Raw genomic sequence first — 72089 nt, 5'->3', positions numbered from 1 at the left:
ATTGTCCTCCCTCTTGCACGAGCGTAGAGGTTCCAAGCTACAGAATTGGCTTGACCTGATCAATGAAACTTATACTTCAAGAGCGGGCTTCTCTAGCTTCTATTGTGTACTGTGTGAAGTTGTGATTTGTCGACATTACTGTTTTGCTAGAGAGTAAATGATTGATGACTTATACATTGCATGTAATTCTACAGTTGAACTGCATATACTCTTACACTGTTAAAGTAGTGAAAGGCGTGAATAGAGAAACCTTTCTTAATATTGGTGCAAATTAGTGACCTCTGTTATTTTATTTTACCGTTTATAGGTCGAAATGCAATGATGTAAATCTACTTACTGGGCTATTAACTCATTCCCTTCTTTTTCATCCTTGTAGAGTGATAGTTTCTGACTCAGGTGAGAGGGCAACTGCTCAGGTGTTGGGGCGCTCAAAGATTGGGGCTTGATGAAGGGATTCAGAGAACCTTTATGTAGTAGGTTTTTGGTGACAGCACCACTGAGATGTTTTATGCTTACCTTGTATGTTGTGGGCCATTAGTGCCTTAAACTGATTGTAATGAAATTTTGGAGAATGATTGTAAATGGATATGACTCTTCATTTTGCTTTAAATATCTATCTTGATGAATGGATTTTAGTTTTATTTCGTAGTTTGCTCTTGATTCCACCAGTTATATGCGTTGAGCCACTCCCACCTAAGTGGCGTTCGTCACCTCATGTTGAGGTATCACACTCTATCGCCTTCCAACATGTACGGTATGAGGTCAAGGGGTGGGGTTGTGATAGAGAGAGAAGAAGAGAGAGAGAGAGAGAGAGAGAGAGAGAGAGAGAGAGAGAGGATGAGGAAAGAGAAAAAGAGAGAAAGGGAGAAGAGAGGGTGGGCCGGTGGCTTAACCGCCGATCCAGTTGATTGTGAGAGAGGAAGAGAGAGAGAGAAGGAAGAAAAAAGGAAGAGAGAGAGAAAGAAGAAGAGAAAGAATGAGGAGACAAAGAGAACAAAGAAGAGAAAGCACGAGGAGAGAGAGCAGGCTGGAGGCTTAGTCATCGGTCCAGCTGATGAGAGAGAGAAGAGAGAAGAAAGAAAGAAGAGAGAGAGAAAGAGAAGAAGAAAGAGAGGGAAAGAGAGAAAGGACAGAGAAGGAGAGAAAGAGAAGGGGAGAATAGAGAGAAGAGAGAATGAGCCGGCGGCTTAGCCGTCGATCCGATTGATCATGAGTGAGAGAGAGGGAGAGAGAAAGGAAGAAAGAGGTGTGAGAGAGGAAAAGAGAAGGAGAGAGGAGAAAGAAAAAGAGAGAAAGAGGGGAAAAGGGGTCGGTCGGTGGCTTAGCTGCCGGTCCAGTTGAACACGAGAAAGAGAGAGAGAAAGAGAGAAAAAAGAAAAGAGAGAAAAGAATAGAGAAGAGAGAGAGAAAGAGAAGAGAAGGCGGGCCGACGGCTTAGCCACTGGTTCAGTTGACCACTAAAGAACGAGAGAGAAAGAAAGAGAGAAGGAAGAAGAGATAAAAGAGAAGGGAGAAGAGAGATAGAAAGAGAAAGAGAAGAAGAGAGTAAAGGGCAGAGAGAGACGAAGAAGAAGAGAAAGAGAGAGGGAGAGAAGACAAGGCAGGTCGACGACTCAGTCGTCGGCCCGATTGGTTGAGAGAAGAGGGTGAGAGAGGAAGAGAGAGGAGAGAGAAGAAAAAGAGAGAAAGGGCTGAGATAGAAGGGAAGGGAGAAGAGAGAGTGAGAGAAAGGGAAGAGAGAGAAGAGAAAGGGAAGTGAGAGAGGAAGAGAGGAGAGAGAAGAAAAAAAGAGAAAGGGCTGAGAGTGAAGAAGGGAGAAGAGAGAGCGAGAGAAAGGGAAAAGAGAGAAGAGAGAGTGTGAGAGAAAGAGAAGAAGAGAGAGAAAGAGGAGGAGAGAGAGAATGAGAAGAAGATAGAGAAAGGAGGAGAGAGAGGGAGAAGAAGAGAGAGAGGGGGAGAGAGAAAAGAGAGAGAACGAAAAAGAGAAGAGAAGGCGGGTTGGAGGCTTTGCTGTCGACCCGGTTGGTTCAGAGAAGAGGGTGAGAGAGGAAGAGAGAGGGGAGAGAAGAAAGAGAGAGAAAGGGAAGATAGAGAAAAAGAACTTACCTAGTCAGACCCTTGAACCGGACCGACAGCTAGGTTGGAAGTGGAGAGTCCCAACTGAGAAATAAGGGATTCCAAGTGAGGAGTGAGAAGTTCTAAGGGTAGTGGTTTATGGGGAAAGTTTTCTCTCTTCTCTTTTGGAATGGAAAGGGGTAGGGAAAAGTATTGCAAAACAAGGGAAAACTCAAACTGAAATCCTTAGGCTTAAGGGGGAAATCTCATTAATTTCTCCAATTTTTGAACTTAGGGTTACAAAGGCTTATATAGAGCTCCCCTTGAAACAAGGGTGGATGCTTAAAACTAATTAAAATTGCTAGAAAATACAATTTTCAGGAATTAAATTTGAATCGCGTTTTTGGGGCGAAATGATGATTTTGCCCTTACCCACAATCTTTCAAAAAATAAAGATGGTCTCCAAAACGTGGCCATGAACCATGATCTTTTGAGGTTCGTTTCGAGTCCTTCCGGTGAATTTTCGGAGAAAAGAATGCTGCTAACGTGACGACCTCGATGAGGCGATTGTTTTGATATATCTTTGGATACTCGAATCGAAGCATTGAGCTCCTGGCAAGATTCGTCAAAAGATGCGTAATGTGCAAATTTAGATCTCGGATCTCGGCCATTTTTTATCAATATTTTTATTGTGGAAAGATGAGGAAGTAGTCACGATCATTTGGTGATGAGAATGACTCGATTTGGTGTCCGAATCGCCACCTACCGAATTGCGAAACTTGCTAGAATTTGGATTCCAATCATAAAAAAATTCCTCTTTTGCTACCTTAAAATACAGCCCTTTTGGCCATTCATCATGCATGATACTTAGCTTGAATCGAAGCCCTTGACCTTTTGGTCGCAATGGACCTAATTTCAAGTCGATCCGATATCGGGGCTTCATGTTGTGGCCATTTGATTGAAGGGATCTTTAGTTAGGTGCCTCGATCTCACCCTCCGGATCACTGGGGGATCGGATGGCATGTGTCTCGGGTTTCATGGAAGACTCGGGATGTTTGTGAGATTGCTTTTTTAGGAACCTCGTTCGAAAATGGGGGCAGGTATTACCAACAGGTGAGAGAGGAATTTAAAGGTGGGTTCGAGACTTACTCGAGCTGACTCGCGTGGGTGCCCTCTTAGATCACGAAGAAAGCCCCCTAGTAATAAAACTGGTTCGAAATCACCTCCCTTGGCTCGTATTCTTCTTATTTTCTACTTTTCTACAATCACAAACATATATGGCAAAGGTTACGGGACAGGTCGGTCAGACCTCACCCTTTTCCTCTTTTATGAATGTATGCAAGCATGCGTATTCGAAAAGAAGAAAGAAAGACAAGGGGAGAGAAGGATTTGACCAAGAGAGAAGGTCAGAGCAGTGACTAGGCTGGTGGATAATTGACATAACATGGTGGCGAAATGGGCTTGACAACTGACACCAGCTCACGAGATCGCTACTAGACGTTATTGCCAATATCGACTAGCTAAGCACGACAGTCAGTCTGTCATGACAGTAAAGCGGGCCAAGCAAATCGAACACAACAACATTAGGGCTAGACGACAGGACTATCATGAGATGCTAACCTCAATCCCTCTTGATTGAATGAGAGAGGAGCAGACGAATAGTTAAAGTGAAGAAGGGGATGAAGGGAAGGAGAGAGAAGAAGGAAGAGGAGATGCAGTCGGTGCTAGACATCACCGACTGTTTCAGGAGATGGGAGAGAGAGGAAGCAGTTGGCACTGGGTCTCATTGACAGATAGAAGAAGAGGGAGAAGACCAACTGGTGCTAAGCCTTACCGACTGGTAGAGAGAGAAAAGACAACTGGCGTTAGGCCTCGCTGATTAGTAGAAGAAGAGAGAGAAGACCAACCGACGCTAGGCCTCGCCTATTGATAGAGAGAGAAAAGAAAACCGAAGCTAGGCCTCATCGACTGGTAGACGAAGAAAGAGAAAACCAACCAGTGCTAGGCCTCACTGGCTGATAGACGAAGAGAAAGAAAGCCAACTGATGTTAGGTCTCACTAGTTGACGAAAGAAGATAGAGAAGGCCAACCGACTCTAAGTCTCGTTAGTTGATAAAAAAAGAGAGAGAAAGCCAACTGTCGCTAAGTCTCGCTAGTTGACAGAAGGAGAGAGAGAAAGCCAACCAATGCTAGGTCTCGCCAGTTGCTAGAAGAAGAGAGAGAAGGCCAATCGACAATAGGTCTCGCAGATGGTAAAAGAAGAGAAGGGAGAGAAAGCTAATGAAGAGAGGAGAAAGAGAGAAGAGAGAGAAGAGAGAGAAGAGAGAGAAAGAGAGAAAAGAAAGAGAGAAAAGAGAGAAGAGAAAGAGAGAAGTGAGAGAAAGAGAGAAGTGAGAGTAAGAGATAAAAGAGAGAGAGAAGGAGAGAAGAGAGAGAAAGTTACCTGCCCGAAAGTTACCGGCCCTTTTCCTCTCTCCTCTCTCTCCCTTCGAGACGTACTCACCGGATCAAGCAAGGGTTCAAAATTTTATTAAATCTTCAAAGAATCCACTCAAAAACGAGGGGTGGTAGGGGCTCCTCTTCTAATGGGGTCGTTTTGATGCCCGTTTGATCGAAAGATTATTATTTTCTTGTAGGGCTCGTCATGACTATTGTTTTGGTACCAACTTCGAGCCATGAATCATGTTTTTGAGTCATGATCACGAGACTTGAAATTTGTTTGAATCTTGGAAACTTCGAATCCGTAATGCGATCTTTTCATAATGTTTTTTTGTGATTTCTTCGTCATAGCGCACTAACCATGTCATCACGATCGCATGGGAATAATCGAAAAGCGATTTGGAGCCCGAACGAAGATTTCATAACTTTTGAGTTTTGGCTAAAATCTAGAATCCGGCGGCCGAAATTTCAGACACCGAAAATGTAGCTCCAGTTGTAGGGTTTGTTTCAGGGTGCTAGTGGCCATCTTTCCAAAAATTGTTTCTTTGTGTGCATTGCCTTAGACATGTCTGATCATGATGAAACATGGCAGGTGGTCTTCTGAAGTGATGATGATGATCTTGAGCAATTCTGGGGCCATTCTAAGACTATCGGCAATTTTCCACTATTTTGATGATTAGAGTACCACTATTGGTCTCGTCTACTGAGTCCAGTCGGGGGCAAGTTCTATTAGCATATCCCGAAGGTCTGGTCATGCCGGCTAGGCTAGCTGAAGTCTCTGGTAGGTTCTTCCCTGGCTTGTCAGTTTCTGCCTCGGAAGGATGATGACTCAGCTACTTTGTCACCTAGCCTCATGGAGAGAGGGGTCTATAGAAGAAGGAGAGGGCATACACATTTCATGAATGGGGAAAAGGTCCATAAGAGAAGAATAATGCATGCACACTTCGTGCATGGGGAGAAGGTCCATAAGATAAGAAGAAGACATGCACACTCGATGCATGGGGAGAAGGTCTATAGGAGAAGGAGAAGGTATGCACACTCCATGCATGGGGAGGAGGTCTATAAGAGAAGGAGAAGGCATGCACACTCTATGCATGGGGAGGAGGTCCATAAGCAAAGGAGAAGGCACGCACACTCCATGCATGGGTAGGAGGTCTATAACAGAAGGGTGTTGACTGTGCTACCTGTTCACCCAGAACTAAAGAAAGATGTCAACTGGGCTACCTGTTCACCTAGGACTGAAGAAGGATGTCGACTGGGCTACTGGTTCACCTGGGACTGAAGAAGGACATCGACTGGGCTACCTGTTCACCCAGGACTGAAGAAGGATGCCGACTGGGCTACCTGTTCACCTAGAACTGGAGAAGGATGTCGATTGGGCTACCTGTTCACCCAGAACTGAAGAAGGATGTCAACTGGGCAGCCTGTTCACCCGGGATTGGAGGAGGATGTCGACTGGGCTACCTGCTCACCCAAGACTGGAGAAGGACGTCAACTGGGCTCCCTGCTCACCCAGGACATGAAAGGGACGTCCACTGGGCTACCTGCTCACCCAAGACTGGAGAAGGACGTTGACTGGGCTACATGATCACCCAAGACTGAAGAAGGAATGTCCAGGGATGATTTTAAGGTCTACACCCTATTTGATGTCTTGACAATGAAGGAAGTGCTGGCTGAAGTCATATGTGAAAGCGAATGTTGTGTCAACCTGTTTATTGGTCCAAGAGGCCTTCACGGATTTTCACTTAGACTTAGGAAGCAGCGTCGTAGAGATGGTTTTCACTAACTTCTTTTATTATTATTATTATTATTTTGGGGCTCTTTTACCCATGAACTTTTGGCCATGTCCACTCTTTTTGTCCATTTTTTACTCACGATGCCTTTTCGGGTTTTCATCGTGCCTAGTTTTTATTCACGAAACTCTTTTACTCATGGTTTCATGACCATGCCTGTCCATCATTTTTACTCATAGCGTTCCCTTGTTCAGGTGTACACCATGCCCGTTCTTTCTTTTCTTTTTTCTTTTTTTTTCTGAGGGCGTGTTTAAGGTCATGCCTCTAGGACCCGTGTGATACAATTTAACGTCATGCGGCTTGGACGTGAGCTATGGTTTAAGTTAATACAGCTGGACCGTAATGGTGATGGATGGAAGTCTATGCAAGCCATGGAGTGAGTATGGTGGTGGTTTGGCTAACTTGGGGGGATGGCTCGAGGCTACCCATGAGAGATGGGTGATGTATGAAAGGTGAGTAGACGATGGTGACCCACTAACTTACAACAAGTATGGATGACAGGATGGTTCACTATTTTGTGAGCATTGGTGAGACTCACTGGGGAATGATGTAGGGTGATGAACTCATGGGGAGGAAATGAAGGTGATGCACGCACACTAATAGGTACGTTAGGAAAGGCATGCGTGAAAGTTCACGTAAAGGCGTGTGCGCGTATGAGAGGGTGAGTTTATGGTCATGCCTCCTTGACCTGAGAAAAGCAGTTTATCGTCATGCAGCCAGGATGTGCACTATGGTTTAAGGTCATATAGTTAGACTGTGGTTATGCAGTTTTAAAGTCATACAACTAGGACCATGCAGTTTAAGGTCGTGCAACTTGACCTCCACTACAGTTTAAGTCATATAGTTTGGACCATGGTGTTGTGCACTTTAACATCATGTGACCTGGACATAGACTATGGTTTAAGGTCATATACTGTACCATGCAGTTTAGGGTCGTGCAACTAGACCTCTGCTACAGTTTAAGGTCATATAGTTTGGTATGCAGTTGAGGGTCACACAACTAGGACCATAGTTATGTAGTTTAAAGTCATACAACTTAGGACCATATAGTTTAAGGTCGTGCAACTAGACCTTCATTGTAGTTTAAGGTCGTATAGTTTGGACTGCAAAGTTTAAGGTCATAGAGTTGGACCGCGAAGTTTAGGGTCGTGCTTCTAGACCAGGGCTGTGCAGTTTAGGGTCATGCAGTATGGACCGTTCTGTGGATCGCCATGTAGGTGGAGCACCATGGGGAATAGGCTTGTGGACGGTAATCTGACTCCCTAGGGATAACATGGCTAAGACCATTCATAAACTGAGGGCTAGGTGAAAGTGGTGACCTGATGAAGGATGACCAGCAGAAGTGGACCTTGCTGTGGTTTTTAAGGGGGTAAGGTACTCTCTAGGTATTGGGGAGGTGAGAATGACCCTAACTTCATTGACGATGATGGGACGCAGTATGGGTGTGACTCGTAGTGGGGGATGAGGGGTGGCTCATGACTCCATTGGGAGGTCACAGTTTAGGTGCAACGGCCTGGGTGCAAGTTCACTACGGATAGTGGTAGGGCATATACTGCTTGAAATACGGCCGGCGCCATGTGTAGCACTGATGGTTTGTTGCGAATTTTCAACCGACGCTGAGTTCTTACAACAACATCGACGCTGAGTTCTAACACAACCGACGTTGAGTTCTAACACAACCGGCACTGTTCAGCTAGCGTTGTGAATGACCCGTGATATTATCAGAAGTCAACTGGCGTTCAATTAACCGGTGCTAAGGTCATTTCAAAGGCACACCCGACGCTAAGTCAACGACGCTAAGGTTGTATTTGAAAACACACCCGGCGCTGATTTCTAACACAACCGACATTGAGTTCTAACACAACCGGCGCTGATTTCTAACACAACCGACATTGAGTTCTAACACAACCGGCGCTGTTCAGCTAGTGTTGTGAATGACCCGTGATATTATCTGAAGTCAACTGGCGCTGAGTTAACCGATGCTAGGGTCGTTTTGAAGACACACTCGACGCTAAGTCAACCGGCGCTAAGGTTGTATTTGAAAAGACACCCGATGCTAAGTCAATTAGAGCTAGGGTCGTTGGGAAATTTACCCGGTGCTGCGTCAACCAGTGCTGGGGATGGATTTAGAAACACACCCGGTGCTAAGTTAACTAGTTCTAGGGTTGTTTTGGAAATCCACCCGGTGCCGCATCAACCAACACTGGGGATGGATTGGTGAGAGTTACCTCAGGCCTCGTGTAAAGCTCGACCCGACTTGTTGTCGCTTGGCTTCTCTTGGATGCAACTGGACTTCCCAATTTGTGAGGCGCATTCGAGGGCAGTGTAGTCTATATAAGGGGGTAAAATCATGTTTTCAGTTATTTTCAACAAAGGTAAAAACAAAAACTTAATCACAAGTTTTTTTTAACCGTGAGGGGCGAACACTCTTTTGAAGTTTTCGACGAGCAGTGAGACTTCAGCAACAGTCTCTGTGGGAAGGTTCTTTGGCAAGCAGCAGGCTTCCGGTCAAGGGTCTTGCAATTGAACAAGCTTCGCCAAGAATTTGGTGAGTTTGCACAGAAAGTAGCAAGGAAAGGAGAGCTTTTCGGGAATATTTTCCGAAACCAGAGGAGTCTCCGGCTATCATTTTTCTTTCATGAAGAGGTGGGAAACACATTAGTGAGTATCTTCGCAAGTCTTGAGGACTTTTCAGGGGCTTTTTAAAGGGTTTCCCCACGGTTGTGGATGTTTTTCAGCACTTTTGTGGTGTCATAGAGGTTTTCGAGGACTCAAGGGAAGTCTGTAGAAGCCTTTCGATGTGACTCTGGTGAATTCCAGGCCGTACGACTGCAGGAGGTGAACCGTCATGGGGAAGGCATACGGTTGCCAGAGGTGAACCGTCGCGAGCAAGGTGTACAGTTCCTGGAGGTGAACCATCGTCCATGGAAATCCTGTGACCATTTAAGGAGGTGCGAAAACGAGGAGTCTCGGGAGGCGAATAGTCACGACAGGGCTGACACTAATAGAAGTCCAACTAACACTAAGGTAACCAGTGCTGATGATTTGGAGTGTTGATACAACCGGCGTCGACCCTCAAGCAAAACAACCGGCGCTAAGGGTTGGGCATGCAACCGGTACTGGCCTCTGGAGGACCCAGTCGGTGCTAGCTTCAATCGGTGCTGATCAGCACATGTGGCTTATCATGATGCAAAGACTGACGCTCGCATGTGTCGATAAGTCACGTGCGTGGTTCGCAGCATTCGACGATGAGCTACGTAGGGTGATATCCATGGGCAGACACAAAGTGGCGAAGGATGGGGCGTGGCTTGTGGCACCCGTTGGAAGCCAAATGCTCCAGAATAACAGTGAGGTCCATGTTGTTCTGTGGAAGGGCATCCACTGTGAACAGCGTATGCTTTCCATCATAGGCCAGCTCCTTGCCAGGGCAGCCCCTGTTGTATGTTTGATATACATGTCGAATGGATCCTATGTCGTATGTTTGACATACACGTTAGATGAGGTATATGGCTTGTATGTTTGACATACACGTAGGATGGATTTAGGCTAACTTCTTGGAGTGCCTCTGCTTTTTCTTCTAGCCTGTAACCATCATCTTACTCGTCAGATGAATTAAAGCTAACTCTCCAAGTGGTTTAACTTCTTCTTCATGAGGAGGGCCTTCCTTTTGTGGGTTTGCTTCTTCCTCATGGGACAGGCATTTGTTTTGGCCTGTAACCGTCCTCTTACTCTCAGATACAAGAGGTAAAGCACAACTTTTGGTTTGTAACCTTCCTCTTATCCTCAGACGCAAGAGACTTGTAACGTCCCTAGTAATGGGTTCTTGTAACTTGTAACTGATTTTTACTGCAATATAAAAGAAAAAAGTTAAGCATTTTGTTTGGACTATCTTTCTTGTTTTCACTTTGAGTCCCTTTCTTTTGAGTATGCATCATGGATAGTACTTCTTTAGGTATCGCTTGTTGATACGGGGCATCGCCTCTTCTCCACCAGGATGTGCTAGTATGTAGGCCCTGTTGGGCGAGACCTTTTTTACTATAAAGGGACCTTCCCACTTAGGCTCAAACTTCCCTTTACGTCAACCATGCATAACATTGGCCTCTTGACGGCTAAGGCTAAATCACCACAGGTGAATGAACAGATCTTGACAGACTTGTCAAAAGCCCTCTTCATTCTCCCTTGGTTGAGTTTAAATTCTCCCTTGGTTGAGTTTAAGGTTCTGCTGAGACTCTAGCCTCTTTCCATTGAGTGCATCCAATTCTTGATACCGGTTATTCCCTGGTGAATAACGACTCGCAATGAAGGGATTTGTATTTCGAGAGGTAAAACTGCTTCACCCCCATAGACCATAGAATAAGGAGTGGAATCGATAGCATTTCGTATAGTAGTGCGATAAGCCCACAGTGCTTCGGGAAGCTTCTCAAGCCAGTTCTTCCTTGTTTTTTATACTGACTTTCTTAGAACATTGCATAGAGTCTTATTGAAAGCCTCAGCTACTCCATTCGCCCGAGGGTGATACATAGTCGAGTACCTCCATTAGAAACCGAACTGATTAACTGGGTGATCAATGTGATGACTCCTAAATTAAGGGCCATTGTCAGATATGATCCGGTCGGGCACTCCAAAGCGGTATATGATATGATGTCGAACAAAGTAGACTACTGCTGTCCTATGAACATGGTTAAGGGGAACCGCTTCAGCCCACTTAGAGAAATAATTTATTGCAACTAGGATAAAAACATGGCCCATTACGGAAGGGAGGTCAATGGGCCCTACGATATCCATACCCCATTGTGAGAAGGGCCATGACGCACCGTAGGGTAAGGGCTCTGGAGGCTGGTGAACCAAGCTGGAATGTATTTGGCATATCGGGCACTTTTTAGCGTACCTTAAGGATTTGGTGATCATAGAAGGCCAATAATAATCCCAACCTACATATTCGTTCATAGAGCTTAGGACCAAACTGGTGCAACCCACAAATGCCTGAGTGGACTTCTTCTAACACCTTATTTGCCTCTTGGATGTTGACACATCTCAAAAGAACGTCGTCAAATGACCATCTAAAGAGAACATCACCTTTGTGGAGGGTATTCTTGGTGGACATTCGATGTATACTGTTGCGTTTATCACGATCTTCCAGGAGCCTTCCATGTTTTAGGAAACTAGTAATGGGGTCTCTCCAATCTTCGACCAGCTCAATTTCTACATATATTGGGTCAAAGAATTGTGGTTCTTGATTTTGACCCTTAGCACCTCGACTCTATGCTAGTTCTTGTTCTGTATTGATTACTTCTTTGGCTGATAGAAGTGCTCCAAATGGATAAGGAGGACACTCGGGGAAGATATTTCTCTCTTCATCCGCATCGACTTCAGTTCTCAGCTCGATGTGTCTCCATTCCGCCACCCAAACAAGCGTGGTTCCTGATGAGGACAACTGAATTGTAGTATCGAGTTTCGCAAGTGCATCAGCTTGCGAATTTAGCCTCCTGGGGATGTGACTCAGGGATAGGTCGTCGAATTGAGCCATATACGATTTTGCAGTATCATGATAAAGCTTGAGGGTGTCTTTTCTTACATCATAAATCCATTTGAGATCTCGGATAACCAACTCAGAGTCGCTGTAGATCATGAGCTGCTCCAAGTAAAGATCTAAAGCTATCTCGAGTCCGATATTCTACTTCATTATGAGAACCAGCTTGAGGGAGAGAGAAAGAAAGTGGCAGTATTCCTCCTGTAGGAGTTAAGAATACTATTCCAATGCCTCCTTGTTCAGATTGGAAGGCTCCATCGAAGTATAATTCCCACACAAGAGCAAGGTCGGCACATAATACTTCTTCATCAGGGAGGTCGCTTGATAGAGGAGATTCTACTGGCATGGGGTGTGCTGCTTGAAAGTCAGCCAAGGCCTGGCCCTTGATGGCCTTTTGTGGGACATATGTGACGTCAAACTCCATCAGCAATAATGCCCACTTGGCAAGGCATCAAGACAAATATGGGCGTGTCATGAGAAATTTTACAGGATCAGCTTTTGATATAAGTTTCACTTCATGACCAAGCAAGTAATGGCAGAGTTTTTATACTGCGAACATCAGAGCCAGACACATCTTCTCAATAGGGGGATAGTTTCTCTTGGCTCCTTGCATCCTACTGCTAAGGTAATATAACACAGTCTCCTTTCCCTCTTCATTGTTTTGTGCCAACATTGCTCTGAGTGACTCCTCTAAAGCATTCACCTACAGAATGAGGGGTTTCCCCAATACTGGTGTAGAGAGCACTGGAGGATTGAGCAAATAATGCTTGATGTCATCAAGGGCTACCTGACATGCTTCATTCCAGATGAATGGGTTACCTTTCTTTAGCATATGTGCAAAGGGTTTACAATGACCTGAGAGGTTTGAGATGAACCTACGAATGTATGACAGTTGCCCTTGAAGAGAGCGCAGTTCTCGAAGTGCAATGGGTGACGGTATTTCTTGGATTGCCTTGATCTTAACTGGCTCAACTTCAAGCTCTCGATGTCAGACGATGAACTCCAAGAATTTTTCGGAGTGCACGCCAAAAGCGCATTTCAGGAGGTTCATTTTAAGTTGATGAAGATATAGTTGCTCAAATACTTTTTCAAGGTCCTTCATGTGAGTATCCTTCTCTTCAAATTTTACGACCAATTCATCTACATAACACTCCATCTCTTAGTGTATCATGTCTTTGAAGATGGTCGTCATTGCTTTCTGATATGTGGCCCTAGCATTCTTTAATCCAAAAGGAATCATTGTGTAACTGAAGACCCCTTTTGGGGTTAAGAATGCGGTGGCCTCTTCATCTTCACGTGCCATCCTTATTTGATTAAACCCGGAGTATCCGTCCATGAAGGAAAAGATTTGGCAATGAGCGGTAGAGTCGATGAGCATCTCGATAAATGGTAATGGGAAGTCATCCTTAGGACAGGCGGTGTTCAAATCGTGAAAGTCAATACACACTCTGATTTGACCATTCTTTTTCTTGACCAGAACGACATTTGCTAGCCATTTCAGGTATTTGACTTCACGGATGAAATCGGCATGTCTGAGTTTGGTTATCTCGACTTCTATCTACATCTCAAGGTCAGGCCTGAACCTTCTCGACTTCTGTTTGACTGGTTTGATATTTGGATCGATGCCGAGATGGTGAACTGCTATTTGTGGGTCTAACTCAGGCATCTCATGATAGTGTCAAGCAAAGACGTCTCGGTTTTCTTTCAAGAACGTGATGAAATCTTATTTTTCTCGTGGAGACATATTCGCTAAAATGAAAGTGGGTCTGGGATCCACTTCGTCTCCAAGATTTATTTCCTCAAGTTCATTAGCTGTGGCGTGACCACCTTCTTCCCATTCTTCTGGAGCCTCCTACAGTTCTTCATCATCATTCTTAAAGATTTTTGATCAACTTCAAGTGCAGAGACCCATCATCTTGACATTTCTACCCCTGATAGAGGTCCAGAGTGGGTCATAGTTTCCGTACCTTTCTCGAATCGAGTGATAGAAAGGTCAACCTCAAATGTGGTGAACACATTAGGTTGGAGAGGAACGTTAGAGGCGAATCGAGGTTTAGCAATGATGATGTGAAAAGTGTCTTCCTACAAACATACGATATTTGTATGGATGCCTGGAGTGTTTGCTCCAAGCCAGCCAGTTCTTCACAAACTTGTATCATGTGGCAAGCTTCCTGAGAATAGAAGCTTTGACATCTTCATTCTCTCAATCTCTGCTCAAAGTCATGCTCAGGGGACCACTGGGGCTTCTTTGGCTTTGACTTCTTGCGCTTCTTTGATGACGGTGGCTCTGCCTTGGCTTTAGTTGCCAGGATGTCAGCAACTATTAAGAATCCCGCTACCTATGCCAAGGTCTTTCTCAATCGCTTTCGTTGCGTCCTGTTTATATTGATTCCTTCGAATTCCTTCGAAGGGGTTGCCTTGCCTGCTTCGGTGTGATTATGCCTTCCTGAAGCATTATAATGAAGAAGGTGTAGAGAATTCCAGGCACTTCATCCTCCTCCTAGATGGTTACAACATGGGAGGCCTCAGCTGCTCCGAAGGCCTTCTTTAGGTCTTCAAGCTTTATCTGACCCTTCTGAATTAGGGCCTCAATGATGTCCTTCGGCATGTAGCACTCATCCGTAGGATGATTAATCCTCCGATGTTAAGCACAATAATTCGCCTGATTGTCAAGGTCAGATTACTCGAGGAACTTGGTTTCTAGAAGCTGGATCATATTTTGCTCCAATAATAACTGGAACAACGTAGGGACCCATTCATTCTCGATGGGATAGACCTTATTCCTATGCCTGGAGAGATTGGATCAAAGTGGATGATGGAGGTACCCTACTGTATGACGGTTGGTACTTGCCAGCCTAGGGTGTTACTGTTGTCACGGTTACCCCTTTAGAGAGGCCCAAAGTTTGGGGGGGAAGCCTTCTTTGAATCAGTGACCATGACGGCTGCATTGATTACCCCTTTCTGTTGGCTGCCCCGTGTGTTATTCCGAGAGCTACCATTGCTAAACTTGTAGATGGTTGTCGTGTCGCACCATGATGGTGTGAAAAACTTTCCATGCGAACTAATTTATAGATCAACTTTGACATGGAGGTCAGATTGGAGACCTTGACATGTAGAGCGATTTCAGGTCGCATATTCCACACGCAAGTTTGGACTGCTTCCTTCTCAGGCATAGGATTAGGATGGCGAGAAGCTAATTTTCTCCATCTTGATATGAACTGATCTATAAGCTCATCGGGGTCTTGAGTCAGTGTGAGAAGCTCGATGGTTTGATCCTCGCTCTCGACCTCATAAAAGCATTGATAGAACAGTTTCTTCCTCCCATGTATCCACCGAGTTTGGAGGAAGTCGAGCATATCATTGAAATGTCGAGCCATCAAGGGTCTCAACGAACTGGCGGAGAAGAAGTCTCCCGTCAGCTATCGTTTCCCGACATGCTGCCTGGAAGCGGGCGATATGCCGGTTTGGGGAGGTGGTTCCACTGAATAGAGGAAACTTCCCCTTCTTATAGTTTGAGGGGAACGGGACTTGATCAATATAGGAGGGGTATGGTCTTTGATAAGGCGTCACCCCCTGTATGCCTAGAATTTGTTTGTTCTGTGGGCTATGGGTGACCATAACGTCAATATCAGACTGAGAGACCAGATGAGGGATAGAATTATCCTGCGAGGTAGATGGAGGAGGCTGTCGTTAAGGTATACCATCAGAGTGATGGGAATTGACCCATGGCTAGCCGACTGGCGTGCAGGGTCAATACGATAGATACTTTCCATCATCACACGCACCATATCCTCAAACTTGTTCATGCAATCATCTTGCGCATCACTGGGCTTGCTTACGACCATTACGTTGACCGTTTCTCTAGAAAGGTCAACGTTAGTGGCGATAGAAGGTTTACGAGCTTGACGGGTCGGACATGGTAGGTCAGTCCGTAAGGGGTCAACATGCCCCGACTGAACTCGACTTTTGTACACAGATCGCGTTTGGACCGGTTCTCAACTGTCTTGGGACAGTGGCTGCGGGGTCGATTCACGACAGTCTTGGGACCGTGGTTGTTGAGTGGCTGGGTCTTCTTCTGCGATAGTAACCACAGCACATGGCTCATAGATCTCTTCTTCAAGCTTCATCGTCTGAAGGGGGTAGAAGGGATTCAGGTGAAGAGGGTCGTCAAAATTGGCTGTTTTGACTACCTTGGTCACCTCCCTAGTCAAAATTTGCATACCGCTATCGCATTTAGCCTTGAGGTTTTGATAGACCTCTTGCCAAAACTGCAATCTAGGTCACGGTTGGTCAACTCTTCTGGCACAGGAGAGAGCTGTCTCTATCAGGTGTGGCATAGGGTGAGGCCCAGGAACTGGGGTCATCTTGGGCCAGGGAGGATCAAGGACTCGATCTTCTGTGAGGTCCATGCCCTGAGCTCTCTTATGAGCTCCAAAGACTTGATCAAAGTGTTGGGGCTGGTTCAGGATGGTACTCTTGGGGTAAACGTTCGAGTACCAAGGTTGAAGATGCTTGCTCGACGCAGAAGGAGCGAGTGGGAGCCCGATTGACTCAGGGGAGGCCTGAGTCGAGAATGAGGGAAGGTCTGATATGGCGACGTGTGTGTGCCCCTTGAAGAAGGATCTTGAGGTACCTAGGGGTCCACCCGGGCTCGTGCAGGTGAGCTTGCCTTAAGAGGCTGAGAGCTACAAGCAGGTGTCTGTAAGAGAACAGGTGCAGGCCTGCCCCTTAACAAGGTGAGCTTGTGTGTGCATAGGAGGAGGATGAGGAGGTCGTCTCTTGTGTAATCGGGTTGGCGTAATAATGGCAATGCTCTGAGTAGCGAGATGCACATGAGTGGCGTATGGAGGATCTGCCCTCGGAAGGTTCGATCCTAGACACGGACTCGAGGTAACAAAAGGGTTGCCCCGAAGTGTAACTCGAGTGGGTGACCGATGGGTCTTGTGGTGTGTGTAAGGGGTTGAGACCGTGGGGATTCCGCCTCTCTGTGTTGAGCCTTTAGGGATAGAGACCCCTGGTGAAGGAATGTGGGGGGTAGCCTTATGGCGACCTACAAAAGCAATGGCAACTCGCTTGCCTTTTGCAAAAAGGGACTGGGCAGCCTTTCGGCGTACCTCGGAAACATGACCAGTAAGTGACTTGGCAGTGGCTAGGTGCATGCTGTGTGGGGCAACATAAGCGCCGCCCATGCAAGGTCCCTTGGTGGAATTTCCACCAGAGCGAAGAGATGGGGAGTGAGGGACCTTCAAGTCCCTCCTCACATCGGTCCAGGTTAAGACCCGGGATCTAGACAAGGGGACTTTGCTCAGGAGGATGGTCGGGAATAAAGTCAAAGGACCTTGTTCCCTAGGGACACTCTCGAATAAGGGGATAAGAAAATCCCCCATCCGGATGAATGGGTTATAGAACCTAGCAGCCATAAGTGAATGTGAAAAGATGATGAAAGCAGAAAAAGAAGAAACTAGCCAAACAAGAACGATCCGACAAAGGGGTAGTAACTCCCCAGTGGAGTCGCCAAGCTGGTTAGGTGTCTCGATCTCGCCCTCCGGATCCCTAGGGGATCAGGAGGCCCACATCTCGGGTTTCAGGGAAGACCCAGGACGTTTGTGAGATTGCTCTCTCGAGAACCTCATTCAAAAATTTGGGAATTTGGGAAGTTATTACCAACTGGTGAAAGAGGAATTTAAAAAGTGAGTTTGGGACCTACTCGGGCTGACTCGTATGGGTGTCCTCTTAGATCACGAATAAAACCCCCCAGTAATAAATCTGGTTCGGAATCACCTCCCTTGGCTCGTATTCTTCTTATTTTCTACTTTTTTGCAATTACAAACGTATATAGTAAAGGTTACGGGACAAGTGGGTCAGACCAAGCGAGAAGGTCAGGGAAGTGACTAGGCTGGTGGATAATTGACATAACGTGGTGGCGAAATGGGCTCGGTAACTAAGACCGGCTCACAGGATCGCTACTAGTTGTTATTGTTGATACCGACTAGCTAGGCACGATGGTCAGTATGTCGTGGCAGTAAACATGCCAAGCGAACCTGGTGCAACAACATTAAGATTAGACGACAAGACTACCTTGAGATGGTAACCTCAATCCCTCTTGGTTGAACGAGAGAGCAGCAGAGGAATCATTAAAGAGAAGAAGGGGATAGACGGAAGGAGAGAGAAGAAGGAAGAGGAGATGCAGTCGGCACTAGACATCGCTGACTGTTTCAGAAGATGAGAGAGAGAGGAAGCAGTCAGCGCTAGGTCTCGCCGACTAATAGAAGGAGAGGGAGAAGACCAACCGACGCTAGGCCTCATCGACTGGTAGAGAGAGAAAAGACAACCGATGTTAGGCCTCATTGACTGGTAGAAGAAGAGAGAGAAGACAAACCGATGTTAGGCCTCACCAACTGGTAAAGAGATAAAAGACAACTGGTGTTAGGCCTCATCGATTAGTAGAAGAAGAGAGAGAAAATAAACTAGTGCTGGGTCTCACCGAATGATAGACGAAGAGAAAGAAAGCCAACCAATGTTAGGTCTCACTAGTTCACAGAAGAAGAGAGAGAAGGCCAACGGGTGCTAAGTCTCGCAAGTGATAAAAGAAGAGAGAGTAAGCCAACCGGTGCTAGGTCTCACCAATTGGCAAAAGGAGAGAGAGAAGGCCAATCGACGCTAGGTCTCGTCAGTTGCTAGAAGACGAAAGAGAAGGCCAACCAGCACTAGGTCTTGCTAGTTGGTAGAAGAAGAGAAGGAAGAAAAAGAGAGAGAATAAAGAGAGATAGAGAGAGAGAAAGAGATAAGAGAGAGAGAAAAGAGAGAGAAGAGAGAGAAAAAGAGATAAGAGAGAGAAGAGAAAGAGAGAAGAGAGAGAAAGTTGCCTGCTCGAAGGGTACCGCCCTTTTTCTCTCTCTCCTCTCTCTCGCTCCGAGACATACTCACAGGCTCAAGCAAGGGATCAAAATTTTATTGAATCTTCAAAGAATCCACTCAAGACCAAGAGGTGGTGGGGGGTCCTCTTCTAATGAGGTAGTGCCTGTTTATATAGAGTTGTGCCCAAACATGGGTGGATTGATCAAAATAGACCTAAATTGCTAAAAATTAAGATTTAATTGAATTAAAATATATTTTAAAAATTGGATCAGCATGTTAGAGTCCGAATTAGAAAACTGCTTTTGTCTGTGATCCACCTTAACGTCATCAGATCTCGATGAAACTTGGTGGGTGTTCTTAGGGAGTCATGTTATAACTCCACATGATTTTTGGGTCCAATCTATTGCCTTTCAAAAATGCGCTCTAGATCAAGGTTTATTTCAATAGTGCTTTCGTGGTCCACAAGCATTTTGACGCCCGCTAGCCTAGGTCGCAATTGACTTCCTCCTTATTCACCCCTGGGATATAACTATTGAAAAATACCTTAAAACATGCCAAGGTCTCCTTCAATGACCAGCCCAATGTAGCCTCTCAAGCTATGTCATTGATGTTCACTCAAGAAGACATCCAAAGAATGATCAATAAAAACATTCAAGGCTTACAAACATCAAAGACACAAGAAAGTGTTCAATAAAAGAAGCCTTACCCACCTTTTATTGATCAAATCCCTTTCCCCATTGGATATCAAAAAGGAAGGTTACCAGTCTTTGATGGCAAGGGCTTTCCCTAGCAGCATGTTGCTCATTTCATGTTGGCATGTCGAGAATCAGCTTCGAACTCCAGACTGCTTCTTCAGCAGTTTATAGAAACTTTGATTAGGCATGCCTTTAAGTGGTACGCACTCTTGCCCCTAAACTTAGTTCATTCCTGGGAAGAAATAGATCAGTTGTTCTACAAGGGCTTCTATGAAGCATCTGAATGTTCAATCAATAGAACTTCTCACAATGACTCAAGAGATGGATGAGTCAGTGAACGAGTACATCCAGAGATGGAGGGATCTCAACATGTACTAAAACAATTCCAAGACTGAAATTATGTTGTACAAACGTGCATAAGGAACATGAAGAAAAAAATTTCCTTGCATGTCGAAACTTCTAATCCCATCACTTTCTCCGACATGGTCACAAAGGCAGCCAAATCGAAAGCTTGCTAAAGCATCATGGAGGAAATCGAGCTCAGACCTTGTGGGGAGGTCAAACTCTTAATTCTGTAGGTAATAGGTCTAAGCCTTATGTTAGCCAACAAAGGAACCCAGTCGACGCGGCAGTCACGGCCACGTCTCTTCATCCTAAATCCCCAACTGATGTTGCCCCTCTCTAAACATTAGATATCTCTCGAGGGTTACCACCTGAGAGTCAAGGGGAGTCCAAGAAGCAACAACAACTCCGAACACAGAATTACAATCGAGTACGTCTGCCACAGAGCTACTATCAGACCAAATAGTTCGAGCGGAGATTGAGCCAGCCATATAGTTTCAATAAAGCATAGGTACCGACCCTCTTGAAAATGATGATTGAACAAGACATGGTGGCCCTTCCTGACATTAGGAGGCTAAATCTGGCAGGACTTGTCAATCATGCCAACTACTTTGCCTTTCACCGAATGTTAGGCCACCCCATGCAAGACTGTGTTCAACTCAAAGAGCACATTGAAGCCCTAATTCAGAAGGGCCAAATCAATTTGGATAGCCACAAGAAGGCTTTTGAAGCACTGGAAGCTTCACACATGATCACAGTCTAAGAAGAGCCAACTGACACTGACACTGCCCCTGTGACTAAACTGTCTACTCGCTTGTTCCCCGTCCTCTTTGACGTATTGGTGCAGCAAAAGATGATCACACCCCGTATACCCAAGAAACTGAAACAGGTGATAGAAATTGATCATAGCCTATAGTTCTAATATCATCAACTGGAATGGCACGACTTGTGTCGCTGTTTTGGATTTTGATCTATTTGGGAAAGGTATATACAAAGTGGTGAAATAGTTATAAGCAACACATCACCTCCATCTCTAAGAGAGGCTCATGAAGTCAAAACTCCACAATGGAACAAGCTCGAGTGAACTTAAATCCCCGCCCTTGGCGCCTCGATAGCACATGCCCTTCAAACCCGTGCAAGGACGCCCGAACCATGGGAAGTATATCATGGTTGCAAGAGGGAGGTTGTTCGCCCAGCAAATGCAATACCCATAACCCAGGACTAAGAGAACCAGCCGGCTGAGAAAAGAGATGAAAATAAAAAAGATATCATGAGCTCAATGCCGGGGGTTTGAACTTCCTCGACACCCAACCGAAACAACACTTCTTACCCCCCTTCCCCCTCTTCCTACTCTGTATGACTTTGTCCCAAGGAAAGTTCTTTTTGCTGAAGGTGGTCAATACATGACGGTGAAAGCGACCCAAGATCAATCTGATAAAGGTGAAGGCTCTAAAATTACCTTTCAACGGTCCATGCAAGGTAAAGACCTTAAATATCCCCTACAATAATCTAATAAGGGCTATGATGTTTAAAGATCCTCAATTACATCCAACAATAATGAAGACGCTAAAAGCCTCTTCGGGTCTAATTCAGGTGATGACCCTAAGAGCAACTCGATTCAGTCCAATTTGAGTGATGGCTCAAAAATCTCTATCCCTTCTTCTACCCCTGATTCATATAACCCTTCTCCCCTCTCAAAATTTCTCTTTAAAAGCCTCTTCGGGTCTAATTCAGGTGATGACCCTAAGAGCAACTCGGTTCAATCTAATTTGATTGATGGCCCAAAAATCTTTGTCCCTTCTTCTACCCCTGAACCCTTCTCCTCTATCAAAGTTTCTCTCTAAATTCACCATGTAGTGCCCAGATTTCAAGTCTCTTAATAAAGAGCTCAAACTTTACAATGTTAGTAAACGACATAGCAAGTGGATATGGAAGATGATCTCCCAAAAGGTCGGATTCTTAAGTGTTGGAGATGCCATAGCCTTTGCCACCAAAAGAAGATGTCTTGTTCTGCTCTAGAGGAGACACTCGATCAGCTGCTAAAACCTAAGCCTAAGAAGAGGCTCCCAATAGCCTTAGAACCCGACTTGGGGGAAGTATCGGAGAACTCAACCAGAAGAAGTTCCTCAAAGCCATGCCCCTAGTCCATGGGAGACATTTGAGGGCATATCGCCCTTGAACTACGGTCCTAGCTACACGACGTCTAAACTGTTAGTACACATCCTAACCGCACGACGCTAAATTTCTTCGCACAATAGTCCAGGTTATACGACTTTAAACTATACACCCACGTCCTAGTGGCACGACGCTAAATTGTATCACACATGGTCTCGAAGGCACGACCTAAAAATCTGCCTTCATTCGGTCTCGATGTAAGACCTTAAAGCACACCAATTTAGCGGTCACGATTGTATGACCTTAAAAGCACCTCCTCAAAAGACAGACGTGACAAAAACTTGCAAGGGCATCATGCGCAAAAAAACTAAAAATAAAAATAATATATATATATATATATATCATATGAGGAGCCTATGAAAAACAAAAATGGCGCATGCCCCAACGACTTGGACAAAAACCCTAACGGGCATTCAAGTCAAGCATGGAAGAGTCCAAATTCACTTCCAGCAGACCTCCAGGCTCATCCCCTACCCCCTTTCTTTTTGAGGAGATAAAAGATTGGCGCAAAGCATAAACAAGGGAAGCAAGCCATCAAGCAGAGAAAGCATGAGAAACAAAGAAGAAAAAAGAATCATTCCATACATATGTTAAAAAGCAACAAAAAATTTTAGATGAGTCTCAAGGTCCGCAAATGGAACGGATAAGGAAACGAGCAAAAGAATGACGAGATTAGGATCCCCTAAAAATAGTCGAGGGCTTCATGAATCTACACCTTCAACTCCTCCACATGCCCCAGCGTAGCCACCTTGTGCTCTTTAATGCAAGAAATGTATTGAGCAACTTCATTTGACAAATTACTTACTGCCACCATCTCAGAACTCAGCCGCTCCAATTGCTAAGACTTCCGGTGTATCTCCGCCTACCGCTGGCTCCGCTGGGTCTTCAACTAGGCCACGCGAACTTGCAGCATCACTATTTCGTCTTCCACGACCTGGATCTCTCTAGAGAGACCCACGTTTTCCTCCACGAGACGAGCTTGATGAGAAGTAAGCAGGGCTTTCGTCCTCTCGTGATTTTTCATGAGAGCCTGCTGGCTGGCCAATTTTCCCTCTAAAGCAGCCAAGCATGCCTCATAAGACGCCTGCACTTCAATCTCGCACTGAAGAGCTTTAGCTCCCCAACCCTCGAGATATCGTAGCAACCGGTTGAGCTGATTAAAGGTTTCCTCATCGTAGTACATAGCCTTCAAACTGGCTGTGCAAGCCTCGACAGCTTCTATCTCTTCCTTGAGGTTAGAAAGAACACACTCCTTTATCCCTTGGAGGTTTGATCGTAGCATGCTCCTCACAAGGAGTGCCTTAGTATTCAGCGTTGATGGAGGGGGGGTTAAAGAACCAACTGCAGCAAGAGGAAGAGCCTCAATGGTGAGATCCCTGAAGAGAAAAGCAAGGGCCCCGAGTGAAAGCACTTCAGCGCACACTTCTGAAGCTGGCACCTCCGGAGTCAATGTTACCACCAGCTCCGAAGAAAGAATTTCCAAGTGAGGTTTCACTCTCAACTCCATTTTTGAGATGGTTGGGGTAGGTGCTTCTGAATTTGTCACTCCCGCATTCGAGACTTCTTCAATAGCCTCAATATTCGCCTCTTCAATAAAGGCACACAAGAAGTCTCCCGGGCTCAATGATGGACGAGTAGGAGATCCGATGGGACTAGCGGTAGGAGGCATCGCTACCTCCACTATCGAATGAGCCCTTGTTGGCTCACCACTCAAATCAAAGGTGGTCGAACCTGACACTTCGGGCCGAGCCACTGTAGCCTCTAGCTTTACTCTCGGAGCCGAGGATGGTGTTGCAGGAGGTGGGGTTGAGGCTATAGACACCTTTTCCCTCACGCCCTTAGCAAGTGGAGGAGAGGAAGATGTACCCGGGATAGATAAACCTTTCTCTCCCGCATGACCACCTCTTCCCGGGGCTGCAAGGATGAGCTCAAGACCTTTTTATCCCCTTTCTCTTTCTTCCCCTTTTCGGAGGTTCACTTCTCAACTCTTCAGTGACTAGAGCCTTCCTGCCACGTCTAAGCCTGATAGATGGAGCAGAATTTGTCCCACTTCCTATCAAGGAGTTCAAATTCTGGATAGGTCTCCCTTCTGCACAACCCTTAACCCACTCAAAGATGGAATGAATGTCGTCAAACAATGACCTTGTCTTGTCCCTAGGAGACAAATACTCCATAACAACATTATCTTTGTTCATAAAGCTGGACTCTGCAAGCTCTCTCCAATTGACGGGATGGCTCAGCTAAAACATCGTAGAGAAGGAAGGTGGAGCAAAATGCTTCCCAACTTTGTTGTCGTGTTTTGCGCTATTAATGGCCTTCCACCGGTGATCTGAGAGCCAATACAAGTGGTTGGTGAGGTTCCGCTACCGCCAATAACGTTATGTTGCATGGCCCACGCAACCATAATGCAGGACCACAAATTTTCTTTTCCCCGTGAGACAAAGGCAATTCTCCCAAGCCATCCTCATGTTGAGGTCAGTCTAGGCCTCACGGTTATCTCCGGGGGCTTCATGATCGTGTAGTGCCCCTTTCTTCCCATACATCTTCTCAAAAAGTATGGTGAAGTAGCACCCCTGATGCAGGCCGTGTTGATGTGCAAACCGATGGGGGGAATAACCTTCTAGCTTCTTGTCTCCCACACCACTAAACGAAAAAATGCAGCCTCTCACGCTCAGGAGATGCATGACATCCTTTGTCTCAGTAGGCTTTTCATCAAAAACTGTGTCAAAGCTGTCTATGAAGACACGATTAGTGGGACTGCCTAGAGGAAAAGGGCTACCACTGGAAAAGAAAGAAATATCGGCAAGATGGACTTCATCCCTACGATTTTTAGCAGGTGAGGGCAAGTGTGCCCCGCGAGATTCCTATTAACCTCGTACACCCCACGAGTGGTCTCCCTCTTAGGAAAATACACTGAAATCCACTCAAAGACGTAGTGGACTGGGAAGCTCATCGTGAAACACCCAGGTAAACACTCACCAGACAAGACCTCGCTCTGATTTTCTTTTGAAGGGGCCCTACCATGGGCAATGGACCCCAACCCATGGTAAATGCTACACAAGACTAGTTGAGCCAGTGCATACTCAAAACCACGAGCCATCTTGCATGCCACATAGAAATAGCCTAGCCGGATGATATAACTCCTCGAGCTTGGAAAAGCAAACTTACACAAGAAAATGGCCAGATAAGCAGCCAGATAAGTAGCCAAATAAATATGGTCCTTCTCCCCTATTCTGGGAGGAGTAACTGGTCTCTTTGAGGCCTTGATTGCCACCGCTCTCTGTGCCTCATTCGCCTACAGGGCACTCGAACTAACTTCCTCGCCGTCTTGGCGGTCACCATGAAAATAGTCCCTTCATGCCTCAAAATGCACAACCCCAAACTTAAGTTTGGTCTCCGAATGTAAAAGTTGGTAAATCTCAAACAACTTGTGGAGACCACAAGGGGTGGGCTCACCATTAATAGGTAGATCACCAAAAATGACTCCATTGCTGGGCACAAACTCTTCATACATGTCCCCCAGCATGGGCAAGCCCTCGATAAAATACAGGTCAAGGAAGGTGATCCCTGCTTCACCCCCACCAAAATGCCAGGTGTTGGTCTTATGATACTATGTCTCCAACAAATCTTTAATGGTGTTGGAACACCAGTCATAATAGCCAGTCGAGCACTGGCATGCCACGGCTACCCACATTCTCTTAGAGTGCTAGCATGTGAATTGAGGACATCAAATGTCTAAGTGTTGTACCCTGGCATATATTGATGTTCTCCCTCAAAACGAAGAGCACTAGGGGCCCAGTGAATTTTCGTCTTTGCCAGCATCCTCTTCCCCAATATAGGCAAACTCTCGCTGGAATCAAAGTTCCTATGGAGGGCATGATAAAGGGGGGCATCGTCCCCTTTAACTAGAGGCTCACCATCGATATCCTCATATCTACAAAGACGAGCCTCCTCTCCTACGTAGGTGATGCTCACAGGCCACTCCAGCTCACAAGTAGGCTCGAAAACACCAAGTGTAGTTTCTCTTACAAAGGAGGCACCTGTGTAAGAGTTGGTCCCTAGCTCCCTAGTCAGGGCCTGATTTCCTTTTGGTGTCCTCACTTGGGGCGGTGAGGATAAAATCCTCTCTTAAACAACAGTGGAGGGCTTACGCGCGCGATGCTTGCAGGGGTGCGGGCATGCGTGCTCTCCTAACGTGCGGATAGGCTATCAAGAAAGAGAGAGATTTTTGCGACAGGGATGTTCTAGCGCTTACCTAGTCATGTGGGGGTTTGGGGGACACACCCGGGCAGTTCGTCGTCTTAAATCAGCTACGAAAGCCCTCCGGCTGTCTGTCAACACGGTTTGGACACAGACTCTCATCATTCTCTGAACGATTTCTTTCTTCCCTATCGTATTAAGGTTGTGACTTGCGTTCGACTCTTCTCCTTTGTGAAGACTCCCTCAAGTGGTGTTCTCTGGCTGGAGGGCTGGTGATCAAAGAGTTAAACCCTCCCTACCATTGACTCAAGAAGATTCTTTCCAAGTAGTCGAGCAAGAGGGGGGATGCACTTCTCAACTCGGTTCAACTATTTGAGGAGGAACTAGCACGGATGCGTGAGGGTTGGACCCCTTTGGTTTATTTAGGTTCGCGTGATTTAACGCGGGCATGGGATTACTCATTGAAGAAGATAAAGAAAGTATTTAAGGCGTGAAGTGGATTGGGAAAGAGAGGGTGTGGACCCACGCACTCAGGGGTATTTTTCTCTCTCTCTCAAAATTTATCTCTCTCTTCACAACAAGGTTTAGGGTTGGAAGCAAAAATATAAGCGAAAGCAAGCGTAATGCCTCTTTTTTAATGAATGGTAATCCCCTTTTTACAATTGTCCTAAGCTTGTTTATATAGAGATCTTACCAAACAGGGGTGGATACTAAAAAATGAAGCTTAAATACAATTAAAATAAAATCTCGAAATTGGGTACAATGACCATAATGCCCCTAAAACCTTTTATGCTAATGAAAAAATCGTCCCTTCCTGAGAGGCCTGCCGCCATTGCCAGATTTTGGAAGCTTTTTTGGGTGCTTACGATGGTAGTTCAGATGATCTATCATCATATTCTTGAAGTGTGTTCGTTTATGATTATTTTGATGTCTTTTGATTGTGCTGCGGTAGACTCCTTCGAGGGATGAAAGTATGGCCAGATTTGTGAACTTTTTGGATGCCAATGTTGATTGATCTGCGATTTTTTGCACTTATGTTTTAATTGCAGATCAGAGAAGAGATCTTGATAGTCATTTTGCACCACGTTTGGTCCTTTTTGGCTTGTATGTGTAATACTTCGGGTTTTCAAAAGATCGTCGGAAAAGGGATTCTAGCGATCATGGGATCTTTGCCTTTTTCTGCGATGTCGGGATCTATGCTTCTTTGTCCTTCAATCGAATGCTGATGTTCTATTAGTTTGAACCCCTTTGTGGGGTGGTTCTATTGACTTCAGCCTTGCGTTGATCTGATGTGCGGATCTCGGGTTGTTCTTTGCGAAGGCCGAAATGTTCTTTTCCAAAAAAACTCTGGTATTCATGGCCTTAGGGCCTTTCTTCCATCTTAAGGAGGGCTGGCTGCGAGCCACACCAAGGTTTGTGTCATATGTCAGGATGACAGGGTCGTCGAGACCTTGCTGGCGTTGGGACTTGGGCCACCTGCTAGCCATGGGACGAGACTGGCTAGGTCTGTGAATGGGAGACAGCAGTCTCCATGGCCAGCGACTGGTCCGATGGGGCCGCACAGTGGTAGTGTACCCTTGCTCTATTTTGCAGAAGCTCGGGCTTAGAGCCTTCTGGATAGGCCCAACCAAGCCTGAATTTGGTCCTTAGGGGTTTCTAGATGCGATGAGCGTGATGAAGACGTTTTGGCACGATTCCGGAGCTACAGTCATGAGGTCCCCTCTTAACATGGTGGTTATTCTTTTGGGGCTATCTTGTTTGAGGCTTATTTCTGAGGCATTACCTTCGTCCGACGGTGTTCTTTGCACCATTGTTACACAATCGTTATTGGCTCTTTTCTTATTTTGTTTGGGGAGTGAAGGTATGTCAAAAATGACATACAACAACTTGCCCCGATGGATGTTGCGCTTCAAAAGAAGCGAAAAGTGCAACGTTCAGAAAAAGAGAAAATTTTCGTTGGAGTTTTTGTGATTTGGCGCTGGGGCCGAAGATTCTTAGATTTGGCGTTTAGGCCAGAGACTTTGGATTTTTGGCGCTGAGGCCGGAGGCTTTGGATTTTTGCCACTGGGGTTGGAGATTTTGGACTTTTAGCACTGGGGCAGGAGGTTTTTAGGTTCGGCACTGAGGCCAAAAATTTTTGAGTTTAGCGCTGGGGCCGCAGATTTTTTAATTTGGCGCTGGGGCCAAAGATTCTTGAATTTGGCATTAGGGAGATTTTGAGTTTGGCGCTGGGGCCAGAGATTTTTGAGTTTGGTGCTGGGGCCAGAGATTCTTGAATTTGGCGCTAGGGCCGGAGATTTTGGATTTTGGGGAGGACTGGTCAGGGTTTCGCCAAGTATCCCCTGATTTTTTTTGCTACAATTGGCTGGAGTCATTGTTTGGTCAAGAGCTACTTCAACCTGTTTATTTGATCCAAGCGGCCTTTTAGGTTTTCACTTAAACCGCGTAAGAGTGGTGCCACAAGAGTGGTTTTCGCCAACTCTTTTTATTGAAGCTTTTTTACTCATGACTTCAAGGCCACACCCACCTTTTTTATTTCTACTTTTACTCATGGCGTCCTTGCGAGTTTTTACCATGCCTGGTCTTTCTATTTTTGGGGACACTTTTACTCATGGCTTCATGGTCATACCCGACTATCATTTTTTTTCATGATGCCCTTACAGGTTTTCACCATACCCATTTTTTTTTTTTTAACAAACTCGCCACAACGGTGAAGGTTGTGAAGGGCGTGTCAGGGAGCAAGGGCGCAGGCTGGTTGCCCGCTTGAAAGGTATACTATTTTTTGGGGGCGACAGGTGGTCGGAGGAGATTGCGTGTGGGGAAGTAGGACGGCATGCCGTCAATTCCGTGATGAGGTGGCATTTGGGAGGAGAAGCGACGTGAGATCTGCCTCGAGATCCATTTAATAATGATGGTTGGAAGGTGCGGCTGCGAAAGCGTCAGCCGTCACTCGTACTTCATCGAGACGAAGCTTAACTTTTTGCTCGAGCGACGCTTTATTGCGCATGTAATCAGTAGTTTCGTATCCCTGAACCTCGCGACATTCCGTACGTGTGATGCTTCGTGGCTCGCTTTTCGTGTGGCGTTTCGCTTTTCATGTCATTGGATGTTTCTTCGTGATTGGGGTGCGTGCCACCTTGCCAATCTTTGCGCGGTTTTTCCTCTTCTTTTCCAGTTAAAAAAGCATGCAGGAGCGATTTCCATTCTTAGCAGAGGTTTCCCCTAGGGTAGAGAGGCGCTAGTTCCCTGTCTTTCTTTTTTCTTGCCTTCTTGCATTTTCCTTGTATTCGTTATTGCATCCTCACGTAGGGGCTCTTGTTGCTGAAGGTCAAAAGGGTCCGGGAGTCATAAAGGGGATCCCCATTAACCTTGATGGTTCTATAGAAGAGTAATGGTTTGTAGAGAAGGGACTCGTTGGTGGCGACCCCTTCCTACAAACGTGCAAAAGCCGATATTGGCTCGTCTTCGACTCCACCTCATGCAGTATCGATGTCAACTAATGCCGAGGCCATAGACGAGGTTTGGGATATCGTCATGGTGAGCTCGGGGGCTTCTGCTTCCACTGCTTTCGGAACGGAGTTGAGGGCGGAAACTGGTTCGGGGGTTCTTCCTTCAGCACTAGTGGTGACAGTAGCAGCGGCGGTGCCCACTTCAAGGGCACAAGCTGGAGAGCCCTTGTTTGATGCCTCTGCGGAACATCTGGCCCTTACGAACGGGGGCCCTGTTCTTGACGTTCCTCCCCTCTCCGCAGTTGGCTCCTCAGTCGTGTCTTCGTCTGGTCAAGTTGTAAGGAGTTTACTGTAAGGCGTATGCTTCGTTTGGGGCTCCAAGGGACCAGAAACTGTGCTCTTTCTGACCTACAGGGGGAGATAGAGGCTGTAGAGTCCTACGCGACTAGCCTAATGACCATGCATAATGATGAAGAAACCTTCAGGCGGCTGAAGGAGTTGTTTCGGAACATCGCGGCTTGGAGAGCCGAGGCCCTTTCATGTGAAACTTCGGTGCAGACCTTGCTTGACACGTGTCAAGCTTCTTTACGAGAGAAGTTAACCCGAGAATTGGCCGTTGCGAGGGATTATGAAGAGAAGGAAGGATGGATGGTTGCTCGGCATGCTCACCTAGTGGAAGAGGAGGCAAGATTCTCTCGTCAGATCGTGGATGCGGAAGATGAGTTTTAAGGTGAGGGAGGCCCTCAATTCGTCTGAAGCAGTTTCTAGGGACATCTCCTACTGCGAGGAGAGAACCCAGGCTGCGCTGGATAATGTGTGAATGCTGAAGGTGAAGATGCTTGAAGCCCTCAACCATTTTTAAGGATTTTTTTTCCTTCGAGGTCCACCCGAGTCTTGTAACCCCTTCTTTTTTTTATCAATGAATGGAAACAATTCTCCATTTTCTTACTCATGACTTCATGGTCACGCTCATCTGTCATTCTTATTCATGGTGCCCGTGCCCTTTTTCACAATGCCCAATTTTTTTTTTTTTTTTCTTTTTAAGAGCGGCAACTTCTTATGTCAGGCCCACCTAGACCATATGTCGCTCTACGGGTGATACTTTTTCAAATACATGCCATTGATTAGGGGCATGGCCTCCTCTCCTTCAGAATTTACTAGCAAGTAAGCTCCGGTTGGGGAAGGTCTTCTTTACTACTAATGGACCTTCCCACTTCGACTTAAGGCTGCACGAAACGCAGCGACCTTTTCATGCATGAGTCGTCATGACTCACATAGCTCTTTTTGAATTTAAATGGCAAGTAGGGAGCCCGACAGTCATTCCCCCATTTCCCTCTTCCTTTTCCCAATGATGTGATTCTTGTCAGTTTTCCCTCGACTTTCTTTCATTTTTTCTTCTCTTTTTTCTTCCTATTGGACAACCTGGCCAAGGATTACATATAGTGGTGGCTTGAAGAGCGTCATCTCTCGCGTGTTAAGGGTCGAGAAAAGGTAAGTTTTTTGAGCTTTTCCCCTTCTTTTTTCATGTTATTCTATTGTAATTTTTTGCTCAAAAAGCGTGATTTTCTCCTATCTATCTGATTCATACTGGTTTCACTGTTTAGATGCTCCAGATCCATGCCTTTTATTGTTTTCATAGAATTAAAACTAACCGCCTTTTATTGTTTTCATTGAATTAAAACTAACCGCCCTACTTATTTTATGTCATGCATGCTAATTGTAACGTTCGAATGAAGATTTTTTCTTTGTTTTTTAAAATTCTTCACGTAGAATGGCATGATTAACATTCTAGTAGTCTCTTTGCATGAATTACACTGTATTCATAGCGTTTTCTGTCTCATTTCTAAGCACTCTCCCTAAGTGATCAATGCTTTGCTTGAACATCCCAAACTTGCCCATTTTTAGAACTTTTCGACTTGAATTGGTCATTTAGGGAAAAACATATCACTTGGGGCCTTCTAGCATGAATCTGGCCATCTTTGGCATGCTTGATTAACATGGATAGCACTCAGGCTTATAGGCTAAGTAATGCAATTGGGCTTTTTCATGATGCTTGTTTTCTTTCGTTTCTTGTTTTTTCTTCTACTTTGAGATTGTAACTTATTTTTTATGTCATGATTTGACTTTTCTTTGCCTTGAATAATTCTGAACTTAGCATGTATCCTGCTTGACATGTTTTCTTCTCATGCATATTTTCTGATAACTCGAACCATTGATGTTGCGCCCCTCAAAATTGACTTGGGATGCACACATATCATTGAATTTGATGATGACATAACTCAATTTCCCAGTATTCCTCATCATCGGTAGAATGACAATTTACGAAATTACCCTACTTTAAGGGTGAAGTATAGTTCTCCTTAGAAATTTATTGGGAAGGCATTTTTACATTCTACCAGCTCGTAATTTACACTGTATTTTTTTTTTTCCATGAAGTACGCATAGTCTGGGGCAGAATGAAAATTTATGGAATTGCCCACGTTCCAGGGGTAGAACACTACTCTTCCTAGGATGGTGTCCCTCACCATATAGGGAACCGTTCCTTAGTATTCCTCCTGGTGATGGTGTGGATCACATTGCATCAGTGACAAAGGGTTGATTGGTACCTCTAGCCATTCCCGAGAAGAAGGGGAAGGACACCATTTATCTCTATCGGTTGGAGAACCAATTTGGAGGGGCTCAGGTGGGTTAGGACTAGAGCCAGGGTTAGTGGTCAGGGATGTTGGCCTCTTCGAATGCCCGTCAGCAACGGATTCAAAAGAGGACGAGGGTGATGATGGTGACGATGATGGAGATGGGAAGGAAATAATGAGGAGAGAGTAGCATGAGCTCGCAGGGAATGGGAGTGCTTGACACTGGAGGCAGAGCTCGACTGATTTAGGGATCCAGCAGACTTGGAAGAGGACCTGGACCCTTTACCGGTGCATCAAATTTACTCTCTACAAACCTTTATGGCCTTTTTATTTAGTTCATTTCTCATTGCCGACTCATCAAAGAGATGGGCCACATATAAGGTCATTTAGGATTTAGAGATCTAGAGTACTCAGAGAGAGTTGTCTGGACACAAATGATTTCTCTCTGATATTATGGGCTCTAGTGATCAATTAGAGTAATGTGCTTAACGAGGAGGCGACCGCATTATTTTTATTGAGGTCACACCTCATCTGCATGGATGCAATGGAGGCATATTACGTAGAGCTAGGTTCTTCAATAGTTTTCACTTCAACCAGGTCCATTTTTCTTCACTTCTCGATGGGATGCCCCAAGCATTAGCACAGAGAGTAGAGAGGAGCATGAGGCCGATATGGAGATGGGATGCCCCAAGCATTAGCACAGAGAGTAGGGAGGAGTATGAGGCCGATATGGAGAGATGAATAGTTGAGTGGGCCCATAGGCATGAGTTGAGTTGAGCGAGAAGGATTAGCCGTTTACAATGAGAGATGCAAGGCCGCTTCTAAAGACATCACCCTCCTATCCATACCCTGTGGTGGACAGGAGGATGACGTATGCCTGAGCCGAGAGCCAAAGACCAATCCGATCACGCATTTTAAGAATCATTTTAGAAGGAACCACAAATATCAGGCATTAGGTGTGGTCATAAAAGGCGTAGATGAGGGTCCCGTTGTAGGAGACTAAGAGGGCTCGACAACAGTTAGCGGCATGAGGCTCCCGTTTTAAGGTCCTTAAGCGTACTTGAGACGAATTTTATTTTTCTTTTATTTTAAGGTCTCTAAGCATGTTTGGATCAATGTTGTTTTTGTTTCCTTTATTTTAAAAACCCTAAGCGTACTTGTGACAACTTTTATTTTTCTTTTTATTTTGAGGTCCCCAAAGGTGTTTGGGACTAATTTTATTTATTTACTATTATTTATTTTATGGTCTTTAAGGGATCTTAGGATTGTTTCTATTTTTCTTTTATTTTGACGTCCCTAAGCGTACTTAGGACCAATTTTATTTTCTTTTTATTTTAAGGTCCCTCAGTGCACTTTGTACTAATTTTATTTTTTGCTTTTCCCTTCCCTTTTCTTTCTTTTTTAAGACTAGAAATTCTTGAGATCCATAGCATTCATCAGGTTATTCAATTCCTATCCTTTTATATTTTTGAGTCCATAAGAGTTACCATGATGCGTTTAGATTGTCCTTACCAATTACGCTTAAATTTTCCTAATGGGTGAGGTGAGGGTCGACTGAAAGATATTTTGAAGATGAAATCTCCAACTTTAAATTATTAAAAATCACTTTCTTCTTGCATGCTCGTTCATTTCTATGATAGTAGGTAGTCATTTGCCGACTGCTTGTAATCGCCTCTCTTCCAAGGTTTCAAGAGCGGCAAGTCAAAGCATCAACCTTTTCTTCATGGTCAGACTCCTTACAAGAAAGAATCCTAAGAGAAAGTATTTCTTTATCAATTGGTAGCACTACCTTCATGCCATAGACCAATAAATATGAGGTCATTTCGGAAGCTATTTTTTTTTTGGTAGTTTTATGAGTCCAAAGTGCAACTGCCAGCTTTCCATGTCCTTCTTTGCCAACTTCTATAATCCTGTCAATTATCCTGAGAAGGCTTTTGTTAGTAGCTTTGGCCTGGCTATTTTTCTTAAGGATAGTACGGCGAAGAGAACTGTGGTTAATTTTGAACCTCTTACAAATTCTTGCCACTTTGTCATTTTTTATGTTAGTCGCATTATCAGTGACTATGATTTCAGGAACTCCAAATATGCAAACAATGTTAGTTGTAATGAATCGGGCATAACATCATTTTATTTTAATAAATGAGGTGGCCTCGAAAATATTCGGTAGTTGTGAGTATGAATCAGTGTCCATTTGAGGCCCTTGGTGTAATCAGTCCTATTATCTCTAAAGCCCACATTGAAAATGGCCAAACCGGAGGCATAGAATTGGGGGGCATGAATGGAGTAAGTATGATGTCCTCATAAATTTGGCATTCTGGCAATCTCTTCATATATTTCTAGCAATCTTCAACCGTGGTGGTCAAGTAATACCCCTATTGTCTGATGTTTTGAACTAGTAGAGTTGCCCTAGTATGTCCTTCGTCGTGTAATTCTTTGAGCACTGCATCGATCTCAGGTTGGTCGATGCAATGTAGGAGGATTCGTTGAAGGACTTCTTGTAGATGGCATCATCCCTTAGTAAGAAGTTTGAAAATCTTCCTAAGTCATCCGAATCTCTCTTTGAAGCCCCGTCAGGATATGTGTCATCTTTTAACAGGACCAATATGTCTTGGAACCATGGCTTGGCTTTCACTATCTAATTCAGCTCAAGAGTGAAAGCTTCTCGTTCATTATTTTCCTCAATTTCCTCATCTCCTTCTATCCTAGGACGAGAAGGGTCACTTTTATACCTTATGTAAAATAGTTGATCGCTCATCTCTGGAGATATGTCCACAATGGAAGCAAGAGTGGGTAGGGTATCGCAAACCTGTTGTTTTCCCTTGTCATTGCTAGAAACTTATCTGCATGAAGCACTAGATCAGGTTTTCCAGTTTCTCTTGGTGAGGTTGGAGCTTTTTATTTTTTTCCTTCCAAGTGCCTTGAACCTAGTTAATGATGAGGAGAGAATAACTAATGACCCGCAATCGTTGAATTCAGAGTTCACAGGCATTCTTGAGTATGGGTATTAAGGCTACATACTTTGTTATATTATTTGTGCACGGAAAATTGAGCCTTGGTTGTTGGAAACATTACTTTATATGGCAAGCATGGGATGGCACCAAGACCAGTGCCATATTCAGTCCTAGCTCAGTCGAAGTAGAGCATTTAGGTGAAGTCTTCAATGGCGGAGAGGTCTTCATTGGGTGGATCAGTGTTGGCTAGCGTACTGTCAAGTAAGGATGCTCTACTAAGTAATCGGTAATCGCTTGCCTCTTGATTGAAATCTAAGTTACATACTCAATATTGAACTCACTTAGGATCATCCTTCACTTGGCCAGTTGCCAATTGAGAACTGGTTTCTCATGGTGGTACTTGATATGTTTTTTATATGAGCTCAACGGTGTGCCCTACCAAGGTTAACCAATGTCTCTCCTCATTAAAATATTGTCTCATAATTGACCATGATCTTACTTATGTAATAATGGTCGTCTTTTCCCGTACCGCCCCAACATAGACCCCAGTGTCTTGTATGTGGCACCAAGATATAGGAACAAGGGATTGTTGGGATCAGGACTTATTGTGGATATGTGCAATGTGCTAATTAGGGTTTTTATGGCATGTGTGTATTTTTATGTGGGAGTGTTTTTTAATACTATTTTGAATTTAGAAATTCCAACCAATAGATTTAAAAATTTTAAGATAGTTTCTGTAAAAAATTTTGATATAGTTCTTCTAACACTTGAAATTTGATATAGTTTTTTCTTTAAAAATTTTGAGATACTCTTTCTATATGACTTAAACTTTTGAGATGGTTTCTCTTTAAAAATTTTGAAATAATTTCTCTTTAAAACGTAAGTTTTGAGTAAGTTTTGAGATGGTTTAATTCAAATCCGATGGAAAAAATAACCCTCATCTAATTTTCTCGCCACTTCGTGAGGGAGGGTGTTCTTTGTCATGTAAAAAAGCTTATTTCATAGTAAATAGAAGCATACGTTGAAATAGGGTGTGTGGTGCATCACCGATGATGGATTATGTGGGTACGGACATGGAAAATGAGCTAGGACTCACTTAGTAGGTTCCGAAACAGTTTTAGTAAAGACCATTAATAGAAACAAAATTCAAATAAGATAGAAAGTGTATTACTCTTTCCTTTTGTGTGTGAAAAGATTGCTCTTGAATTATTTATCACTCAATTTATTTTCTCTCATAATCAAGTAACTGATATCTTCACCAAGTCTTTGTCACGAGATATTTTTCAGATTTATGCTTCAAACTCAAGCTTCAACTGCCTCCTCAACCGAGTTTGAGGGTGAGGGAGAGTAATAGAAACAAAATTCAACCAAGATAGAAAAGTATAATACTCTTTCCTTTTGATAAGAGAATATTCATTCATTTTAAAAAGAGAACATAACAAGATAGAAAAATGTATATTGCATGTGACAAAAAAGAAAATATACCATTATATTACCATTACATATGCAATAAAATAACCACTATAAAAATTGTGTAGAGCGCAAATATCTTTTCACAAAGTTCATTTCTCTCTCTAAAAATCTTTAACCATGACTTGCATACCATTTTCTTTCTCACTGAAAAGACACCCGGAAATATTGGAAATTTGTAGGCAAATTTGAAAATCACATAATTATAAAACTCAAGACGTGAAAGTAGCTCCATTTTGGGCGCCAGGAATTGCATCAAACATCTCAGATAGCTTAAAAATGCCTCTAAACTAAAATCACTGGTGTCAAAAAACTATCAAACTACACGGATTTTTGAAACTTAACTTTCTTTTTAGGATTACTATCATCATGGTTGCGATAATCAAACCCTAATGGATTTTGGAGAGGCACACATATAAGTATATGAGAGAGCTGCCTCACCGAAAACTATATCCACATGTAAACAACAGAAACTGTAGAGCTTCAAATTTTCAGCACAACAAAAAAAAGAATGCCACGTACCAAGACTATAAGATTATTTCTTCTCTTTAATCTGTTGATAATTTTATGGAGGAATTCAAAAGAACGGGTGTGAATATGACCTCTTATAGCCAAGGTTAGCAACCTGATCAAAGCTCATTAAACCTGATCAAAGCACATTTAAACTCTCGCACGACCAACAGTTTGGTTCAAGCTCCCAAAGAAATATAAGTTCCTCTATGCACTACCAATCAATATAGAAACCCAATTTTATTTTTTTTGGGGTAGATCTGGGGATTACAGGTTACTACCATTTTGGAAAAAGCTAATATTTTGAAAGCGTCAAATTTCATATATATAATACGTACATATCATAACAAACTTATAAATTATTACAAAAACTATTGTCTGGAAAATACAGCGTTAGGCAGTTTGCCGGCCACTGGGAGCATCCGTCTCTGGAACGTTGAGCAGTTGCGCCAGCTCCAATCGATATTCAAGACCTCTCAAGTGGTGCCCCATTAGCATGCACCTGAAAACAAACCAAAATAGGTGATTCATGCAGTTGCACTACATAGGTAGACAACTTTCGCTCTTTCTTTTATATATATATATATATATATATATATATATATATATATATATATATATATATTTTGTTTTTTTTTTTTTTTTTTTTTTTGGGGTAAAATGCACACAAACGTGTGCATATTTGTGTGTAATATATATCGTTAGATCGGCTGAAATTCAATCTAGGCCGTTAAGCTCATAAGTTCATACGCGCTAGTGGACTAATCCCATCTTTTTATGTTTGTGTGTGTAATATATATCGTTAGATCGGCTGAGATTCAATTTAGGCCGTTAAGCTCATAAGTTCATACGCGCTAGTGGACTAATCCCATCTTTTTCATGAAAAAAGCTGGATTAACTCAATAGCTCATATGAACTTATGAACCTAACGGCTCAGATTCAATCTTGACCGATTTGACAATCACGGATGTTCGCTAGTGTTTGAATTTTATTTATTTTTCTACAAATCCAAATCACTTGAAATTTTAGACGTGTGTTTATCAAAAATAGGTGAATTTTCGAAAAATATCAAAAAAATTATTTTACATGAAATAAATTGACCAAAATACCTCCGAAACGTTTTGAGACGTATTTTGATCATTTTGTTTTTCACGAATAATTTTTTTTATATTTTTATTTAGTGCGCCTTGATCAAGAAAACATACACTTAAAACTTCATATGATTTGGATTTATAGAAAAAAAAAAAAATCAAATACTACCAAATATCCTTGATCGTCAGATCAACCCAGATTCAATCTGGACCGTTGGACAGATTCATATGTTCATATGAGCTAGTAAGTTAATCTAAGCTTTTTCATATATATATATATATATATATATATGAGCCTTTTATCACTCTACTCAACAAATTGACTTAAAAACCAACTCAACAAAATAGATGTAGTGAAATTGTAGTGGACATTTTCGTCCATTAAAAATACTTTTTGGGCATTAAAAAATGATTTTTGGGATACGGGGTTTTCTTCTCCATCTCTATCTCTAATGTATAAAAGTAGTTTTGTGTACATAAGATCTTGAGCAACAAGCAGATACAATGGCTGGAAACTCAAATTTACAAATCATTCCACTTGCAAAAGAGATACATAATGTTGAATCAGGGCTTCAATAGCATGTTCCCTCGAAACACCAAAGCCACAATGAAACACAAGTTGAAGACGGGGTAAATAGCACGTTCCCCAGGAACACCAGTCGCTAAGCCTTAAAAGCCGCCAAAAACCACGTTTTCGGAGACACAAAAAAAGCTCCAAATTGATTTCTTACACCCTAAAAGCAGTTCTCTATTGGAACAAAATAAATGATTAGGAGATCCAAAAATGCCATGAACCTGCTGTTGAAATTAAATATGGCGTCTCTTTTATCATTGGGTAGAGGATGGGGGCATCAGAGGTTCTTAGGGGTTTCAAATTAAATCAAATTGGCAGAAGCACGTGATTGGCAACACCGAAAAGAAAACCCCAAAACTCTCACCAAAACTGGGTTTTTCTTGAATGATCATCCATGGTAGAAGTTGCAGAGGGGGGAGACTAGTTTATGGTTATAGGGACCTTCTTGATCAAGGGAAGACGGAGAAGGTGCACAGTTTTTTGGCACTTAAAAACTGTGCGGGAGTAGAAAACCCCATGCCCCAAAAAGCACTTCTTTTAATGCCCCCAAAAAGTTATTTTTAATAGACAAAAATACCCACTACAATGTCTCTACATCTATTTTGTTGAGTAGGTTTAGTAGAATGATAAAATGCTCATGTGGTGTGGGAGCTGTGAGCACCCTACATATATATATATATATATATATATGGGTTTTGTTAAGGTGAGCCTACTAGCTCACATAATAGTATAAACCCAATGATCCATATTGAATCTGAACTGATTTGAAGGCCGAGAGTGTTTAAATTTTAATTTTTTTTTCTACAAATCCAAATCAGTTGAAATTTTAAGTGACTATTCTTCTCATCAAGCCGCACCCAATAAAAATATAAAAAACATAATCCGCAAAATTAAAAAAAACCAAAATACCCCCAAAACTTTATGAGGGTATTTTGGTCATTTTTTTCATGTAAAATATTTTTTTTTAATATTTTTTCAATATTCATCTATTTTTTATCAACACACGTCTAAAATTTCAAGTGATTTGGATTTGTAGAAAAAAAAAAAAATTGACACTATAGGACATCCGTGATCGTTAGGTAGGCCCAGATTCAATCTGGCCCATTGGGCTCATTTTTTCTTGTGAGCCCATTGTCTCACAGAAGCTTTTTCCTATATATATATGGAAGATACTACAAAACACCTATAGGCGAAAATGAACAGTGATTTCACCTACCCTCATCATCGTCCAAAGTTCATCGCACAGCCACGATTGTCCGATAGTGTTTCATTTTTCATTTTCCATTTTTTTCTACAAATCAGAATGACTTAAAATTTGACTCGTGTGTTCATTAAAAACAGGCAAATCTACGAAAAATATCAAAAAAATATTTTACATGAAAAACATTGACCAAAATACCCGCACAAAAGTTTCAAGGGTATTTTGGACAATTGTTTTTTCGCGAATTATTTGTTTTATATTTTTATTAAGTGTGCCTTACTAAGATGTACACGAGAACCAAATTTAATATCATTCCGATTTGTAGAAAAAAATTGAAAAATGAAACACTACCGGACAATCGTGACCGTATGATGAACTTTGGACGGTGATGAAAGTAGACGAAATCACTGTTCATTTTCGCCTATAGCCATTAGGAAGACTTTTCATATATATATATGGATGGAGGGAGGGATGGCCGATGCTTGTAGAATATTAAATGTCCTACATGTATAACGGCATAAAAATCAGACGTAGAAATCTTGGTGCTCCTCCAAGACCACTAAGACTTGGTGAGCCACACAGAGAGAGAGAGCACCAAGGCACTACTGACACCGTGACTGCCCCCCACCACTACTGTGTTGGTGTGTGCAGTAGTGGTAGAGGCAGTAGCGGTGGAAAGGATCTCGCTAAAATTTTGGTGGTCCCGTAGGGCAACAGAAACTTTTTCCGACATATTTGTCTGTGTAGCTTGGTAAGCATGGTTAACAAGAGATGTGTCGCGGTCCAAACCAGAATAATAGACGCGCAAGGTAATTGCGAGTAATTGAGATGAGGGGCTGGAACTGCAGGGAAGTGTTATCGACTGTATCTTCATGATTCTTCTCCCCAGATTTTACAGCTGAGGCCATGCCAGTTCCAAACAGAGGGGGAGGCTTTGAATGCATTTTGGGGGAGAGCGTAGCAAGGAGACCGTGTACGACACAATGTATTATTTCTTCCAGTTCAGCCGAGGATGGTACTGAGAGCTCTGCCACCTGTGCATGAATTGCCAACCAATTCATCACTTACATGATTGGGGTTATGCACCAAACAAGGAACTGGAAAAACCAAGCGTAAAATCGGTTCCTCTAAAAACAATATGGCATCCAAGGTACTTACATAACCAAGTGCCATACTCATAGAATTCAAGTTCATGCATTTGTATACAGGTCCAACTAAGATCAATACAGAATTCATCAGTGATATAAATCAATACAGAATTCATCAGAGATATTTTTCTATGTACACTAGGAATTCTTGGCCACTGCCATGTCAAATATTATAAATTGTATTGCCTAATACCTCTTATATATGAGAAGGTGCTTTGGCAGTACCCAGAGTATCTAGAGTTAATGGATCAGGAAACATTAGCGACTTTCCTAGGGCTATCCATTTAATGTAGGACAATGTGAGTCAGTATCCTTTATGTTCTATTTTGGTTATAAAAAACATCAATGAGCAGAGTATGTAAAAGAGGAGATGGCATTGGGAGGCGCCATGAAGAATGACACTACCATGAAGTAACACGTTAGATGGGATTGCAAGACCAACTGTACATGTAAGCCCTTACAGATGGGATTGCAAGACCAACTGTACATGTGAGCCCTCACAGAGCATATTCATCCATAGCCCACATGAGATCCCATGAATGGCTTGAATTTCCTAATCCAGCAAAGTTCTTTGGAATTTCCCTTTTATTTGAATTTTACGATGTAGATGTTGAGGAGAAGAGTATTATTAAGACTAGATTCCTAATATAAAAGTGGAATGCCTAAGGTTTTCTTTCTCTGAAAAAAACAAAGTATGCGCACATGCAGAAGTTTGTTGCTCGATAATTTATAAGCAACTCATCCTAAACAAGAAATAATTGGTGTAGCAACAACCATGGTGCGGATACGATAAACTGACCGAAAAAGAAAAAAAATTTAATGAATAAATTAAAATAAATAGAAACAAATGATTGTCACAAAGGACCAAATGGAAAGTCGTAGTACACAGAAAATTAGTAAATGGAAATATGAAGAGAACTTCTATTGAACAAATTGGAAGCTAACAAATGTTAAAACACTATTAAAGGCAAATAAGATTCATGCAAAACATTTGCATGGCCTGCAATGCACACATGTAAGATTAATTGAATAGATAATAGAAATGTAACTACAAACTTATCAAAAAAAAAAAATAAATAAATAAAAATGAAGGCATCTTGGTCTGCAAATTCCGAATGATCAAAACAAGCATAATAATGCAGACGGGCAATTTCACGATGCAGATCAGTGCAAAGCAATGCACATGTGTGCAATGGTTGGCACACGTTTAGTAGGAAAGCATAGGATAGAAATGTAAACTTTCGATTATTTTATGTTCATCATTATCAGAACCAGATACTTCAATCAGAGAATCAGCACACGGAAAAAAGACACAGAACCTTAGGAAGATGACTTCAAGGGCCAGCAAAATGCGTTAAGAGAGCTATTTTAACAAAGATGACACAAAGTCAAATGCTGAGATGTATGGATGTAAAGAATTAAATTGGTTTCCATTACGAGTTTTCTTTCAATTAAGAAACCCATAAGAGTGGTTTTCTCATTCTTTAATCAATAGTTTTCTTTTTTTGTAACTATTCACTGTATTAAGTATCAAGTAAAAGAGTTAACAGCATATTTGGAGCTCACAAAAAATAGCCTACCCTAAAAAAAGGGTGCCCTGTACAAAAACCCTCTAGGGGTGCAAAAATCAATCAATCTATACAATGAATCACAGTTACTATCTCAGTATCACCAAAAGGTGTAAAGCAGCCCTGTTGAGGGACTGTTTGAGGCACCTAGCATAGCACGGAGGTCAGCTTCAGCATTTGCTTTCCCTCCAAATGTGTTTCCAAGTAACAGTGAGGGAGCTTCACTGTGGCATCCATGTACCATAAGATCACCTCTCCCCCTTATAGACCCTTTGGTCGTGCTTCCGGTCTTTGGAAGTCCATAAACCATAGCCGGAAATCAGTCCTTGCCAGCTTATCTTCGCTAGAGGGCGGAAGGAAAACTTTGTCAAGCACGGCTGACATGGCAATAAACTCCTGCAGATCATGATCCATAAGGGCTCTCCTGAAGACTAGGCTCCATGATCTAATGGGGTTATCCATGGGGAAGCACAGTAGCCAAATGATCCCTTGCTACTCGATAAAGAGGGAAATAAATTTTTGACATCCGGAAGTGGTGCTTGGATTTTCCAGATGTCAAGACCCCCTTGGGCAACAGGTGAACACACCTTGTCACATGCAATAAGGTGGTATTTCCGACCCTCAGTACCAGACCAAAGGAAATTTCTCATTAACTTCTCATCAATTTTGCATACTGCCACCACTTCCCTAGCAATGGAAGGTTGTTTGCTTGGATTTTCCGGATGCCAAGACCCCCTTGGGCAATGGGTGAACACACCATGGCCCATGCAATAAGGTGGTATTTCCAACCCTCAGTATCAGACCAAAGGAAATTTCTCATTAACTTCTCCAATCTGGCCACAACTGCTGCAGGCATATGGAACATTGACATCTCAAAAATGGGGATGCTTGAGAGGGTAGCCTTATTGAGGCTTTTTACGACCCACAAAGAGAGGTATGTACGCTTCCAGCCTGCAAGCCTTCTGCCGAACTTGTCAATGATGTGACTCCATTGTTCGAATCTTGGTTCCCCTAGGCAAAGGGGCAGGCCAAGGTATGAGAAGGGAGGTCTTCTGCTACACAACCCCATCTAGCACCAAGGAAATGAACAACTACGGTCTCCATACAGACCCCCATCATCTTTGTCTTGGTCAAATTGACCTTGAAGCCCATTGCGAACTCTAAGAACTTCAAAAATAAAAAGGAGGGAGTCAACTTGCTCCACCGAGGCATCACATAATAGTAAAGTATCATCTGCGTACTGCAGATGGGAGATGGAGAGACCATGAGGTGAGGATTTGAAGCCATGGAGGTATCCGGCCCCATAGGATCTCGATATAGACCTACTGAAGACCTCTGCTGTGATGGCAAAGAGAAAGGGGGATAATGGGTTGCCCTGGAGGCGGCCCCTAGAGGAAAGAAAGAAACCAACTAGAGAGCAGTTTAGGAGGACCGAGAAATGGGGATTTGAGATGCAACCCCTCATCCAGAATCTCCAACGCTCTTCAACCCCATTCATCCAAAATGTCCCAACTAACATGATCGTAGGCCTTCTCCCAATTGAGCATAATAATAAGCCCAGGAGTCTTTGAAAGCATGAGGGAGTGGATGCATTTGTGTGCAATGAGTGCCCCGTCAAGGATTTGCCTATCTTTAACAAAAGCCCACTAAGAAGGGGAGATAACCCAGCCTAACACTTCCTTGAGTCTCGAGGCTAAGACTTTGGATAAAAAGGAAATATTGATAAGGCCGATGGGCCTGAAGTCTTTTAGTTCTTCGGCTCCTTCGATTTTGGGGATGAGGACTAGGAAAGTGGCATTCATGGCCTTGTTGATGATGCTCCGAGAATGGAATTCAGCAAAGAAAGATAAGATATCGGGTATAAGGAAATCCCACAAAGCCTTGAAAAAGGCCATTGGGAAGCTGCAGCCCTGTCTTGGCTGATACTGGTGCTGGCTTTCCAAATTTCTTCCTCTTCAAAGGGGCATTCCAGCCATGAGACCTGGTTTGGAGGGAGGGACAGGAAAGAAAGGTCTGCCATAATGGAACGAGGGGTAGATGGTGAGATGAAGGAGGAGGAGAAAAGCCAATTACTGCTTGTTCGATGAGATGAGACTGGTCTAGGACCGAGATGCCCACTTTGAGTTGGGAAATGGAGTTGTCCCTCCTACATTTTGCAATGCGGTGTAATAAGGCCATGTTGAGGTCCCTGTGGTTGAGCCATTTGATTCTAAATCTTTGGGCCCAATAGATCTCCTTAAGCAAGAGAAAGTGGTGTTCCAATTTAGATTGGGCACGAGATTGCCTCTCGTCCAGGGATAGAATTCTACTTTCTTCAATCATGTCCCAAGACTGGATAGAGCGAAGGAGCTCCGTTTTAGCCGCTCAAAAGTTGCCAAGGAGTTGGGACTTCCACAAATTTAGCTGATCAAAAGTTATTTGGTCATTTGGATATCCCTAGCTGAATATTTTTCCCAATGAGTCCCAAGTAGATTACATTTTGGAACTATTAAAGAATAACTTATGTATTGGGGCATTTCTATCATACAATACTTATTTTCATCAAGGGTATTTTTGTCCTTTGTAAACCTAAACAAACATTATAAATAAAGATATTAATAGGACATGGGGTGACTGAATCTCATGTCTCTCTCTCCTCCCTCTCTTTCATCTTTTATCTCTTCTCTTTCTTTTCCTCTTCTTTCCCCTTTCTCTCCAGTTGACACTTTTTACTGCTCAGCACTATTCATGGCAATGTTCACAGTACTATTCACAGAGAAGGAAATTAAAAGAAGGATGATCACCAGCACCTCAAACAGCCGAACGATCTTCATCTTTTTCTGCAGATCCTCATCATGTTCCTGAACCTACTCCCGAAGTTGAAAGTATTGATCTTCAAAATGGCACTTTCTTCCATTTGTGTACCTAAATCTTATCAGTAAGCTCTTTGAAATGCTGAATGGAAGAAAGCTATGGATGAGGAAATGGCTGCACTTGAGTCAAATGGTACTTGGGAGCTCACTGATTTGCCAGCAGGACAGAGACACGTTGGGTGTCATTGGTTACATACCATTAAGTACCAGCTAGATGGATCTATAGAGAAATTAAAGGCTAGACTGGTGGCAAAAGGATACACAAAAATTTGGTTTTTTATTATTTTGAGACATTTGCTCATGTGGCCAAACTTAATTCCGTTAGGGTACTTATATCTATGGTAGCAAATAAGGGGTGGTTATTATGGCAACTTGATGGTAAGAATGCCTCCCTCCATGGCGATTTACAAGAAGAATTCTATATGGAGCAAGAGCAACCATCAGGGTTTATTTCTCAAGGGGAGTCAAACAAGGTATGCAGATTAAAGAAAGCAACCTATGTCCTCAAGCAGTCACCACGTACATGGTTTAAGAAATTCAGCGTACTTGTCATAACATATTGGTTTCAGCGGAGCCGTGTGGATGATTAAGTATGTATTAGAAAACAAGCTGCTAGACCTATTATCTTGGTTGTTTACGTTATTATTATAGGCATTGATCAAGACGGAATTCAGAAGATGAAAAATTATCTGCAATAGTATATTCAGACCAAGGACTTGGGGCAACTGAGGTATTTTCTTAGGATTGAAGTAGCTTAGTCACAATATGGTATTAGTCTATCCTAAAGGAAATATGTAGCTGATTTATTAACAGAAACATGGATGTAAGGAGCTAAACCGGTTGATACCCCCATAGATCCAAGTTCCAAACTTTCAATGGATCAAGGAGACTTACTAGAAGCATTGATTCAAAACAGCAATCTGCCCAGCGCCTAGGCGGGCTAGGGGACCTGGGCAGACCAACAAGGCAGTTTGTCCTTGGGGCCCCACCTAGGGACACTAGACGCCTGCCTAGTACCCCGCCTAGGCGAGGGGTATCTAGGGTGCCTAAGTGGGCGCCCAGGGGACTGAACCCACCTAGGTGCAAATTACCCATTGGATGAGGTAATTTTGGTATTTTTTTTGTTTGGATTATACATGCATTTTTTATACAAAATTTGGACCTAAAACATGATTATTCGAAAACCCTTGCCCCCTTTTGAACCTAGTCCACCCAAAACCTGGGCGCTAAGCGACCTAGAACCCCTCCTCAGGGAGCGCCTACGGGCCCCCCGACATTTTTGGAGAACACTGAATAGAAGATCCTGACATATATAGAAGACTTGTAGGTAGACTTATCTACCGAACAATCACTAGACCAGATATGGTCGTCTTTGTTGTGAGTGTGGTAAGTCAGTTTATGCATTCTCCTAGAACACCACATTGGGAAGCAGAACAATTGTGAGATACCTGAAGGGAGCCCCAGGCTGAGGACTCATCTACAAGAAGAATGGCCACTTCGGTATTGAGAGTTATTTTGATGTCGATTGACACGATCACCTTCAAATAGAAGATCTACTATGGCCTACTGCACCTTTATTTAAGGAAACTTAGTTACTTTGGAAAAGCAAGAAACAAAATGTGGTGGCCAGATTTAGTGCAGAGGCTTAGTATAGAGATGGCTCATACTACATGTGAGTTTAAGTGGCTGAAAATCTTGATGCACGACATGGGTTTTCCATTTACTGAACCAATGAAGATGTTATGTGACAATCAAGCAGCCATTCATATTGCGAGCAATCCAGCTTTTCATGAAAGAACAAAACATATTGAAGTGGATTATCACTTAATTCGTGAGAAAGTGACCACAAAGCAAATAACAACCCCATACCTGAAGTCATCAAGGGGCCGTCACTTGGTGTGACGGTAAAAGGCTCGGGTAGCCAGTGTAAAAGCGCAGGTTCGAGTCCTCAGAGCGGCCACTTTGTGCATAAAAAGCCAAAATTATGACCGTTTCCAGCTCACCCCTCTTGGGACCCTGCGTAGGCAGGACCAGCACCAAGTTACGACCTTTTATACGTGAAGTCATCAGATCAATTGGCTGACATATTCTCCAATGCGCTTAGTAGTAACCAAACTCAACATATTTGTTCCAAGCGGGGCATGCTTGACATCTATTCCCCAGCTTGAGGGGGAGTGCTAAAGAATAACTTGTTTTGTGTATTGGGGCATTTCTGTCATTTTTATACACTTTAGGATACTTATTTTCACTAAAGGTAGTTTTGTCCTTTGTAAAACCTAAACAAACATTATAGATAAAGATATTAATGGGCCAGGGTGACTAAATCTCATGTCACTCTCCTCTCTTCTCTTTCATCTTTTCTACCTTCTCTCTTTCTTTTCCTCTTCTTTTCCCTTTCTCTCTCTAGTTTTTGACACTTTTTACTATTCATAGTACTGTTCACAGGCACCAAGTTTGGTGGGACAAGATAATCCCAACACGCATATAAAAAGAGATATAATCCTGTTCTGAACATAAGTAAATTTTAGGGTTGGTTTTTTTCCCCAATCTTATCCTTCTCGATTTGAGTGAGGTCCATTACCATATCCAAGGGATTTTCTTATAAGTAATCGCATCACTGACAATTTCATTAGTTTGTTCAATTATTAGAGTTGTGTTTGCTTTGTGGAAACAGCAGTTCGCTTTCATTGCATGATTACAAGCATTATCAGCACATGACATTGGATTCAACAAGGGCTATAAGAGCATGAGACTTGCTCCCGTGAACTGCCTTACCTTTCCAAGTTGTAATTTTGTTGGAGACAATGAGAAGTACTCATCGATGAAAATGAGTGAATAGATAGTTTATACATAGTACAAGCATGACAATGATAGAAGAACCTTGAGGGTATTTGTAGAATAAGTGACCAAACTATGTCTACGGGACGACCACATAGAAACGAACTACAGAAATGAAATATCTACAATGTCCCAATGGACATGATAAAATGCAGTAAGAGTAATCCATCTCTTAGAAGGAAGTTAGGGGTTCTCTATCTTTATATGAGGGACACGTTCCCTTGTGACCTTTATTCCTTGTTTTTTTAATTAATTCCTTTCATCCTTCTTGTCCTTGAGTTTGTCATTTGGTTTATGTCTCTCATGCAACTTAAATTTAACTAATTGATGTATTCTTCTATAGCTAGTTACTAATAAAATACTTCATTCATGTCATACAAGTCACCACTCCAGGTCCCACGGTGGATTGAAGAGCATAAGGACAGAATAAAAATTCCTTCCACGTGTACATGAATATGACTACACAAATTGAGGGGGAAAAAGGTCTGCATTGTTATCTCATTTCCACTCCAAACTTGCAACAGACTACAGAAACCAAATAAATGAACGAACCTTTTCAGGCTCCAAGGACCTCAAGTAATGTAACAAGTCATTCTTTTCTTCCTCAACAACGTGTTGCATCTGCAGAGCAGCATTTTTTCGACGCAAATCACGCAATTCCTGCCAATTCAAATCAACCTTTCAGGAGGATGTACCATGGAAACTACAAAAAAGAAGGAATTATAAAGGTGAAGCAGAAAATATCAAATGCCCAGAAAAGGGCAACAAAAAAAAAAACAACCAGATTTCTGAATTCAGAAAACAATGATAAAATCGAAATAGTTGAAATAAAATGAAATAATTTAGAGATGAAAATCAATATACGGAATCAAGTAAATAGTACAACATTTACTATGAACGCGTCAAACTAAGTTGATAAAAAATGAAGAATGATATATACAACAGCTTCCATCATATAACAGAAAAACCCAAAATCATTTCAGCAATATCAGTAAACCAGAGCACATATCATTCACGGAACATTAAATTGAGGGCTAGCATTTATAAACCTTTGCACATTGTATTAGGGAAAAAAGGAAACAGATGAGCATCGCATTGTTATGTTTTGGGCATCCAATGATGTGAGTTGTTGTAGCTGCTAAATCCGGTGGAGCATCAATGGCATCGGACAAGGGGAACAAATTCCACCATTGAGCCCAAGATTGTTCCCTCTTAGTTGAACAAAAAGCATTCAATTAACCTTGCCTCCCAGTTACTAATGAGTATTAGAAGTCTTTGCACATCATATTAACAAAAAATCCCATAATCATTTCAGCAATATCAGTAAACCAGAGCACATATCATTCATGGAACATTTAACTGAGAAATAGCATTTATAAAACTTTGCACATCATATTAGGGGTAAAAGAGAAACGGATGAGCATCACATTGTTGTGTTTTGGCGATCCGATGATACCGGTTTTTGCAGCTGTTGAATCAGGTGGAGCATCAATGACATAGGACAAGCGGAACAAATTCCACCATCAAGCCCAAGATTGATTCCTCTTAGTTGGACACACAGCATTCAATTAACCTTGCCTCCCAGTTACTAATGAGTATTACACGTCTTGTTTAGTTTCTTAGGATTAATTTGCCGGTCTGGTATGCAACGTCAATCACTATTTCCCTGATTTTTGGTGGATCTCAAGAATCTCGTTAGGAGATTTCCTGTGAACTTCATAATTATCATAGAACCTATGGCAATTAGAATGGGGTTGTGTGAGATGATCAACTGGTAGAATAGTTGGGATATTGAATTTCCAAGGGGCAGATATCAACGTAGTTTTGATCCTTCAACTGACATGTCAGATTCTTAACCCCTGGCTCAATAGTTCATGCCCTATGTAAATACACAAAGAAAAGGTCCACCACAAGTATGCCGTGAGTTGCCTGTCAAGTTGACCTTCTTTGTAGTCCGGAACTTTAATGTAATATCTCCTCTCTCTTGATATTGTAAACTCCTCAGACAGAAAAAGCTCCCTGTGAACAGAACACGAGACACCGGACCCAGCCCCCCCCCCCCCCCCCCCTACATACACACACACAACCTCCGCCTCTCTTGGGCGCGAGGGGCGGGCAGTTGGCAAGGACAACTTTTGTGCAGGGAATGCTGAAAAGACAGAAGTTCTTTCATTGATCAAAGTGGCAATATCACATCCAATTCAGGCATTCCGATTCCACCGTGGAACATTAAGATAACTTATTTTATACACCTGCTTGCACAAAAATAACATCGATTCAGCAGAAATGGATAGCACTTATGTTGGATATGGTGAAAGAAAATAGAGGTCAGAAAGAATGAACACATATTTCAGTAAGAAAGGAGGTTCACTTGGTCTCATAGTTAGCTACCCAACAAAGACAAGGAAAGATCAATCGAACCTTTTGCATACCATTACCATGGCACATATGAAAATTGCTGATGAATTTGTCAGCACTGTGGATGTATATTGCCCGACGTAGTGAATGACATCTTACTTATCAAATGACTAGTGGAAAGCAATGATCAATGCACCATAACACTTACTAAAGAAAAGAACTAATCACTTATCAGTCATAAAAAATGGATTGTATACGGTGAGATAAAGAATGGATTGGATATACATGAGGTCACAAACGCCCCAAGTTTACGGAAATATTTCTCGGACTTCAAGCGCAGTCAATATTACATCCCAGCTACCCGATTTCACCTCTAATGGCCAGGGGTGATTGTGAACTTTTTGCAGCAAAGACCAATGGTCTTCTTTATACTTTCGCATAAATTAAGAAAACTATACTATAAGGAAAACAAGAATCCCAATGAAGCTGTTTCACTTGGTATATAAGAAAATTTGTGCTTACACTTTTCGCTAAAGATAAACATGATCTCAAGTGAGTAATGTAATCTCGAGCCTCAGGTGTCATCTCCGCAAGTCCGAACAGATTGATTTTCTCCTCAGATAGGTCATCAGGCTTTTCAGAAGTAAATGACAACTCCTTTCTACTGGATAAATGAAACATTCTAGAGTTCCTATCAAGCAACACATCATGGCAATCAAGTCTTGAATGCTCTAGTTTATGTTTTCCTAAGTAACCCTCAGATATATCAAGGTTTTTTTGGAGGAAAAGCTGATATTCCGCATTTCGCAAAGTATACCTGCCACAAAAATCATGCCAATAAATAACAATCAAGAAAAATAAGTAGACTTCAAGAAAATAGACATTCTCATTTTTCTACTCATGCAATAGGATGTGTATAAAGCTACAAGCCTCAAAATTTTGACAAACTTAGTGGGTAGGGGATTAGAGGGAGTCGGGATCCAGCAAGCACAAGAAGCTTTAGATCAACCAGAAGATGAGAACAAAAGAACAATGACACTAGAAAGCAGTGAAAGCTAGATGCAATCCAGATGCCACATGTCACAAGAACAATAAATTTACATCCCCTAAGTAATTAACAGCCATAATTACAAAGATAAAGGTCAAATTTAAAACCATACCTGAAACTAACAAATAGCTGTGATGCCAGATACCATTCTTGATATCCCATATAAATGGTTATGCCAAACAAATCAAGATACTTTTTTGCTACTCAATGAAATACTATTCGGTTTTCAAATGCAACAGATTCTATAAACTCTAGTCATGAGATCCCTGCATATTGCCTAACAAGAGATGCGATGGTATGGATGATCATGTCTGATTTTTTCTCACTTAAATGAAAAACAAAATCATCCACATGCACTATAGAATTTCCACGAACAAAGAACCAAAAACCAAATGTACGTACTGTTACAGATCCATCTGCGACAAGCAGAACACACATAGGTTACAAAATGTTGGAGCTGACCAATAAAGGCTAAGGGTCAAAACCCACAAAAGGGTCTTTGGGAATGAAACTTATATCTACCCAAATCTGATATAACTGAACCATCCATAGGTCCAACAGAACCAAAACAAAATAGCAGCAAGATAAATACTTATTATAGCAATGATGATTTCCCCACAATAGCAGTGGAGGGCAGTAGAGCAAATAGAAAAAAGCTACATTCCATCTAAGGAAAGGGTCAGACATTATGGGATGGCAAAGGATGAGAGTTTCCTTTTTATTTCTTCAGATAAATTAATTGATAAGAAATATGGAACTTCAAGGACCATCTGAACAAAAAGATATGAAAAAATAATAAAAATAACTTCAAAATATTAAAAGTAAATTCACCATTCAACATAACAGATGAGCTGATCAAGTTATTCATGGTTCTTTATATGTAATCCAAGAAATAATCTGTCAAACATCACCAAATCCAACATAAATTTTGCAGTATGTGTTTGTGTGCGTCATTAATTTGCACGCGTGTGTCCAACTAAATGATTACATACACCCCTGATCTAATTTCTACAGCATTAGTTCAAGAGACCAAAAATCTGCTTAAAAAAACTATCTAGGAGGGATTTGTTTGACCCAAATGTTAGGAACGACTCATTCATCATAATGAACAAGCTCAAAAAAAAAAAAAAAGGTTTCAAAACAGAAAATGATTTCTTTTTTAGGAGAGAGAAAATGTAGTGAATACAAGCCATTTGTTCTATGAAAGAAAGAATGGTGTTCTCATCAACGTAACATGACCAATTTCCCAAAAAATAAAAAACAAAGAGGACTTCGAGTAATGAAAGGCTCAGAAAAATAAAAATTGGATGACCTATATTCACCAAATTTTCTCTTCCTAGAGAAATCCATTTTCCAAATTTTTTTCCAATTTTTCTCCTTTGCAATGTTTGCTGCGTTCAAGAGGGTGCACGTGCAAAATTGGGGGTTGAACAAAATACACACATATAGGCATTTTTAACTGAGTCTAACAACCTCGATGGAATAATCTCATTGCTATCAGAGATTTTTTCTGAAAAAAGTAGGAGTCCGATGGATCCCCAAGTATTGCACCCATGTGTGTCTCATTTAGGAGCTCCAAATAAAAGTTAAAAAAAAAAAAGAAGAAAAATCCCGAAAATGTCAGGCAAAATTTGTTAGTCATTGACAACCGTCCAGATTGCCCCATTTCCAATCTAGGCTATTGAATCTCTCTCCCAACTATTCCAGATGGGCCAGTGTGTAGATGAAGGACATAATCAACTATCCCTAAAAAACCTCTCCTTAAGGGCTTGTTTGATAATTGGAAGGTAAATGTCCCCTGGAAATTGGAAGTTCTTTGCTAGGAAGAAAGAAGTTATTTAAGGAAGTTCTGAGTGTTATTTAAGGAAGTTCTTTGATAAACTTGCTGGAAAGTTAAAGAAGTTATAGATAGTGTGTTTGACAAACTGTTGAAATATAAAGTCATGTTTATTTAAATATTATTAAAAGATTAATATATTAAATACTATTTAAATTTTATTTTTATATTAGACATAAAACAATATATAATATATATTGTATTGTTAATATCTATTACATACATAAAATATATTATACCACAAAATATATTATATTTTATATTATGCAATATATTATATTACATTAAATAAATATAGATAATATATAACAGCAGAAAACAAATATATGGTAATAATTTAAATATAAATATATGACATTTATAACATACTATAATATATAATATAGTGTCTTTTATATTTATTTTTCATAATATATAATAAAATATCTTATATTACATATATATATATATATATATATATATATATATGGTAATAATTTAAATATAAATATAAGATATTTATAACATTCTATATTATATAATATAGTGTATTTTATATTTATTTTTCATATATATAATAAAATATCTTATATTACATATATATATATGGTAATAATTTAAATATAAATATGACTATAACATATAATATAGTGTATTTTATATTTATTTTTAATATATATAATAAAATATCTTATATTACATAAATTTATAATATATAAATATCTATTACATATAATATATATAACATAATATAATAAATAGGAATAGGAAAACGTTTATATAAGGTTGCAACCTTAAAATGTAGAATTAAAGATGCACCTCAAAAATCCATCGAAAAGGTTGTTTTAATGTTGACAAATCCTTTAATTGATCATCTCGACATCGAGATGTATGAATATGAAATAAATAAATAAATAAAGATTTTGAGTCTCAGTAAAAGTGCATCATGCAACATATTATCTAGACCGCCCATTTTCAAGATTTTCATATATTTATAGATTTGCTTGACTTTGTCCATTTTTCGAATTTAAGATTTTATAATTAACTATGAAAATAGATTTTGAGATAATCCTAGGAATTTTTTATACCAAAATCACATGTTATGATAAAATTTGGAGGTGCTCCTTAATTGGATTGTTTAAGGTTGCAACCTTATAGAAACCACACCCTAACAAATAATATAGTGTATTCTATATTTATTTTATTATATAATATATAATATATAATAAAATATATTATATATTATACAATAAAATATAAAACATATATTATATATTAACGAAACATAATATGTAATATAGTATATTTTATATTTATTTTATTAATATATATTTGTATTATATAGAATATATAATATAATAAATTATAAAGTAATATAATACAATGGGTTTGAGAAACCAAGTTCCAATTTTAAGTTCCATCATTTTAGATGGAGCTTTTCTACTTAAGCACAAGGGAACAAGGAAGTTCTAGGTAGAACTTCTGTACTGTATAAGCTCCATGCATCAAACACAGAACTTGTACAGTAATGGGGAAGTTCCTTCTTCCTCCCCTAACTTCCTGTTATCAAACATGCGCCCTCAAGGTAATAAAAATCCAATCTAGGTGAATTATTGTAATCACAATATTCCAGTATTGTCTTTTTTATCGGATTTATTAGATAATGATGGGGACTCTAATAAATTAAGTAAATGTATGTACTTCATTAAGACTACTAAATATAGTTTCATATTTTAGTGAAAATTAAGAAGATCAACACGTTGAAATATTAACAAATAAAATTGTCTAGTAACTTCAAATTTATATCCAACTCAAAATAGCAAAAAGGGTAAGGTTGTGGTGCCTCAGCTAATCCACCTATTCAAATGCTTCTACATTTCAAAATCCTTCTTGGAGATGGATTTTGGATCCAAAGTTTCACAAATCCATAACCTTGACTCCCATGATCATGAATTTGAGAAAAAATAAATTAAAAAAAATTCAAACCTTATAAATAGTCTATTTTAGAACTTTTCTTTCACCTTGGTTCTTCATGGACCATTAGATCTATATTATAGCTTTGGAGCTGCGAATTCATGGGTCAAATGCAGAAAGCATTTTCAATCATTTCAGATGGGTTTTGGATCTGAAATCCATGGAAAAGCGAAGTAGACTCATGCTCGCCAACGCATAATAAATTTCTCCAATCAAAAATCATCATCCATCATAATAACTTTAACTTACACATCCATTATCAATTCCACTGATATTGCTTCCTAATTGCATTACTGATATTTTAGAAATATTTTTAGGTGACTTATTTACTTTCAGATTCAAGTTGCTAATTTTGCCTTCAGATTACATGTATGTTATTATTGGGAAAGCTTTTTATGACAATAATAATAGGATATTATCAGAATTAGTATTAATGTTTCATAATATCATGATAAAATAAAGAAAAATGAATTGAAAGACAATCGACACTAACAATCCAATATTAAAAAAAATGGTTTCCATCTCCCTCTAAAATATCATTCATATTTTATCCTAATCTTGATTTAAGAAACAATTTATTATGAGAAGAAATTGGAGTGACTTTGGAATTCATATCAGGTTGTCGAAGAAAAGAAAATTTTATAAACTTTGAGAAAATGATTTTATATGTCAATTGTTTCTATAAATTAACAATTTTTACAGTGGTATTTAGCCTATCTTATAAAAAAAAAAGAAAAAGAAAAATTTAGAATAAGTCAGACATAATTAACCAGCTATAGAACTAATACTAATGAATAAAATAAAATTATTTTCCAATTCAATTAGTCATTCTAAAAATTTGTGTTCATCTAAATTTAGCCAGTGTTGTTTAGACTGGAATCGTTCAACCGTTGGACCTTCATGCCCATTCAAACCCTCCACACATGAGTATCCACCAAATCGGTGTATTGGATAGTTTCAATACCAATTCAGAACCAATCCAGTCAATCAGAGAGCTCGTCTATGACAACTCCAAACCCTAGAGCGGATGGGGATCAAACCGATCTAGTCAATCCCAATCCAAAATGAGAAATGGCAAAAACGTCCTTGGTTGTTTTGTTTATTTCATCATTTTAGCCCATTTTATTGGGGATCTTTTCACCATTTTGAAAATAATAACGAGCGTTTTGGTAAATAAAAGAACTAAGGTGCGTATCACGGTCTAAAAATACTTTTTTAAAGAGAAACAATTTAGTAAACCCAAGAATTTGGGCAACATATACATACTTTCTAAAGCATTTTATGGCCACTCAACAGACAATTTTCAACCTTTAAGTCCATTTGATTTGTTCTTTGTTTTGTTTGTTTTAGATTTTAAAAAAGTAAAGAAAATTGAATAAATTTTGGATCTTTTAGGGCTTTTATGAATAATGAAGTTCTTTCTCCCAAATAATTACAATAGTTGTTTCTTGCGTTAGTTTCAAGTTTCTTTTGGCTTTAACAATTTAATAAATGTTGTAGGTATTTGCCTTCAATGCTCAACAGTTCATTTTTATTGTTACTGCTGAATGGTTTATAGACTTTGGAGTGCACCATGAAATATGAACATATGATGTTATATAATTTTATTTTGTTTCTAATATTTTCTGAAATTATTTTTCCTATAGTTTTTTCTTTTTTTGCCATTGTTTTAATTTTTTTGTATTTTCCTATTTTCTTTTGGTTGTTTTCATGAGCGGTCTGACCTGTGGACCTACCCGGTCCTAACAACATTGGCAGGAGCATCGTGCAACGCAAGTGCCATTGGGTTGTGTTCATACAGACACACACACATATAGATACGTACATAGCCAATCCCAAATATTTGGGATAAGGCTGGAATGATACGCACACACAAGGACAACAACTTCCTGAGCACCTACCTCAATTTCCACAAACATTTCATGCTGAGAGAGACCAAATTGCCCCTGGGTTCATAATGTCACGATACGCAGAATTTGGAGTATTCCTCATAATTAGACAAACCTCAGTTTTCAAATAGTTCTAGGGTAGATAATGAGCAGAATTGTTTCATCGTAGGCAATGACTACTAATAAAGATATATTGTTTTAAGATTGAACTAGTTTCATAAGATAGAGAAACACATACAGAAGCACGAAAGAAGCCAAATGCCAAGGCCCCTGTCCATTGTCCACATGTATGCAGCACAATTGAACATTATTAAAGTGCTTATGAACTTTTTACATTATCTATGGGTATATACACAAGAAAAACATGATGTTTTTTTCAATCTGGCAGTGTAAGCACCACATATAGGTGCATTATAGGACATGATAGAGAAATGAACAACTGGAGAGCATCCTTAGTCTTGTCATACTTATAAACAAAGACATAAATTGCGACATTATAGTTTATCTGTGTACACAGATTATCATAGTTATCCATTTCACAAATGTACAAGTAGGGCTTTTCTGTGGTATACGAGAAGGACTGAAGAGTAAGCCTACTCAACTTCAGAGAATAGGCTAAGAAAAAATTAGAGGAAGTGGGGGCAAGTCATCATTTTAAAAAAAGTAAAAAATTTCATTTTAAGGAACTCGTTTTAGGGCTTCTATGGACATATGCGCTGCAACCACATGTGCACAGACATAAAACTGCACACTATAAATCCCAGAGCTAAGGGATTGAGTTTGGCAGGCCTTCATCCAATGTATTGAGTTTGATGGCAATAGAAATCTCACTTGAGAACAATCTAGGTATTTCTGTTATTAGCTTTGATATCTACTGTTAGGCCTTTTGCATAGAATCACAATTATTTCGTATTATGCAAGTAAGAACCCTTATGTTCGATGAAAAATAGATACTGCTTTCAAATATATAAATTATAGGGATCCATTAAATTATTAAATAAATATTATTAACTAAGAATTATGATTCTTTCCAGCTGCTCACTCGTCTAACCACAAGAAATCAATATTAAAATCCACAAATCCAGAGCTAGAGCCTACCCCAATGCAAATATCTAGATCTCTGCATGCAATATTATTAACTAAGAATTATGATTCTTTCAAGCTGCTCACTCATCTAACCACAAGACATCAATATTAAAATTCACAAATACAGAGCTAGAGCCAATCCCGATGCAAATATCTAGATCTCTGCATGCAATGAGATTTCACATTTTCTCTAGGAACTCAATCTCACACAAGGTAGCAGCAATTATGAGTTAAAAATATCTACAATCAAAGAACGATAAGCCAAAAATATCAGAAATTGATTGTTGTAAGAAACCACGTATCAGCCCTTACACGGCCCCTCATTTTTGTATAAAAGCAGCCATATGAAAACCCCAAGGCCGAATTGCATGTAAAAAAATAATATAATCTTTCAATCAAAATAGTAAATCTTTTAATAGGAAATTCTTTAATATCTTACTCTTGCAGAACTTCAAATAAAAGCTTTGATGTATGTAGTTTCTAGTCCCTTTTTCTTACTCATAATGTCTGCAGTTACTAAAGTAGAAAGGCATAACAGTATTCCAAAAGTAGTCAAACAAAGTGTAGAACATGGGACGGAAATAACTAAAAACGTGGTCCCAAGTTCAATACAGTGACGATTATCATACCCAGTCACAATGGAAGAAACGAGGAGTTTGGACAGGGGATCCCATAAGGCCTCAATCAGGACATGAAACTGATCTGAAGGCAATAAACCCAGCATGCCAGAGATTGTCCTCTTCATGGCATCTATTGTATCTGCAGATGCATCTTTTTGTATGAGACTCACATCCAAAGGCTCTATTTCCTGTATCAGACCTGAAAGAAAGGAGTTCTAGCAAAGAAAAACAATCATCACTAATAGTAAGTGCAAAGCATAATTATCAATCATCTCAAGTCGAAACCACAATATATTTGGTAAGAACATAAGTAACCAATTTTTCTCTTTTTCTCTTGGTGACATGCATAGCAAAATTTTGATCTGCTGTTAGAAAACTCACCCCACTCAGTATTCGACAAAGTCAGTTAGGCTGGGAAACCCCCAAGCCCATAAACCCCATTGCTCGGGTGTCCCCCCTCCCCACCCTTTTTTTTCTTTTAGGGTGTACTGTAGACTTGCCAGAGTTAGAATAACTTGGGCATGACTCGGGTGAGTTGTGAGACATGTTTATAAAGGACTCATCCGATGGATGTTTTAATTTAAAGGAGGGTAAAATCCGATCCCCATTTTTTACCCTTTTTCCTCAAAATCCTCAGATTTGAGATATTGTAAGTTTCAAACTAAGGTTTACCCAGATTTTGAAAACTCGCAATTCCTTCGTAACCTAGCTCGATCTTCGTAAATTGTTGTTACCTAAGCTGATTCTTGAGTTCTTTATCGAATCATAGGCTTATTTCACACAAACCACTCAAACTATTAGATTTGTGATAGTTTGAAATTTTCAATTAACCCAAAATTTTAAAGAGCTTGAATCAACTAGATGGAATACTGCTTTCCTAATCTGGTTCAGGGGTTCAATTGGGGTATTTGAGGATCATTTGACAATGGAGGCATCCATTACCACCGAGCACAAAAATTGAAAAATCAGCTTCAAAATTTCTTGGCAACTTTCATTTTTTCAATTTAAATCTACATATGAATTTTTTTGGGATTGATGTCACTTGATCTAGTCTTCTAGTGTTTGCTCTGTTTTTGTGGCAGTATATATGAATGAGGATGATTCATTTTTGTTTTTCATTTCATGCATACGAAGAGATGTTTTACATGTACGTAGAGATAATGCTTTTCGAATTTATAATCGTCATCATCATCATCCGAGCCTTATCCCAATTATTTAGGGTCAGATACATAAATCATGTTCCGCCAATCTGCCCTATCAAGGCCATACCCTCAATAAAATCATAAGTCACCATATCTTTTCTCACTACTTCTATCCATGTCTTTTTAAGCCTTCCCCTTGCCATTTGGAGCATTCCACTTGAACAAAATCGCACTTCCCAACCAGTGTTGTAACAGGCCTATGCTGACATGGCCACCCCATATAAGTCTACTTTCCCTCATCTTATCGCTTATTAAAGCCACATCAAAATTATGTATTTATAATGTCAGATTTTCTTTTTTTTTAACTGATGATACCAATTAGATTTTTTATGCTTTTTTTATGCATCTAGCATTCTTCAAATGTTAAAAAGTACTATTTTCCTCTCAAAAAAAATTAGAAAATCAACTTTTTCTCCATATTTTAATTCATAAAAAGATATGTTTCTATAAATGTATTAACTTAATGCTGCTAATGAGCCTTTTTCTAACTTAATCCTGCTAATGGGTTTTATTTAACTTACTGTTGTTAATGTGATATGCTATGAAGGTTTTTAATACTCCTAGTAGGCTTAAAGTTTTTACATTTCATTTTAAAAAAAAATCAACAATTTTCACATTCTTTTTTCGTATTTTGGTGCTTATAGAAGTATTTTGGTTGAGTGCTTATGCCCTTAGCAATCCTGCTTCTATAAGGTAAGGAGATTTTGGGGGAGGGGAGGATTCATCATGGCAGCATATAGAGTGAAACAGCGGGAGTGGAGTAAGATGAACTGTAAACATTGTGGAGAGGAGATGTCAGGCAGTATTAATCGCCTAAAACAGCACATCGGCAGAGTTCGAATTGATGTAAAGCAATGTGTCTACACAACTGAAGCAACAGATGCCACAATCTATCTACGTCAATGCGAAAGAAGGTGCATAGACAGAGGACGGTTGAGGAGATAGGAAGAGAGTACCATGCACATTCTTAAAAAGAAGAGGAGAAAGACTTTGAGGCCAAACTTCAGCAGGCAACGAGGCCGTCAAGAGCCTCCAATGGTTGTGCAGTGCTTCCGAATCAGCAGTACCTGGCATGTGGAGGAGTGCACCAGGACTTTCCAGCTTTGTTGAGAGGAGAACACATTCTACTACTTTGTAGCCTCCCAAACCAAACCTACATAGCTTACCGAGTTACACATGGCCAAATTGACCCTTCCCTTCAAAAGTCGAAGGCAGAGAAGAAGACTCCTAAATCCACATGGGAAAGGCAGTTAAGACGAAGATGTAAGAGACAGTTGCACGTGAACTAGCAGTCTGTTGCTTGGATGAGGAGGTGGCAGAGGCTGACTTATTTATTGATAAGAATAAGCAAATGTGGAGTAAGATTGGGTTTACTATTATAACTAATAGTTGGAACGATTGGAAAGGATGGTATATCGTTAATTTTTACATGTATTGCCCAAGAGGGACATTCTTCCACTCCAGCACAGAATCTAGGACTAGGAAGATTACCATGATTGATATATCATTCTTCCACTCCACTCCACTCCAGCACAGAATCTACCTAGTCAGCCTTAGCAGACCGCTTGTTGAATCAATGTATGCATGTGAGTAAATATGTCTGTCCATGATCTTTGCCAGTGTAATATCACTCCCTTAGGAACCTTCTATATTATAAATGTTGAGGGTAATTAAGTCATTTGTATGCGTATACCTCAGTAAATACCTATCATACGAAAGGTGTATAACTGAAATGAATCACTCCCCATAATTTCTAGGAATTGTTTCCTAGAGTCCTCAACCGTCTGCATGGTATCAGAGATCTGATCTACCTAAACCAAACCCTTCTCCACAGGAGATTATATTCAGAGAGAGAACAGCCCAACAATGTTAAGAGGATAGGGTCAATCTCTTTCATTTCACCCATAGTTGTTTCATATATATGTAGTCTCATGTAATATGATCTTAGGAATCACCATAACGTAACATGCAGTGTAAGTTTATAGTTGTCAACTAGCCATTCCTTTCTTGTATATAACCTAACTTACAAAGACATGCACACATGTGCCAGAGTTTCACGTTAACATGTGTGTCTACAATGGTCTGACATGGATCATAAAAACATCCATATATTTTCTTTTTTAATGCTGTTTCCTAGAAACATCCATATTGAGTATAATGTACAGTATATGTAAATATATATAAATTAGAATTTATTAAAAAAGTTAGAAACTGTGTCTAGATTCTAGAGACCAACATCTAAATTCAGGACAGCATCCAAATTCCGGTGGAGTGTCCAACTTCATGTCTAAATGATAGACACTCTCTTCCAAATTCCAAAATCACGCGTATATTTGTGAACACTCATAATGATGTTTACATCGTATCAATCTTCCTTGGCTCCAGTTTGTGCCCCCTTCTATTTTACCTTCGTAACTCTCATTCTCTTGATGTTTACATGGTACCAATCCTACCACAGTCCACAGATAAGCACAGTATCAATCTTACCAATCTTACCGCAGATAAGGACATAAATCCAGATGAGAAGCAACAGGTCATATAATTACAGGTGTTGTTGTGCATGGGCCATCCCCCAAACCATTCCCCCGCCCCCCCCCCCCCGCTCCCCAATTGAAAGCTGTCTTTGACACCAAATTGCAATATTTTAGGGAGAAATTCAAATCTTTGCTCAAGAGTTTTTGGTGCATTTTTGCCCCACTAAATTTGGTTCTCTGGGTTCCTCCATAAAATAATCAAACCTTCTTTCAAATTACATGGAATAAACTACACAAAACAGTAGGAAATGAGGATAAAAAAGATTTGACATTTCGAGGCAAAGGCATCATTATAGCAAAGTTCCTATATATTTAGGCCATCAAGCACAGGATTACCATGATTGATATATCATTCCAAGTCAGAAATAGATATCACCAATAAGTTCTCACAATAACAGACATTTAGTGCCCAATTACATAGACATAGCCCATGAATGGAGCAAAACATGCAATGAAAGGAAAACAGATTGAAGTGAAAATCTACAAAATTGCAAATTATACACTTCAAAATCGAGACTGGGTGTTTCAGAGACAAAACGAATCCACAGAGAGAGAGACCTTGGAGCAATTGTAAAGGGGTTTTCCCCTGTTGTTGAGGTCCTCTTCAAAAGAGGCGCTTGCCAAAATTAGAAATCCACTAGAATTAGAGGTTCGAAAGGACTTTTGTTTCAGAGGAAGCAGGGTCGAACGCCTGAGAAGGCCCCCTGAGAGTGAACGATTAATAGCGAGGAGCGATCGAGGTCCATGATGAAAGACATGGACAACGGTCGACATGCCACCCCTACCGCTTCCTTTCGCACCTCCTGCCTTCTAGAGTTCGCATGCGCTATTCGCGTCTCCTCGCTATTTTTTTATGCCAGGCACCGACGTCAAGCAAGAAAGGGTATGGATAGCATGTTCCTGCGGGAGCATACTGATATTAGGGAAAGCACACGATAAGATATTTTTCCTTTTTCTTTGTTTTTTTTGTCAATGTGGTCTAAGCCACCTCGGGCCGTTACATGTAAAAATCGAATGGCTGAAGGGTATCGTCGACTAAGTTCAAAATCTAAAAAATAGTCGTTGAGCTGTGTGACATAACTCAAGCTATTGAATTTCACATTTAATAATTAAGAGTGATTGTGACTTTCTAGTATCATAGATAAATAATCTTATAATATATAATACTTATATATTAACTCCCTCCGACCTGGGAACTTTATGGGTGGATTTTTTTTTTTGTGGGATCCATCAAAACATATGTTTGGTTATGCTTTTTGACATCCGAAGCCTATCAAAATAACTGAAGGGCTTGTGCAAGGCTTGGAGAGAGTGTTCGGGTGTTCACCGCAGTATGTCAATTTATATCCAAAATAACGTTATGATGGTAAAATCCGAAGCAATCAATGACCAAGAGGATTGGCCCCATAGATTAATAGCCGAAAGATCTAAAACTAAGGATGACCATTAAAATCAAGATTTGGAGATATGTCCAGGAATGTCAAGATTTACCGATGGTAGATGGTGAAGAAACACTAGAGACCAGGGGGAATGGTGATGGATAAACATGAGGACATCTTAGAAGAACTTATAGATTATAAAGGTATTGTTGGCTGAAGTTTTATTTTAAATTCAAATGTTGTGTCTCACTAAGCGAGTTTTAACTGTGGTTATCGGGGATTTCTTTTTTTTTTGGGTAGTTCAATGGGGAAGACATACCTCTATCTGTTTTCTTTTCAAATAGATTCGGTATTAGTTTTTTGAAAATGTTAGTGAGGTGGTGTTAATAGTAGGAATTAAAACCACAATGAGATGAGTAAAGCGTGGGATACTACCACCACGACCCCTGCCCCTTTTCCAGTTATAGCGGATTTCAACCTTATCTATTCCAACAGCAAAGCGTGGGATAAGATTAAAGTAATAAGAGGATATCATCAAGAGATGAGGATCATGACATATGTGAATCAAAGGAACACACAAAGAACAGAATTGAAGTTAGAACGTGATTTTCCCTCTCAAACATGAATTGTTGTTAAAACTATTGCTATTTGAATTTGAATTCTAAATAATACAAATTAGATTGGGATGGATTCCTAACCAATCAAATATGTTTTTTTATATTATTAACCATCAAATTGAAAGATGAAGGGCTTAAGTCAACAGATGATTGAGCGAAGCTTATCTTTCTCGATCAACTCTCTCCCAAAGTCTCTAAAAGTACTATGAAGCAAACCCGCATCAGAGAGTCACACAAAGCACCAGTTATCAAGCAGGAGCCACAATTAAAACTCATCCTCCTAAATATCAACGAGGTGGGTCCATTAAGGAGTCAATGGTATTGTTTTGAGTTCATTTTTTTTATTCGGGGTGATTGGTCAAAGGGTACTCCTTGCTTTACAGAACTTAAATATGAATGAGACGCATGTGTTTAAGCATTTGGAACTCGTCCCCAAATCCATATTTCAAAAAAAAAAAACGAACCAACCCATAGAGGGTATATCATCAACTCAGGTATATTAAGCCTAAAAAAACGAAGCAAAATAAGGACAATGGGCTTCTTCATGATCAGAATCGTGATTGTCTCCTATACCGCCTTAAAAAGAGAGTAAAGCAATAGGCACAAAGCTAAAAAAAATTAGAGCTTTTCCAAAGCCAAACAACTAGAGCATAAACTCGAAAACCCAATCTAGTGGTCCGATGGCACCCATTTCTACCCATCGAACGCGACCTACCCATCATCCATAGTAAAAAAAATAGCCTTTGTCAAATCAGAATGAAGCATTGTACAAATAAAAAACGCGAGGAAGCAAGCTTGAGTCACTTGACCCTAACTCATCGTCAGTTAAATTGGTGGTGAGAGCCACTTAGCTTGACCAAGGGACTTGCTGCCATCAAAAGGGAGCCCATCCTGAAGTCTATCAGAGGTTGAACTACATGACCCATAGCAACTGTCGAACATGCATCAAGCCAAGGGGCAGAAAGCCCTATGTCAAATGTTATTGTTGGGCAAGAAGCCCATTATGACCTTATGAGGCAGCTATCCCCTATCGAACATTAGTCCAAAGGGAAAATATCCTTATCCTTTATTTTTAACTTTTATATCTTATGAGACTCAAGAATTGAAAATATTATTAGTAAAAAAAAAATCTTCATCTTTTCAATAACCCCCTATACCCCTCTGATCATAAATTTTTTGTCTAAATAAACACTAAAATGACACCTTAAAATTTAATCCCACACTACTTTTCCTCTCTTTCTCTAAAAATTATCTGTTCAAAGCTTCCCATACTAAAATGCTGCTTCTCTCGTACTCATCCAACGAAAATATCCTCTGAAACCTCCTGGCCCCTGCAACATACCCAAAATTTCAGCAACCAAAATTTCGGCCAATTCTCAAAAGCGAATGAAGAAAATCAACCTGAAAAGTTGACATTACCAGCGAAAGGAGAAACCAGAGGCGTCATTCTTGCCGGAGAAGACGGCAAGGTTCCATTTTCTGAAGCGTTGTTATTATTCGGAGGTGGTTTCGTGATCATTATGCTTTGAGTCACTCTATTGGCTTCATCAGAGAACTCATCAACTGAAAATCGTTAAAAACAAAATGAAAAATAGAATTAAATCGATTACAGTAGAAAAAAACACATACACATAGAGAAATGGGGGAAAATCAATGACAAAAAGTGATAAATACACAAAAAAGAAAAAAGAAAAAGCACTAACACGCAAAAATGTAACGAGAGAAAGAAATAGAGGGGATTTTTCTCAAATGGAAGACAAACAAAAAAGAAAGAGAGATCAAATTGTATTTTCCGGCTCACCTTTGGTCAGAGATGGCCGGGAAACAGGTTTCCTGAGCTTGCTAAGCCCATTTTCCAGCTGTGGTCCGGCTAAAGTGTCATCCCAAAGCTTATCCAAGAGCGCCATAGTTCAATCTTATCTCTTCTTTAATCAAAATTATCGATTATAATCACAACAATTCCAAACTTTATCGAACAGAGATAATATGGGGAGCTCTAAACAAAGATAATTTTAGAGAGAGAGAGAGGAAAAGTAGCATGGGGAGCTCTGAACATAAATAATTTTTAGAGAGAGAAGAAAAAGAGAGAGGTAAAGTAGCTTGGGATTAAATATTAGGGTATCATTTTAGTATTTGTTTAGATCAAAAATTTATGGTCAAAGGTAGAGGGGGTTATAAGATAAAAAAGATGGAGATTTTTTGTTTACAAGTAATATTTCCAATTCTTGAACTTCATTATATATAGAAGTTAAAAATAAAAAGTAAAGAGATATTTTTTCTAATCTAAATGTTTAATTCTCCATCAAGAATCCAATCTAAAAAACTAGAAACAAAAAAAAAAAAAAAAAAAAGCCATTGGGTAGCAAACCCTCGTTTTCATCACTCGGCACAAAGCCCAAGTATGTCTTTTTATCATAAAACCTCATTTAAACCACTATAAAGCCTGTTACCCTCAAAAGGGAGCCCAACTGCGGTGCCTCAAAAGCTCGATTGAGCAAAGCACACCACCAAATATACCCAAGCAAGTGGTAAAAAAGGTCATCCTGGAACAACGCTATGTAGAGCTAGCCTTCGATTGAAGAGGCAGGCCATCCAATGTGATAGTCAGCCACTTAAATGGGGCATGAGGGCCCTAGGTGTGTTCGTAAAAAGGCAGCTTGTGTTCTAGCATATGCTTAAGCATAAAGAGCAAACCATGAACCTATTAAACCTGATAAGGGTTGTACAGTCAATGTAAAAATTGATAAGTTTATTCATGTCCATAAGAGAGCCATTATGTAGTTGAAAATAGCATAGCACAACGGGCATATCAAGCATGCTGGTCCATGGTTCTTGAGGGAACGACAACAAAAAATGCCTAGCAAGATAAAGGCTGGACCGGTGCTCCACAATCCTAGAGAATTCCTACTTGTGGCATGGGTCAGAAGGCACGAGGAAGAATCAGAAGGTTTGTAGCTGCTATGAAAATTCGAAACCAGTTTCAGCAAGGAACCACAACAAAAATTTCCTTACCATTGTGAGGGTAAAAAATTGAAATAATCAACCATGACTTATATAGGAAGTCATTCAAACAAGATGCTCAAAGGTCGTAGCAGAACCCTTGATACACCAAGAACTTCAAGATGACTAACTACGCCAGAACCGTGGTAAATATTTTAAAAGTAAGAGTCATGATCAAAACTTTAAACAAAGTCGAATGATGATGATGGCCAGGGTTAGGAGCAAACATGCAATGAGGTCTCTACACTCTCAAGAAGGATTTCGTCCATTACCAAGGACCCAGTCACCTGTAGCCAAAGATGCCTCCCAAACCCCTAAGAAGGTAGAGTTTTATTCAGCTAAGCTCACAATCAAGCCAATAACAGATATGGTGGAAGGAATCTCAAGCTTTACCATCATCCTCGAAGCTTTTTCCGAACTAAATGACGTCAGCTCCACAAATCCTAATCTGTCATTTTGCTTTGTTAAGGGCCTAATTACAGATCTCAAATCACCAAAATTTGAGAGGGCTTCTAAATCCTAAAATTTCTCGTAATACACCACCAAGGGTAGGGAGTCAGAAGTACTCAACCCAACAAGGCATGTACAAACTTATACACAACGAAAGGCGCATGAGGAGGAGATGGGTTACACATGTAATGAAATATCTAAAAGTGTCCATACTTGGAAGATTCCAACAAGTTTGAGATCAAGGGAACTTTGAGCATGCTTATACATAGGCCCTCATAGCAGATAATTGAAGGAGGCATAATAACTTACCAAAACTTTCAAGAGTACGAAGCCTCTTGGTGAAAAGCAATGCAACCCCCCTTGACCTTTTAAAAGAATTTACTTTTACACCTTGAAAAGGTTGGGGAGCCACGAAGTCCGCAAGCAAGTTGTTACTTGCCATATGTTCAATACAACTATCTAAAAAGAGTAAGGAAAGAAACCTAGAGAGTCTACAAAATATTGGAAAGGAGCATGCAAACCTTGCAAATGATGTCAAAGGTGTGATGTACCTAACATAGGAAGTTGCAGGTCCCTACACAAGGGAAAGGAAGGCAATTAGAAAGCCAACAAATTGCAAACAGCAACATAGACCAAAAGTAGCACAAGCAAAACGTTATGTCCCATTAAAGGGCAGGCAATTGCAATGGGAAGGGTAGGATCTAGAGGTAATATTAACTGATTGGTTTCCTTACAAGTGATTAATTCCAAAAAGGAACAAATTCTTGAAGGCAGACCCTTGCATCCTATCGCCGGTATGATGATGATTAGCACGAGGCTCCTGCCAGAGGTGGCTGTTATGAAAGGACACTTCTACACCACAGGCAACTACTAAAACCCCTATGACACCTACTCCAATTCCTCAAATTGTGCCTCCCACATCAATAATAAATTTGCTGGTATCTCCTCAATAGCAAGGCAAGGTGTATGTGGGCACGTAATCAACATCAGTTACCAATGCACCAATCAACTCCAAGGCTATCCGTGCTATGGTAATGGAATGCCTTAAAAATTTGCAATTTGTTAGGCATGAGGGTATTAGAAGCATACCAAAGCCGTATCCGGCATTTAGGGATGAAATTGATGGTACGAGTTTGTCCCAACAACATGTGGCCCAATATCTCTCAAAAAATAACATCGGTCACAAACACATATTGATTAGGTAGTTTGTTTAGAATCTTTCAAGGATGGCCTTTACGTGGTACTCATGCCTTAGGTCGATCACCTCTTGAAGGTAGCTGGAGGGAGCCTTCTATGAATGATTTATAATGTTAAGATAGATGTCCTTTTACATGAATTGATGGATACCAAGCAAAACCCCAATGAGTCGATGTTTCTGTTTATGAACTCACTTTGGAGTGCCCAGATTTTGAGGCTCTTAATGAAGAGCTCAAACTCTGCAATATGACATAGCAAGCAATTAAGGAAGATGATCACTTACAGGGCCAGATTCATGAGTGTTGGAGATGCTATGGCCTTTGCCGCTAAAAAAGACAAGCCTTGTCCTACTCCAGAAGAGGTGTTCAATCGTATTCTAAACCCGAAGCCCAAGAAGAAGTCTCAATGGCCTGTAGAGCCCGACTTGGGAGAATTATGGAAGAACTCGAAGGGAGGAAGTTCTTCCAATTATGAAGCATGCCATATGCTGGGTTTTCATGAGGGAAGCATAGCAGCTACAGTTGACTGGATGAGGTTGAGGTCAGGAAAGAGACTTAAACCAATTCAAAGTCTAGCTTGGCCTAAACTCCTAAAATACCCCGGACCACCACTGGTTCCCTATCCAAACTCACCTATTCATGTTCAAGAACCACCTCCTCTTCTAAAATACCCAGGACCACCACCAGTCCCTTACCCAAATCCTTCACCTTCTTTCCTCAAAAATCCAAAACCATGTAGCCTTCATCTTGCCTTGTCTTACCGACACCTACTCCAGCTGTGCAACCTAGCTAGCCTTCTCTTCCTCCTCCCACAACTACAACCGACCCTTCTTTGGTTGCTGTATCAAACCCTTCCCTTCCAAAAGTCACTCCATTACCACTTGTCCCACCAAAACCAATGGTGAACCAAGGAGTTGTCTTTCCTGAAGCCGATAAAGTCAAGTATGATGTGATTGGTCACTTGAGGAGACTCCCAGCTCTCTTGAGTGTCTATGATTCTCTCATCAAATGAATTTCGTATGGCCTGGTGCAAGCTCTCTCCCGACCTGAAGTGTATGAGACTGAGATTGAGCGAAATGAGGTAGACCTTGAAATTATTAATAGTTGCATGGCTATCACTTTTTTTGATGATGATATTCAATTGGGTGAGAGGTTTCATAATCGACCTCTCTTCATAACTGGTGAACTACATGCTTGTCTAATTAATCGAATCGTGTTGGATGGGGGATCTGCAGTGAACCTTATGCCCAAGAGAATACTTACTCGAATTGGGATAAGTGTTGAACAACTTGAGCCAACAAGCTTGACAGTTCAGAGATTCAACCAGTCGGGAGAAATCGGCTAGTGTTATCCTCCTCAAGCTCAAAATTGGAGATTTGAATGCTCTACACTGTTTAACTTGATTGAGACAAACACTTGCTACAACATCATTCTGGGTTGTCCCTAGCTACATGACCATGGGGTGGTTCCATCCACACTCCATCAATGCTTCAAATATAGCTGTGATGGAAGGCAACACACAGTCTATGCTGATAAGAAACGATTTCCTATTGGTGAGTCGCACTATACTGATGCGCAGTACTATTTCACAGATCCTATGCATTCTCAAGAGCTAATGTGGCCCATGAAAGCCATTACGAGCCCTAACATGACAGAGACTACTAAAACCTCTCATGAAGATGTGGAAGACATAGCAGAATCACTTAATCATATGTTTCAAGAAGAGAAGAGGTGCGGAAAAGTGATTCCATTGACCCCCATTGATGGAAATTTACCAAACTCCCCAATAGAAATGATGCCTCCAAGTCATAAAGAAGAAGCTTCATCCTCTACCCCACCTTCTCAAGAACCCATTCCAGTGGTGGCTCAAATTGAGCAAATCAAGAAGGAGGAAACCACTGACTTGACCACATCAAGAAGGAGGAAACCGCTAACTTGACCACTCTAACACCTACAGTCACTTTTGCTCATGGTGACATAAAGTTGTTATGTATCCCCATTCCATTTCTAGAGGTTGAGGTCGCTCGTCAAGTTGAGACTGACCAGTGGTTGATCAAAAGGTCTTGCACATTCCAGTCTCTTTAAGAGAGGAGAATGATGCTTACCTTGCTCCCCAAGTCATCTAAGCACCAAATCAGCCCCAGGTATTGCAAATACCAGAGGTTTGTGTATTGAAGAGAATGATTCTCACCTCATACCCCAACCCCTTTTCAGCATGACCATTTCAAGGTCTTGCATATTCCCGAGGTCTTACATATCCCAGTCCTCGAAAGGGAGGAGGATAATACTTACGTTACTTCTTTAGCTCCTTACCAACAAGATTGCCCTGAAGTCTTGCAAATCCCTAAGGTCTTGCATGTCCTAGTCCCCAAAAGGGAGGAGGATAGTGCTTACCTCACTAACTAGGCCAGCTACACACATGATTCTCAAAAGGTCTTTGACTTCCCAACACTTATCATGGAAACTCAAGTTACTCATCAAAACATGACATATAGTCCTCCTCCCCCTTCTAATGACTTCATCGGCACTCCTGAACAACAATATAAAG

At 41.0% G+C, this 72089-nt stretch overlaps 2 protein-coding genes across 4 annotated transcripts; both read right to left on the bottom strand.

The window, feature by feature from the left end:
• Positions 1-37401: 37401 nt before the first annotated feature.
• On the bottom strand, positions 37402-63743 carry LOC18424641 (MAR-binding filament-like protein). Of its 3 annotated transcripts, XR_016046233.1 has the most exons (7): positions 63458-63743; positions 59173-59378; positions 51253-51547; positions 48925-49032; positions 47404-47550; positions 40756-41000; positions 37402-37602 (listed from the first exon to the last, which is right to left on the bottom strand). XR_016046233.1 is itself a non-coding variant. In XM_011630741.3 (6 exons), the coding sequence occupies exons 1-6, from the start codon at positions 63671-63673 to the stop codon at positions 37494-37496; spliced, it is 1179 nt and encodes a 392-aa protein (XP_011629043.1). In that variant the 5' UTR covers positions 63674-63743; the 3' UTR covers positions 37402-37493. The 3 variants fall into 3 exon arrangements, 2 of the variants coding, with proteins under 2 accessions (XP_011629043.1, XP_088710380.1); XM_011630741.3 differs by lacking the exon at positions 47404-47550; XM_088854254.1 differs by lacking the exons at positions 47404-47550; positions 51253-51547; positions 59173-59378.
• Positions 63744-65986: 2243 nt separating this feature from the next.
• On the bottom strand, positions 65987-69331 carry LOC18424640 (dormancy-associated protein homolog 3). The gene is made up of 5 exons (XM_006829224.4): positions 69080-69331; positions 68867-68919; positions 66697-66817; positions 66315-66458; positions 65987-66226 (listed from the first exon to the last, which is right to left on the bottom strand). Exons 3-5 carry the CDS (start codon positions 66800-66802, stop codon positions 66144-66146), a joined length of 333 nt encoding a protein of 110 aa, XP_006829287.1. The 5' UTR covers positions 66803-66817; positions 68867-68919; positions 69080-69331; the 3' UTR covers positions 65987-66143.
• Between the last annotated feature and the right edge of the window lie 2758 nt (positions 69332-72089).

This window comes from Amborella trichopoda, chromosome 12 (assembly GCF_054954075.1).
Source record: "Amborella trichopoda isolate Santa Cruz 75 chromosome 12, AtrichopodaSantaCruz75HAP2 v2.0, whole genome shotgun sequence".
NCBI classification, from domain to species: domain Eukaryota; kingdom Viridiplantae; phylum Streptophyta; class Magnoliopsida; order Amborellales; family Amborellaceae; genus Amborella; species Amborella trichopoda.
Note: the sequence above shows the minus strand (reverse complement) of the source record. Positions and strands in the feature narration are given on the sequence as shown.

Coding starts and splice junctions, on each gene's coding strand:
- LOC18424641 (XM_011630741.3), bottom strand. CDS start 63,673: ATGTCGACCGTTGTCCATGTCTTTCATCATGGACCTCGATCGCTCCTC. Junction 59,379..63,457: donor CCCTTTACAATTGCTCCAAG/GTCTCTCTCTCT, acceptor TTTCTTTGCTAG/AACTCCTTTCTTTCAGGTCT. Junction 49,033..51,252: donor GTTTATCTTTAGCGAAAAGT/GTAAGCACAAAT, acceptor TTGAATTGGCAG/GAATTGCGTGATTTGCGTCG.
- LOC18424640 (XM_006829224.4), bottom strand. CDS start 66,802: ATGGCGCTCTTGGATAAGCTTTGGGATGACACTTTAGCCGGACCACAG. Junction 66,459..66,696: donor CCGGCCATCTCTGACCAAAG/GTGAGCCGGAAA, acceptor AACGATTTTCAG/TTGATGAGTTCTCTGATGAA. Junction 66,227..66,314: donor TCTGGTTTCTCCTTTCGCTG/GTAATGTCAACT, acceptor GGTATGTTGCAG/GGGCCAGGAGGTTTCAGAGG.